The following is a 72089-nucleotide window of genomic DNA, read 5'->3' as shown; positions in this document are numbered from 1 at the left end:
TCTTTTCATTCCCAAATCATAACACCCTCCATGCATGCATTGGTTCTCTCCCCCTGTGTCTCCTTTCTTGGCCTTGGTTGGTACTTTAATGAAAGCGTTGGCAGGAGAGGCAGGAAGGACAAGAAAGCTAAAACCAGTTACTGTGGAGTAGATTCCAACCCATGAAAACCCATGTGTTCAGAATGGACTGTAAAATTTTCAGTGACTGTGACTTTTCAGAAGTAGACCACCAGGCCTTTCTCCCACGTTTCTTTTGCTTGGCTTCCAACTTGCAAAATTTGGGTTAGTAATTGAGCACTTATCTGTTCACATGATCACCAGACCTTTTTCCCACGTTCCTTTTGCTTGGCTTCCAACTTGCAAACTTTGGGTTTGTAATTGAACACTTAGCTGTTTGCACCACCCAGGAACTTCATGGAAGACCAAGGCAGTTTATTTGCCGGAGAACCAAAAAGTCAAGAACAGGGAAAACAAGAGGCTTTGAAGCCAACACGTCACTTCTACTCCACTCCCCATTCCCTCCACAGTGCTGCGACACAGCGTTTTCCTGGTCTGCACCATCGAATAGGTTCCCCATGGCACACGGCTAAGGGGACACTCACTGCTGGGTCATGGGTTATGCATACTTTCAACTTTTAAGCAGTGGTTCTCAACCTTCTTAATGCCATGACCCTTTTAATACAGTTCCTCATGTTGGGGTGACCACCCCCCAACCATAAAATTATTTTCATTGCTACTTCCTAACTGTAATGTTGCTACTGTTATGAATGGACAACCCATGTGAAAGTGTCATTTGACCCCAAAAGGGGTCACGACCGACAGGTTGAGAACTGCTAGATGATGTCAAATTATTTTTCCAAAGAGCTTGTTCCAGTCCACACTTTGATTTCCAATGTCTTGGCAGAAACTTGGAAACGACGTTGGAGAACGTTCTTCCTAAAACTAGAGGTGACTGGATTTCAGGACACTGGCTTATTGGTTCCCAGACCTGCCACCTGGAAAGGTTACAGTTGCAAGCATTTCACCTGGAGAAGGAGAGCTTCTGTCATACACATGGCATCCAACAAAGAGAGTCTTTGTGGCGGTGGTTTTGCTGTGCCCTAGCTTTGAGGCTAAAACCTCCCCAGAGCAGCTGCTACTCTTCCGCCCAGGAACAGAACCGTCTGTAGCTGCTGTGGTTTGCACGTGGGGATGGCGGGAGCTAGAATAAAACTGGATTTCCCAAGCACCTTTCATCAAACGAATGCCTCTGGTTAGACTGTGATGTCTCTGAGGAAAGGACTGTACTTGTCCCACCTCATTGGGACCTGTAGTGCTTATTACAATCTCGACCCATCACAGGCGTGTGATTAAACTGCTTATAATGGGGTGAAAAGTTAGCTTTGGGGGCAATTGTGGCTACGTGTTGGCAAAATCTATGTTCTTCACCTTCTAAGCACAATGCTAGACTGTGCTTCCCAGAATCCACTGGAGTTTACTGTAATCATGTGCCCAAGGACTGGCCAATAGAATGTGAGTAGAAATGATATTTGCCACCTCCAGTTCTGGGCCATCAAAACTTCCATAGTGGTCCTTCGAACTCTATCGCTGCCCGCCAACTGGCAACTCCTCTGTGGCCCTTGGCCATCACCTAGGTTCCTGGAGATAGCTTGAAAGGAATGGCATCTTGAAGTCAACCAAAGAGATAAGCTTTGTTTTAACTTTTCAAACTAGTAAAGCTATGTGAGAACTCCCTGTGCACGCTTGTAGTGTGATCCTTTGCAAAGCAGATGAGCACATTGATGACTCATGCTACCCAGTGATCTGCCAGCCAATTTCACGTGTGCCAGCCACAAGTGTGCTTTTGCATGAAGTTGTACTTCCATCATATGTATTTCGGATTCCACACGTCCTTTAATGTATGCTATTGTTGACAAGCACCATTGAGTCATTTCCGACACATGATGATCTCGTGTACAACAGCTTGAAACGCTGCCTGGCCCTGGCAGCGTGGTGGGGAATTGTAATTGCTCACATTTATGCTTGCGTTTGAGCTCACTATGGCAGATGATATGTCGATAAACCCATCTCATGGAGGGTCTTTTCCCCACTGACCTCCTACTTTACAAAGCACGGTGAACAGAGACTGACTGGTCTCTCCTGGTATAAGGTCCAAAGTACATGATGCAAAGTCTCACCATCCCGTCCTTATTTCTAAGGAACATGCTGACTGAACTTCCTCCGAGACAGATTTGTTTGTTCTCCAGGCAGTCCATGATCATCTTAATATGCTTTGTAGCGCCATCATCAAATGCATCCATTTTCTCTAGCCTTCTTCATTCACATGTACATGAGAGTCCCATGGTCCAGACCAGGCACCCTTTAGTCCCCAAGGTGACATCTTTGCCCTTTAATGTTTTTAAGAGTTCCTGTACAGCAGATGTGCCCAGTGCAATATATTTTCTGATTTCTTGACTGCTGCTCCTGTGCACATCATTTATGCATGCAAGCACAATTAAACCCTTGACGAGGTCAACATTTTCCTCAGGTATCATGATATTGTCTGTTGGTCCTGTTGTGAGATGTTTAGTTTCTTTACACTGAGTTGCAATCCTTACTGAGGCCGAAGTCCTGGATCTTCATGAGGAAGTGCTCTGAAGTATGCCCATGGGTCAAGGTAGGCAGCATGAGGGATGTGATTGTGAATTACAGCAAGGAAGCATGGACAAGTATGAATTATACCCACCGCCCGTCAGCTCATTGTTCTATGGCAGCTTGCACATGGTGGTGATGCTGGGGGCTCTGGAGCCAAGTGTTCAAATTCAGGCAAGGTCAGCCATCCTGGACAGGTTTCAGTGATAATTTCAGGCTAGTGTGGACTCAGAAGAAAGGGTTGGAGATCTACTCCCCTGTGTATTAGAACAGAATCTTATGAAGTGATCGCTGGAAGATGAGTCCTAAATTGAAAGATACTCCTGCAATGGCTGCCGCAGTGGAATTAGCACATCAACATCCCTAACGATGCTGCAGGACCAGGCAATGTCTCACTCTGTTGCACACGAGGCCACCCATACCAGAGCCAACTTACCAGCAAGTAGCAACAACAATTAATATTGTATTGCTGCAGAGCCAGCTCACCATAACCTATGGCTGAAAACAACAAGTATGATTACCTCACATTTACGTGGATCAGAAATCTGGGCGTAGCTTCGCTGGGTACTCCGCTGAGGGTCTCTCTCTCAAGACTACAGCCATGTATCGGCCCAGAGCCGGAGTGGGAAAAGATACACTTCCAAGTTCATGGGTTGTTTGTTAGTGGGATCCAGGTCCTCGCAAGACACGGGCTCAGGTCCTTTCCTCCCTGGAGTTGGCAGAGGCCAAAGGCATGGCGGAGAGTTCAGTGGAAGCAGACCACACGGAATGACACTGGCAGAGAGGAGACACCAAAATAAATGTCTATCAATTTTTAAAATCATTTTATTGGGGGCTCATACAACGCTTATCACAATCCATGCATACATCCATTGTGTCAAGCACATTTGCACATTTGTTGCCATCATCATTCTCAAAACATTTGCTGAGCCCCTGGTATTTGCTCCTCAATTTTTCCCCTTCCTCCCCGCTCCCCCTTCCTCATGAACCTTGAGAATTTATAAATTATAATCATTTTGTCATGTCTTACACTGTCTGATGTATGCCTTCACCCACTTTTCTGTTGTCCATCCTGCAGGGAAGGGGTTATATGTAGATCCTTGTCATTGATTCCCCCTTTCCACCCCACCTTCCATTCACCATCCTGGTATCGCCACTCTCAATAGTGGTCTTGAAGAATCATCTGCCCTGGATTCCCTGCGGTTCCAGTTCATATTTGTACCAGTGTACATCCTCTGGGCTAGTCAGATTTGTAAGGTAGAATTGAGATTATGATATTCAGGGGGAGGAAGCATTTAGGAGCTAGAGGAAAGTTGTATGTTTCAGCATGGCTACACTTCACCCAGACTGGCTGATCTCCTCCCTGCAGCCCTTCTGTAAGGGGATGTCCTGTTGCCTACAGATGGGTCTTAGGTCCCCAATCTGCCCTCCCCCTCGTTCACAAGGATTTGATCTTTTGTTCTTTGATGCCTGATACCTGATGCCTTTAGCACCTTGTGATCACACAGGTTGGTATGCTTCTTCCATGTGGGCTTTGTTGCTTCTGAGCTAGATGGCCACATGTTTACCTTCAAGCCTTTAAAACCCCCTAGAAGCTATATCTTTTGATAGCCAGGCACCATCAGCTTTCTTCACCATATTTGCTTATGCTCCCACTTTGTCTTAAGCAATCATGTTGGAAAGGTGAGCATCATGGAATGCCAGTTTAATAGAACAAAGTGTTTTTGCATTGAGGGAGTGCTTGAGTGGAGGCCATAGGTCCACCTGTGACCTTAATACTAAACCTATAAATATATGCACATAAATCTATTTCCCCATCATCACATAAAAATATATATGTATATAAATTTAATATGCACATGCTTGTATTTAGACCTCTATAAATGTCTTTGCCTCCTAGTTCTTTCCTCTATTTCCTTTTCCTTTCCTTTGTCCCACTATCATGCTCAGCCTGCATTTGGGTTTCAGTAATTCCTCTCAGTTACATTGCCCTTGATCAAGCCCTACCAGGCCTCCTCACCACTGATTTTGGATCACTTGCCTATCAAATTTTTGTGCAATGTTCAGGCAGAAATTTATTTTTCAATAAAAATATCCCTGTCGTTATTATAACAACAAAAACATTATTTGTAAACTTACTTTTTGAACCTTCTAATGCACCCCAGGAAGAGTCCTGGGTATTACCCAATCTCAATCATGCTTCAAGTCATGTGGTTTCATCTGCACAGGATGGGTTTTTTTTAATTGCTGTCTGTGTTTTTGTAATTGCTGATTTCATCAAATTTTCTGGTGCTTTAGCTACAAAAGGAGCCCTGGTGGTACAGTCGCTTACACACTGACCTGGTAACCACAGGGTCGGTAGTTCAAACCCATCAACCACTCCGTGGAAGATTAAAAAAGAGGCTGTCTGCTCCTGGAAAGATGTAGAGTCTCAGAAATCCCATGGAACAAATTCTAATCTATTCTATAGGGTCACTATGAATTGGAATCTAAACAGCAATGGGTTTGTTTCAATTTTCTTTTGTTGTTATATTTTGTTGGGTTCTTTAATTTGCTTATTTAGATACAATATGGTGATAATTAGTATTTGTGAACCAATATCAAGAACTTTTGTTTAGAATGAAAGAGTAATTAAAGGAAAGGGAGAAAAAAATGTACAGGCTTCCCCTCAATCGTAATTATGTAAACAATGTAATAGACAATGATCTTAATGATGTTGCAATTAAATAAGGAGAAAATTTACAAAACAAATTCATAGTATAACCAATATTACTGCTAAGCAATTTACAATATATTCGCCACATGTCCACTTATGATTAAGACTGACAATAATTATTGCTAAAAATTCTGTAGAGACTGGCACAGGAGAAGACTCTTGGGGGCTGGGCGTGGGAGGGGCATGTCACCATGAATGGCACCCTGGGTGACTCCCACCATAGTGACACTGCTGCTGGGTTGGTGTCATCGGTGCAGGCAAGCAAGGAAGCAGAGAGAAACCGTGAAAGAAGGTCACAGTCTTTTGCAAACGAATATTAAGAGTGACATTCGCACCACTTTCTGCACTTAAAGCAAGTTGTTAAGTGCAGCCCACGTTCAAGAAGTTAACTCCCTCCTGAGAAACTTTAAAAGGACACCGTTCTTCAAATTTACCCTTAGATCTTGAGTCTAATCTTTAATTCCATTTGTCTCACGGGCAGCCTGAAGTTATCAAAGCATTCTCCAACATTCCAGATGCTAAAGTTAAAGAGAGAGCTATGATGAGAATGAGACCTAACGTGCTTTTTCCTTCACAGAGAGTGACGCTATTTACTCACTCTTCGTTAAATTGAAGGCACATAACAAGGGGTCCGGAGCTCCTCTTTTAGGTCAACACTCAAGATCCAAAAATCATAGCAATCAATCGGTTGCTATTTTTAAATTATAAAATGCAGGAATTCCAAACATTAGGTCACAAAGGTAGGTTTTCAATGATAATGTATTATTAAATTTAAATTTGCATTTTAAAGTGTTTTTCAACCAAATATGATGAACTATGTAGGTTGTGAATGTAAAGGCAAGATAAACCATGCCTTTTTTACATACTTAATTCATTTAAACAGATTTCCCTATAGGCTCAGTGGCAATTAACAATATCAAATAGGGCACATCAATTATTAGATGAGAAAATTATGTTTAAAATTGTTAAATTCAATTTTTTATGACATATGCCATGCAATAACCGGAAAAGGAACTTTCTTTTAATTTAGACAGAGCGGAGATCAAAGATTGTATAGTTCTAGAAGGACACCCAAGTGTTGTATTTTGAGAAACCTTTCTCTGCATTACACACCCTCCTCCCATCTACAATTCGTGACCATCGACAAATCAGACACGCTGCAAAGATACAACATGGTTGATTTCCAAGAGCAGCATGAATTTGGAAACACTGGTCCCCAGCAAGCCCAGGCATCTTAATGAACCATGGCAAATTGGAGCGACAGTATCCTTCAGTCATGGTAAATGCTGCCCCAGCTGGTTCCGGACAGCAGAAGCTGCCCCCTCTCTGGGACACCATTCTCACATGTCCAACCACCCCCACCCCCACAACCATGTGATGCCTACATGAAGGGCACATTTTCCTAGCTGCTCTTTGGCTCCCGTGAGAAATGCCTGCTATGTGGAGAGAAAGAGGAACGTGGTGCTCCAGCCCGAACTGAGGGGTGTTGGAGGGGCACCGACTAAGTCAGGATAAGAACAGGGACAGAGCTCAGAGACAAGAGCAAAAAGCAAACCTAAGTACACGAGCAACCTTGCAGTGACCTGGTCTGTTTTGTTCTTTTTCCCAATTTTATTTTTTGTTGTTGAGACTATATGTGCAGAGCAAAACATTCACTAACTCAACAATGTTCACATGTACAACTCAGTGATATGGATGACATTCTCGTGCAATGATTCTCACCCACCTTGCCTAAATTATTCCTCCCATTAACATAAATCCACTGCCTCCTAGCAGCCCTATTTAACCCTTCAAATTGTTGCTGTCAATCTGATCCCACATAGAGAGTTCTTAAATGACCATGATGCTCAAGGAGACACATTTTGCTAAATTGTAAACTAAATTGTTTGGTTTTAAGGACAGTTCAGGTGATATTTTTGGCTCTGGGCTTAAAGGTCATCTCAAGGAAGTGATTTTCATATCATTGAAAATGTGGGTGGGTGCAGAGTGGAGACTCAAAGCCCAGTGTTAGCCAACCGGACACCCCTTACTGAAGGGTTATGGGGAGGAGATGATCCCGTCAGGGTGCAGGGTAGCAACGATGAAACATATAACTTTCCTCTAGTTCTTAGATACTTCCTCCCCACCCACTATCGTGATCCCAATTCTACCTTACAAATCTGACTAGACCAGAGGATGTACATAGGCACAGATAGCAATTGGAAACACAGGGAATCCAGGACAGATGACTCCTCCAGAACCAGTGGTGAGAATGGCGATGCCTGAAGGGTGGAGAGAATGTGGGGTAGAAAGGAGAACTGATTACAGGAATCTACGTATAGCCTCCTCCCTGGGGGAAAGACAGCAGAGAAGAAGGCAGGGGGGGAAACGTCAGACAGTGTAATATATGACAAAATAATAATAATTTATGAACGATGAAGGGTTTATGAGGTAGGGGGAAGTGGGGAGGGAGGGGGAAAATGAGCAGCAGATATTAAGGGCTCAAGTAGAAGGCAAATGTTTTGAGAATGATGATGGCAACGAATGTACATATGTTCTTGACACAATTGATGGATGGATGGAGTGTGATAAGAATTGTACGAGTTCCCAACAAAATGATTTTTTAAAAAAGAAAAGATTGGGTCCCTTTCCACAGGCTCAGAAAGGCTGGAGCCCATGAGAATTTGGAATTCTGTTCTGTGTTTTCCCCTTTTGACCAGGGTTTCTCTATAGCATCAAAATGTCCAGTCACAGTAGCCAGGCACCATCCAGTTCTTCTGGTCTCAGTGAAGGAGGCGCTTAGCCACACATTCCATTGCCTCTTTTACTCTGGGCATCTTTTAAGGGCAAGGTGTTTTTTGTCAACTTATTTTTTTGTTATTTTTTTCTTTTGCCAAAGTGATTTTTATATCAATGAAATAAAAATAGCCATTTGTGGATTTAAAATATATTTTATATATATATATAATCCTTTAAAATCCTTGTAGAGGTATCGGGCATAATCCTTTCCTACCAGCCAAGTTTACTCTTTATTAATGGACCAAAGATCCTCTAAGTCGCTGAGGAATTGCCTGTCCTCAAAGTGCTTCCAGCCCATGTAGGATAGGGTGGAATGCAGGTGATCGCAACACAGCCCAGGCTGCATATTCTCTTCTGCAGAAGTCATGGTCATCACATGACAAAAGCACGTTGCAGAGAGGATCAGGAAGGAAGTTTCTGGATGAGAATCAGCTACAGAAGAACTGTTTAACTATGACCTTGAGGAGGAACAAGAGTGAGACAGATCACATAGGAAAGACTTCAAAGTAAAAGTTCCTGCTTACGAAAAAGGCGGGCAAGAGGTGACTCATCAGTGACCAGCATCACCACTGGCTCTGCAGGAAGCACTGTGCAGATGTTAAATCGCTTCATCCTTGACAGCCACTTAAGAGAGATGCAGCTATTCTGCCCAAAATCAGACCCCCCAAATCAACAAATTCATTGCCACCAGGTCAATTCCCACTTACAGTGACCCTAAAAGACAAGGTAGAACTACCTCTTTGCCTTTCTAAGATTGAACTTTTTATGGGAGTAAAAAGCCTTGTCTTTCTCCTGCAGATCAGTTAGTATATTTGAACTCTGACCACGTGGTTAGCAACCCAATAGTTTACCACTGCACGACTAAGGTAAGGAGAGGTTGGTTGACTTGCCCAAGGTCCCCCAGCTAATATATGTCGGGAAGTCGATCAAGATGGCTGGAACATATGGGTAGGGGGGATATGTGCGTGAGGCACGCCCAGGGAGTCAAGAGATTCAAAAGCAGGCATGGGCCAGATTGGGAAGGCCCATGATAACAGGTTAGACATTTGTAAGCACCCCTTTGAGGATGCCGTGTGCCAAGGAAAGATGTTTTGGAGCCAAGCACGGTTCATGATGGGATCGCAGCAGTCTAATGAGAGATGGCGGTAAGCTGAGCTACAGGAGGGCCAGAGGGGATTCAGGAACTTGATGATTCCAAGTACCTGTGTACGTATGATAAACTGGCCAATGGAAGAGGGAGGATCAAGGCCAACTGGTTGGCCTCCACCTAGGTTGGACCAACAGATGAATTCTGTGAGATCCTAGAATAAGAGGTATAAGAATTGACTCTAATTCTCATGTATGTAATGGCCTGTACTGTCCACTTGTAAGAGTGTGTCCACCCTAAAGAGACTCCCAGCAGTGCGAACAGAATGTCCCCAGAGCCACGCGCCTTTCTTTTGCACCTTATTTGGGAGAGCGGAGTGAGCACCCCCTCCTGGTCTACATATCTGGACAAATGATTTGCTGTCTTATTTTTTAATCATTGTATTGGGGGTTTGTACAACTCTTATCGTAATCCATACGTACATCCATTGTGTCAAGTACATTTGTACATATGTTGCCATTGCTTTCAAAGCATTTCTTTCTACTTGAGCGCTTGGTATCAGCTCCTTATTTTTCCCCTCCCTTCCCCACCATCGATAATTTATAAATTATTTGTTTTCATGTCTTGCACTGTCTGATGTCTCCCTTTACCCTTTGTCTGTTGTCCATCCCCCTGGGAGAGAGTTATACGTAGGTCATTGTGATACGTGCCCCCTTTCTCCCTCCACCTTCCCCTTCCCCTTCCCCACCTGGTATGGCCATTCTCAATATTGGTCCCGAGGAGTTTATCCCTCCTGGATTCCCTGTGCTTCCAGCTTTTATCTGTACCCATGTACAGGCTCTGGTCTAGCCAGATTTGTAAGGTAGAATTAGGATAATTATAGTGGGGAGTAGGAAGCATTATAGAACCTGAGGAAAGTTGTATGTTTCATCAGTGCTGTACTGCACCCTGACTGGCCTGTCTTCCCCCCATGACCCTTCTCTAAGGGGATGTCCAATTGCTTACAGATTGGTTTTGGGCCTCCATGTTGCACTCCCCCCTCTCATTCACATTACGCTTTTTTTGCTCTGGGTCTTTGATGCCTAATACTTGTTCCCACTGATACCTTATCATCATTTTATTGAGCGATATTGTCACAATTCAATTAGATCAAGCATAATTATAAAATTTCTACCATCATCGGTTTCAGAACTTTTTTTTTCTTCTTGAACTCCTTGATATCAGCTCCCTTTTATCCCCTCCCTTACCCTTCAAACCCTAGGAACCCTTATTATGACTATATTATATTATTACTGTTTTTATTATCTCTGAAGGACATACTAGCCAATGAAGGCTTGATGAAGAACGAGCAGAAACATCCCATTGCCTCTTAACATTTCCATCTTCACCTAACATATCCAAATTATTTTATAAACCCAGATCAGGTTTGTGTTAGGTTGGGTTCCGGAGGGAACCCAAACCAATGACACTTACATGTGAATGTATGTAGAAAGAGATTTGTATCAAGAAATGGCTTCCACGGTTGTAGAAGTAGGTAAGTTCAGTCTGGTCCGAGTCCATTGGTCAGAGGTGAGCTGAAGGCTTCTCTGGCTTGCGTAGCTGTGGAAACGGATGAACAGGAAGCAAGATGAAGAAGCAGGAGGTCCACCGGCTGGTGGAGGCAGAGATAAATGAATCTGAGGTTAGCAGGTCACTGATGGCTCCTGAGATCAGCGGGTGACACAACAGGACATTGACGAACCAGATGCAGGATCAAACTCCAGAAGAAGGTGAAGGGACAAAAGGTAATTCATCTCTCATCCAGAAGGCCACACTTACAAGGAGGTGTCATCAGACGGTGACTTGGCGGATAGATGGAGCACCACCCCTGCCTTCAGCCAGGAGTGTCGTTGACATAAACGCTAACCACAACAGGTTTAAGCCCAGACATATTCAATCGACATTTTTAAATCACAGATGAGCTTTCTCTGAGATTTACTTTGTTTGTCCAGATTCTTTTACACTTAACTGATTCAGATGTCATAAGGAAACAGGTACCTGACACCCAGGAAGCCTTCTGAAACATTTTATGATGTTTTAAAGCCCTCTTTTCTTTTTATTTGAAGAGCATTTTATTCAGAGCTTTTAGTAGAAGTTGACACAGAAAGTTAGATTCCCCTGTGACACGTTCCACACAAATTGTTCAGTGACATGATCACAAGGTGTCAACATCCTCTTTGATTGTCTTCAACGTGTTCCCTTCCTAATGCAGCTGTGTGTCACTGATGCTCCTGATCCCTTAAGGTTTGTGTACCAGTCTAGGTGTGTGTGTGTGTGTGTGTGCGCGCGCGCGCACGTGCACGTGTATTTGCTTCCCTGTTAAGGCAAGAATGGCTCTCCTTTGGTTTATTATTTCCTCTTAAAGGTTTTAAAGACCCCCAAACCCAGACTCCTTCAGCACTGGACCATGGGTGGGATGTGGGCAAAGGGAGATGCACGGGTGGGATGTAACCATTGGGCGGCAATGGAAGCTATGGGTCCAGGTTGCTACTGCCACATAAGTAGGCAGAGCCATAGGTGGAGCTGAGCACTCTCTGCTCCCTCCTGACTCCATTTCTCTGAGCCTGCTCCTCCCACCCCCCTCTCACTGCCAGCACTGTCCCTGCCCATCCCTCAGCCGTCATCAGTGGCAGCAGCAGAAGTGATGATGATGACCACAAGCAGACTCGCTTAGGTTTTACTTTTTATTTTATTTGTTTATTACTTTATAGTCAGTTAATCAGATGTTTATATATTTGCTATATGGTTTTTACTTTCTTCTTAAAAAATAATTTTATTGGACCAGCAGTGTGCATGAGTCAAAGGACTTTCAATCTATTAATTGTTTCATGAAAGTGGGTTGAACTCTGTATATATATATCCTGGTTTTGTTTCTCTGAAGAACCCTGCCTAACACAAACGCAAACTAGGCATAAAGGGCTGATGAGGAACCTCCCCAAAAAGCCATTATAAACCCTCTAGAATGCTGGAGTAAACAATGCTGTTTGCCTGGATCCCTTCATGCCCACAACCACGAGAAGGTGGCAAGGCTGGGCAGCATTTTTGTTCTGTTGATGCTAACTAAATGGCAACTGACAATTTCACATGTGGCCCAAATGTTTCTTATAGAAAAGATAACCAGTTGATAGATTAAGTGCTACAAGATTAAGGACAGGCTAAGCTTGCATCTGTGGTTGTCTGCCAAGCCATTCCCAGTGTCCAATGCTAATTTATAAGTAAGTTTGGAGATTAAAGAATCAAGGGCAAGGGTTTATTCTAGGAGGCATTAGGAGAAGGTGAAACTCAAAGTTAAATGTACATCCAAAGAGCATATCCCCATCATCTCTTTTGGAACTAGACACGAAGAAAATATGCCCTCTCCTTCCATCTCCAGCCCATCCCTGGTGGGGTTATATCCAATTTGACCCTAGTTGTTCAGGGCCTGCTGGTGGGTCTCCCGTGAGGGACTGAGCTGCTGAAGAATTCACCAGGGTATATTTGTAGAGACCAGTACTGTGTTTGTTAACTTCTGTCCTCCAGACCAGATGGACTTCAATAGGTTGCAGGGTGAACAGTTAAAGTCATTGTCCATAACTTTCTGTCCACTGAATTGAGTCAAAAAGATTAGAAGGTCAAGAGATCATGCAAATGGAATACTATCTGCCACCTCAATTGTGTCACCTGGTTTTAGATCTCAACTACTTCACTCTTAACCCCATTGAGGTACAGAGCACACGTCACAGAGAAAGGACCTGCCTTGGACCCTTGGGCCTCCTGGTCTCACTGGCCTTAGGGAAGCATTTCTCCCTCATTCTATTCCCCAGCTGTCAAAGGCACACGATGGGGCAGGCCCACCTCTCAGAAGCAGAGGCCACTGTTTTGTTTTGTTTTGTTTTGTTTTTACCAGTTAGTTTGGGGTATTCATTTATAGGTGCCCTGTTTGTTTCTTCACAGAATTTAAGGTGCCCCCAAGAACACTGCAGAACAACTTGGAATCAAGGATGTCAGCGATAAAGAAATGAGAATGAGGCTGGAGGGTACAGGCGCCCAGTTCAAAATGGCAGACTGACCCACTACATCCTCAATAACATCTGTCTCCCCCAGCAGCCTCTGCAAAGAAAGGACAGATAGGACCTTGTTGACATAGCATTGTGTCCCATAGAGGATCTGAAGAGCAAGGATGAACTCAGCCTTTAAATCCTCCACCTTTCCAGGAAAAAACTAATTGTCCCAAAAAAGATAAAACCAACAAGCACGTCCAGCATAGTTTCAAAAGAAGACAGTCCATGATCAGGTAGCCATGCTATATGCCCCCGTGCCATGGTGCCGCCTGTCACCGAGCCCATCTCTAAGGAACACAAAAGACATTTGCTTCTTTCTTCCTGGCCAGTGGAATGGTATCATCATTTCTATGCAGATTGAAACAGGTCTCATTAAACCTAACCCTTGTGCCCAACTGAGCATGAGTCATAAATTCCACAGAGACCCCACATTGAGTGACTCTTCTAACTGGACCTGAGAAGTCTAGCAACCACGATTTCCTGAGCCTCTGATGAATGACTGCCTTCTGACCATCGCTGAGGGATGTCAATAGCCATGTGACCAGAGGGCATTGTAAAGCCATGTGACCAGAGGGCATTGTGACCAGAGGGCATTATAGATGCAGTTAAGTCCAAATGGAATATCTTACCATTTGATCTCCCTCTTGACCCATTTCAAAATTGTTTCCGTTTAGGTTTTTGTTTTGTTTTTTTGAGTGCAGAAAACAAACCTGGATGAATCCCTAGTGAATGCCCTCTGGTCATGGACCTGGGAAGTGAACACCACTGCTCTCATCCAGAACGTATCGGAAAGTGGTTGACGATGCGGTTAGGTTAAACATTAGCAAACTATCATTTGATCTCCCTTATGAGTCATTGGATTTTCTCTAGTTTTTTATATTTTTTACTTGTTTTTCACTGGAGGTTTTTCTCTATTTTACTATATTGCGCTTTTAATTTCCGTGCTTTTCTGTACATGAGATTCAGGAAAGGTAAATCTTTAGACAGTCACTGGATTAATGAGTCCTTGGAGTATGGCAGGGGAGCTTGGGGAAAATGGTGAGCTAACAAAAATGAGTACAAAATGAAGGAAATGTGCTAAAACTATGGCAATGAGTGTACAGCGTTTCTTGATGTGATTGAGCTATTGAATTATACGACATGTGAATTATACACCAATCAAACTGTTAAAAAGAAACATTTCTTCTGAAGATATGAAAAGAGAGAAAATGGTTAGGAACCAGAAAAACAGTAATAAACAATACACAGCTGTTGAAGAGGAAGGATGGGTTTGGTGTTGTTGTTAAGTTACCTTGAACTCGATCCAACTCATAATGACCCTATGCCACGTACAGCAGTGTTGAGCTCTGCCCTGTCCGCTGTGTCCATTCATTTCATCAGGGCCCTTATCTTTCTCATTGACCTTTCACTTTACCAAACAGGATGGCCTTCTCAGAGACTGATCTGGTCCAAAGTACAGGAGACAAATTCTTGCCATCCTTGCCTCTCAGAAGCATTCTGGCATGCTTCTTCCAAAGCAGATGTGTGTGTTCTTTTGGTAGTCCATAGGACTTCCAGCATTCTTCAACAGAACCATAACTAAAGTGTGCCAGTTCTTTACTCTTCCTTATTCAAGGTTCAGCTTTCACATGCTAGGAGTCACCTTAGTACTCAAAGCACCACCCTTGTTTTTCAACACTTGAAAGAGCTCTTGTGCAGCAGATTTACCGAATGCAATGTGTCATCTGATCTCTCGATGGCTGCTTCCATGGGCATTGATCACATAGCCAAACAAGACAAAATCCTTGACAGCTTCAATCTTTTCTATGTTATTGTGATGTTACCGATTAGTGCAGTAGTGAGAATTTTTGTTTTCTTTCCATTGACTTGTCATTTAGACTGCAATCTTGATCTTCATGAGCAAGTGATTCAAGTTCTTTCACAAGGACACTTTCAGCAAGCCAGGTTGTGTCATCTGACAGCCCATCCAACATACCGTATAGACTCGGGTATAAGCTGAGTTTTTTCAGCACAAAAAATGTGCTGGAAAAAAATGGGGTTCGGCTTATACACAGGTCAGTGGCATGAATGGATGTCATCTGGTCAAGCCAGACTAACAAAATGAGGAAATCTCATGAAGCCTGACAGAGAGTTAATAGCAAAGTGGGTTCGAGATGCATGGGAAGACATTCCAGAAGACATGGTGCGACGTGCCTTCCAGAAATGTAGTATTAGTAATGCTATGGATGGCAGTGAAGACTGCGCTTTGTATGAAAATGACAGCAGTGATGGTGATGACGGCGATCTCAGTGAGGACAGCGTCTATGATGACCTCACACCAGCTGAAGCTCTGCATTGGGATACGGATGATGATGAGCAATCCAGTTTTGAAGGATTTTAACTCTTTACATTTTAGCTTGGTTGCTGATTGAGCTCAGGAAATAGTATTCTTAAGGTATCATTGTTGATACCTCATTGTTTTTGTTGAACCTATTTTCCACTTACTGTGCTGGTTTACTAATGTTAAATGACTTGTCCTTTTATTTATGTTTTTTATTTAAAATAAATATTTAAAGACTTTACCCCACTGATGTCTCAATTTGTAGTAATTTTATTTTCATTCGTTTTAATTATTGAAACTCGCCAGTAGCTTCTGCATTTTCCACCCTAAGCTTATACTCGAGTCAATCAGCTTTTCTGGTTTCCCAGGTAACAATTAGGTACCTCGGCTTATACTCGGGTCAGCTTATACTCGAGTATATACAGTAATCAAATACTAGCTTCAAACTAATCCAATTGCTGTGGAGTCAACTACAACTCGTACTGACCCCCCCCCCATGGGTGTCAGAATGGAGTTATGCTCCATAGGGTTCTCAATGACTGATGTGGAGGGAATAGATTGGAAGACTTTTCTTTTGAAGCACCTCTAGATGAATTTGAGCTGACAATCATTTGGTTAAGCACTGAATGCATTCATCATTTTCACTACCAATCCCTCATCTCCAACACTCAGTTTTCTCACCTGCAAAATGTCACCAAGCTCACTGGCTGACCCACAGACCTGGTGCAAGGCTCAATTAAGTCGTGCACTCAATACCTTAGCAAGTGTCTAGCTTATTCTGTAAGCAGTATATAAGCATGTTAGTAGCATTAGCTCTACTGTAATTTTTACTTACACTCCATAATAATTAAAGAACCATAGATACAGAACAAGGAGCTCTGAAAGCATGACAGTGAAGTGCTTCCCCACTGAAAGGTTAGCTGTTCCAACCCATCCAGCAGCTCCAAGGAATGAAGACCTAGTGATGTGTTCAGGATGATGGCATAGAAAACCCCGCGGAGCAGCTCTGCTCTGTCACATGACATCATGTGAGTCAAATCAACGCAATGGCTTCTGACATCAAAATGATTTAGAAAAATGTTTGTTCTGCTTCAGCATGTGTTCAGTGATCTTGAGCCCTCCTGATTGATATGCTGTGGTTTTCCCACTTTGTCCTTCCCAACCCAGGCTGCAAGTCCAGGCTCTGCCCAGAGCTGGTTGTCAAGGACTAAGCATTTTTAGATGGCAACCTGATAATAGAGTGTTTGAGCCCTCAGCTGATAACCCAAGGGTTCATGGTTCGAACTCTCCAGCTTCTCCAAAGAAGATCTGGCAATCTGCTACAATAAGAGAGTTACAGCTTTGAAACAAACAAACAAAAAACCCTATGAGGCAGACCTACTGTATATACTCAAATATAAGCCAACCTGAGTATAAGCCGAGGTACCTAATTATTACCTGGGAAACCAGAAAAACAATTGACTCGAGTATAAGCCTACGGTGGAAAATGCAGAAGCTATTGGTGAGTTTCAATAATCAAAACAAATGAAAATAAAATTACTACAAATTGAGACATCAGTGGGGTAATGTCTTTAAATATTTATTTTAAATAAAAAATATAAATAAAAGGACAAGTCATTTAACATTAGTAAACCAGCACAGTAAGTGGAAAATAGGTTCAACAAAAAAATGAGGTATCAACAATGATATCTTAAGAGTACTGTTCCCTGAGCTCAATCAGCAACCAGGCTAAAATGTAAAGAGTTAAAATCCTTCAAAACTGGATTCTTCCTCATCATCCGTATCCCAGTGCAGAGATTCAGCTGGTGTGAGGTCATCACAGACGCTGTCCTCACTGAGATCGCCGTCATCACCATCACTGCTGTCATTTTCATACAAAGTGCAGTCTTCACTGCCATCCATAGCATTACTAATACTACATTTCTGGAAGGCACGTCGCACCATGTCTTCTGGAATGTCTTCCCATGCATCTCAAACCCACTTTGCTATTAACTCTATGTCAGGCTTCATGAGACTTCCTCCTTTTGTTAATCGGGCTTGACCAGATGACATCTATTCATGCCACATCCTGCCCACACGGTCTTTAAAGGGCTTATTCAAAGATATACATCATAGGATGGCTCTGATTGGTTAGATGTGAGTAAACAAACATTCAAAGCCCTGCGGTGTCAGCGGGGCTTTGAATGAACAGTGGAGGAACGGCAATCACCTGCTGGGCGGGGTGGGGGGGGGAACGGGGTGGGTGAGGCAGCAAGATGTTACACCTCACTGGGGTACCACTGACCCGTGTATAAGCCTAACCCAGTTTTTCAGTAAAACTCGCCTTATACACGAGTATATACGGTACTCTGTCTTCTGTGGTTACTATGAATCAGAATCAACGCAGTGGCAATGGAAGAGAGAAAGTATTTTTAGATCCGGGCTGAGTGGCTTCTCTCCTTTTTTCAAAAGGGTTGGATAACAGCTTGCCACTAAGAATAGCAGTTTTCCAATTTAATCAACCCGCCTCTGGGCTTCATCTCAGTGTTGGCACTACAGGGAATAAAACTGGCAGGTTCACCTGCAGACCCCAGCTGCACAGGCAGAGCTTGGCCAGGCCTGCTGCCCACATCTCTGCTCACTCCATGCTCCATGTCGGCCTGCCAGGACACAGGACATCAGGGGAGGCCCAGAAATGCTCCTCTCTGAGGACAGAAGGAGGGAGAGTAGGGCAGGAAGAGAGGTCTGGATTCAGAATCATTGGTCTCTGCTGAGATGCATGAATGTGAAACTAATGAGATAGTAGCTTATTGAGAATTTTAGCTCAAAATTCATCTTCACACTGAAGTAGTAGGACATGGGTCTTCCGTAGGAGGGGCAACTGGCCCGCTCTTCAGATGGGTTGGGTCACATTTTATTAAATAGACCTCACATGCAACCTCATTTTACAGAACAGCATACCAAGTAAGGTACACATGCTCAAAGGCTCAGAGATAAGTCAGTGAAAGGGCTGAGTATTCCCAAGTATTCAGATCCACATGTACTGCTTTTCAGTCCCCCAGGAAGTTTAAGAACTGTCACCATCCCACAGACACTTCTGAAGGAATAGGACATCATTTCAACCTCATGCCTACATTTGACCCCCTCCTCTACTCACCTATCACTCACTGGATGGCCCGGGACCTGCAACCCCAACCTCTGGCTTTACTATACCCACTGGCTTGCTACACAACTTTTGGCTCTTTCCAGGTGGTCTATGCCTCCAAAAACTAAGAAAGACCAAGACCCTTTTATGAGGCAAGCTGAGAGCAGAGACAGCCTCACCACAAAGGAAGTCTTCCCAGTTCAAAAAGTGAAATAATCTCTTCAATGTACCTACACTTTTCAGAGAAGATTAATTTCATTAATTAATTTCATTGAAAATCACACACCAAAAAATCGTCTTACCCTACTTTGGGCCAATTCCTATCACTCTTTCCCAATCCACTTAAATAGCCATTATGCGATTTCATATTTCCCTGCTCCCTTCCCTCGCCATTGACCCCTTTCCAACTATAGCAATTGCTTCTTCTGTGTTCCTGTAGAAGTGTCTATACCTAGGTAACATAACTTAATACATAATTGTTCAATTATCTGTCCACTTCCCCCGCTGGAATGGACACGGATTATCTTTATATTATCGATGGGTTCAGTGGCTAGCATGCTCAACTGCTAACCACAATGGTGAAGGTAAAAGTATACTCAAAAGGAAGAAGGCTTTGGCAATTTACTTCCAAAAACTAGCCATTGAAGATCCTGTAGAGCACAGTTTTACTCTGGGACAAATAAGGTTATCAGGAGACGGAGTCAACTTAAGTACAACCGGTCGGTTTGGATCTTTACCGTCTCAGTTCCTAGCACAAAGTAGAAATATTTTCAATTGGGACCCTGATTTGTCTTCCTATGTCTATGGAAGGCCTAAGAAAATGATTACAGATATATTTTCTGTTGGTCCTCTACGTGGATTCAAATACTCTCCAATACGATGCAAGCAACCATTAGAGTTGCCACGCGAGATGAAACCTTATTGGCACTTAGGCATAACATGGTGTGTGGAGCTGGGTAAGTACACCATAATGTTTTGTTGATGGAATAAGTGAAATGAGTAAATAGTATCAGATTCCTGGATATAAGAAAGGAAAATAATAAAGTAATACGAATCACCAAACTATTAAAAGTAGGAAAGTTATGTAATCAATCAGCAAATTCAGACATGAAACAAAAAGACCTTTATGGAATCCACCCAAACTAAGTCAACCACGGTGATGTAGTTAACGTTAGGTCTGACATGTTCCAATTAGGCTAATCAACTGGAGTGAGTCATGATGGAGTGAAAGTCATTGTGTTAATATATATTGGCAAGAAGCAGCTGTGCTGTAACGTTAGCGTGCATGATCTCGCTAGGAACATACAGTTCATAAATAAGGATAGGTAAAAGCATTAATCTTGTACTAAAAGTTTCTCTAAACATTTCTAAGTAAAAAACCCAATAGTGTTTTTTGGAAGGAACTAGCACACATCAACTTAATGGTGACCAAAAGTCTAAGCTTTTTTTTCCTAATGTAATAAAACAAGCAAAATGAATTAATGTAGTTATCACATTCAGTTAGCATACTAACAAAACATAAATTTTAGAAGTTTATAGCATGAGAAATGAACTTTAGAAAGGAATTCTTTAAAGGACAAGAAGACTTTCGCCCCAATTTATTCTTGTTTGCATTGCCATTGCTTCCTCAACTAAAAAATGTTTTTAACACTGCAGTGAGAAAGAGCTTTCTACTCCGGTAAAGAGTTATAATCTCACAAACTCACAGGGGCGAGTCTATCCTGTCCTGTAGGGTCACTGTGAGTCAGCAAGACTCAAGAGCAGTGGGTTAGTGTGAGTGTGAGTGAGTTAGCTCCAAAGCCATATTCTAGTGTATCCAACGAAGACGACAGAAGATAATCGTCTGGAAAGCTTTATAAAGATAGTCCTCCTGGCTAGGGTCCTCCTCAGAAATATTTCTGCTCTTCCTAGGGGACCAAGACACCGAGGAGACCCCCGATCTGAAGCCACAGACCTAACACAATTGTACATTGATATCTGCTAAAGACGGGACCCTAAAACTCATGCCAATTCAAGATGGTCAAAAGCAAATTTTACTCTTGACATTACTGCCATGTACTGCCCCCCGCACCCCAGGAGAAAACTCGCCCTGTATTACATGGGTAACCATGCATTTTTAACCAAGTTTATTTTCAGTCTGTGCTGACCCAAGCCCCCGCCCCCCTAAGCTACCTGGATTTTAGATTTTGTCTTCTTTAGGTATAAAGCATCCTACATAGGCCACATCAGGATCCAAGTTGGAAACCCCACTAAGTGAACCAGACTTTACCTTAAACGCGTCATAAAGGAATTGATATGCTCCTCTGTACTTGAAGCTGTCGTACTTTAGTGAGAAAAGACAAGGTCATGAATTTGGAAGATTTTGGACTTCAAATCTCTTGCTTTTTAGGTTCCCAATAATAGCCAACCTATGGTACCATAGATGTGCTGTTTTCTTAGCATTTTCAGACAGGTCTTATTTCTGCATAGTTCTATCTTAGTAAATAGCATTATTGAAATTGGTGCGCCATGTCTAACCTTCATCATTTTCTAAAACAGAATTCACTCACTTACATTTTTTTTCCCAAATCATTTTGTTGGGAGCTAGCACATACCATACATATCATAGCATAGTTCAATCACATCAAGCAGTATTATACAATTGTTACCAAAATTTTTACTTCTTGTACTCAATATCAGCTCCCCTTTACACACACACACACACACACACACACACACACACACACGCCCCCGCCACTATTTCCTTATTCTACTTACTGTCCCTATAAGTTCATCAATCCTGGGTTTCATGTACTGAAAATCAGAAAAACAATTACAAAAATCCACAATGGTTACCACCAATGACATAAAACGTCTGCAATAAACACCAGTATGAACAAACGAAAAACAGAAAACTACAACAAATGTTGAAAACCAACTCAGGCACAATGTGCATCAGATGGGGGAATCAACTGGCAAGGTTTTAAACATTTAACTTATTTTGATCTTCTATAGTCATCTCTCCAATACTCTTTGGTAACCAATTTATTCTTATCCCTCCAGTGTGGATAGAGGGAAATCACCGGAGGCTTATATCCTGTGTAGATCTCACAAATGAATCTTGGGCTCTCACTGTCATCCACAGCCTTCTGAAGACCAGATTCTCAAAAGTTAGACTCTGATACTATTCTATCTTTTGGCTTCAGATGATATGATTTGCAATCCTTTGGTCACTGTTGTTGGTGTGCTTCTTCCATGTGGACTTAGTTATCATCTCACTCAGATGGCTGCTTATTTGGAAACAAGCCTTTAAGACCCCAAGTGCTATTTTATCTGAGAGCTGGGCACCATCTAATGTCTTCACCACACTTTGCTACAGCACCCATGGCTTCTGTGTGCCCTTCCTGAAGGTTAGTATCAGGCTTACTCATATAGGAACATTCCCTTTATCTCAATAGCATTTTTAGTTATATATCACTGACTAGTTTAATTATACTATTATTAGAATTATCAAAGGCTCCAAAGAGATTACTTATATTAACTCTCAAAAACTGACCATGCTACCACATGGGAGTGAACTAAGAGGGAGGGAGGGAGGGAGGGAGAGAGAGAGAGAGAGAGAGAACCTCACCAATGGACAGAGAGGATTAGGATTACAGGAGGGCTGGTCCCACCACAAGACATGACGTTCCCTCAATGGCCTATAGTGCTACAGGAGTCAGCACTGGAGACACAGTGCAGAAAGTGTGCCTGCTCTGCCCCATGCGCAGCAGGGTGAAACTCAAGGGGGGTGCAACAGGGCAGCAAGGGGAGCAAAGTAACCAAGTCCCCGAGGAATCCTGAAAATCTGACTTGGGGAACAGGGCTTGGTACCTCATCAGACTTGATGAGAAAACATGCGTAAGGATCAGCAGACAGGCCTGGAGTTATCTACTGGGGTTTTTGTTTTGTTTTTTGTTTTTGTTTGGTTGTGTCTCTTTTTCTTTGGTCCTAGAGCTATCTATATAAGATAGGCATGACACACAATCCCGAGGAGAAAACAACTGGACTGGCGTTTTCAGGGGGACTTGGGAGAGGAGGGGGCCGTGAGGGGAGTAAGGAATCAACAAAGTCGGGGATAAGGGAACAAGACGAGACCTAAAACAGATGGCAAGGAGGGCATCTAATGCCTGGTGGGGTTTAATCAAGTGCAATGTATCTGAGAGGGATTACTGAGAGAAAAATGGAGGTTGAGCATGATAGTGGGATAGGAGGAAGGTGAAAGGAAATTGAGGAAAGAAATAGGAGACAAAAGCTACTTATAGAGGTATAGCTACAGGCATGCATATATGTAAATATATTAATTTATAATGACAGGGATAGAAGCCAATGCACACATATATTAAGTAGCAGACAGACTTTGGACCTCTACTCAAGGCCTCCCTTAACACAAGAACACTTTGTTCTAATAACCTGGCACTCTTTGATGCTCACCTTCCCAACATGATCACTGAAGACAAAATGGGTGCATAAGCAAATGTGGTGAAGAGAGTGGACGGTGCCTGGCTATCAAAAGATATAGCATCTGGCGTCTTAAAGGGTTGAGGTTAAAAAGCAGCCACCCAGCAGTGAATCAAATAAGCCCACATGGAAGAAACACACATGACTGTGTGATCATGAAGTGTCAACAGAATCAGGTAGCAAAAGATCCAAGACAATTATATCCATATGAATGAGGAGGGATTGACATGGAGACCCAAAGCCCATCTGTAGGCAATTGGATATCCTCCCACAAAAGGGTTATAAGGAAGGGATGATTCAACCAAGGTGCAGTATAGCACCAACAAAACACACATTATTCCTCTAGTTTCTGAATGCTTCTTCCCCCACCACCCACCACCCAATCCCTGCTACCGTTACCCAGCTCTACCTTACATATCCGGCTAGACTAGAGAACACACATTGGTACAGATAAGAACTCTCGACATGTGGATAAACCCCTCAGTAACAGTAGTGGAAGTAGTGATATCATGAGGGTTGGGGGATGGCCCGGTAGGGGGAGGGGGGGAGAAAGGGGGAACCCATCACAAGGTTGAATATAACACACACACACACACACACACACACACACACACGAAGGAAACAAAAAACAGAAATGTGGGTAAATGGAAACAATGGATTGTGTAAGATCCTAAATAATAATGACAATATAAATTGATAAAGGATTTGCAAGAGCGGGGGAGGGTGGGGGGAAAGGAGTTTATACCAAGGGCTCAAGTAGAAAGAAAATGTTTTAGAAATGATGAGGGTAACATATGCACAAATATGCTGGATACAATAGCTGTATGGAATGTTATAAAAGCTGTAAGAGCTCCCCAATAGAATATTTTTTAAAAACTGACAATGCTGTCACTAAGTTCTATGTATGCATGGATTTTGAGCTGATACATAACTATAAGCCTTAGTCTAAGCTCAACCAGTTTTGGGAGTGTGGCCATGCTCTAAACTTAATTCTTGAAGAGATGGGTGCTACAGCAAGTGTGAAGAAATCAGGTGCTCTCTGGCTTTCAGAAAGGATAGTACTGGAGTCTTCAAAGGTCGTCTTAAAATAAGCAGCCACCTCAGTGACACACCAGCTAAGTCCATATGGAAGAAGCACACCAGCCTGTGGAATTCAAGGATTTTAAATAATAAAATTGAAGATAAGAGCAGTGAATTGTGTTAATTCTATTAATTCTACCACTTGTGTGTCAGATTGTACTAAAGCTTAAATTCTGAGCAACCTGTTTGCAGGAGGCTGTGGATGACAGTGAAAGCCTAAAATATATTTGCAGAATCCCCATGGGGAGTCAGCCTCCATTGAATTCCTTCTGATCGTTGAACAAAAATGTGAATAACTTTACCCTCAGACAGAGCACGTAGGAAAGTGAATTAATGCGGATGAAAGCCCACTGCCATCGAAGCAATTCTGATTCATAGAAATTTTATAGGATATCGAAGGATTGTCCCTGTGGGTTTCCATAAACAGAACTCTTCACGGGAGTAGAAAGCCACATCTCTCTGAGTGACTGATGGTTTTGAACTGCTAACCTCTCAGTTAGCAGCATAACAAGTTAGCCCTCACCACCATGGCTTCTTCGAGTTTGAATATAGTTAGGCTAAAATGCAACAACTTATCATTTCTTTTCCCTTTTGAACTATTTTCCATTCTTTCTCATTTTTATTTGCTTCCTTTTGGATTGATGTTTTTCTTTTATTTTGTTACTGTTATTGAGGGGATTGAATAATTTTCTTTCATGAAATCTAAAACCAACCCAAAAATCACTGCCATTAGAGACAATCCTAATTCATAGCAACCCACTAAGACAGAATGCATCTTCCCCTATGGGTTTCTGAGGCTATAACTACTTATGGGAGTAGAAAGCCTCATCAGTCCCCCACAGGGAAGCTGGTGGTTTCAAACTGCTGACTTTGCAGTTAGCAGGACAATTTATAATCCCTAACACCACCCTGGCTCCCTATATGAAATCCAGGCTAGATAACTATATAGAGACAGTAGCTAGCTGAATCATTTCTTAGGATTGTGGGAAGGGAGATTGGAGGAAAATGGGGAGTTTATATAATGAGTACAAAAACAAAACAAATGTCCCTAATAAAATGTAAAAAAAGAAAAGAGGAGAAAAAAAAGAAAATGATTAGGGAAAAGAATGTACAGATATGCTTTATACAATTGATGTATCTATATGTATGGACTGTGATAAGAGTTGTATGAGCCCCTAATAAAATGTTTTTTAAAAAATGTTCTAAAATTAATTCTGGTGATGATTATATAGCTAATTTTTAATATATTTAAGCCATTGAATTGTATGGTACATCAATTACATACCAATAAAACTGCTTAAAATGAAGCAAACAATTAAAAAAGGAAGTAAACAGCTTAAAAACAAATAAAGCACACTAAAATGTGTTTAATTAAAAAAGCTTGTTCTAACTGCTCTAAGGCCGTACTATCCAATATGAGAGCCCTTGGCCTTAACCCATGTGGCAAATCTAAACAGAAAGACCATTACTCGGTGCAACTAGTGGAAAACTTTTAAGTATGTTTGAAACCACGTGGGCATCTGAATCTACTTTCTTAATCATAAATTTTGTGAAAACTCTAATTACGGGAGACATATTTCTGATAAAACTTTAATGTCTGAGTTGAATTGTGCTGTCAATATAATTTCTAAAGTCACCCACACAAAATAATTTCAAATATTGCATTAATAAGTTACATGAATTATTCATTAAAATTTGAATATTTATATATAAAGTTTAAATATGAAATTTTGTTTCATCGGTGTGTTTTTATGATTTCACTATTTTTAACATAGTTACTATAACATTTCCACCACTTGTCTGTCAGTTTGTCATATTGTGCTGGCTTGTGTGTCGCTGTGATGGTAGAAGTTGTGCCAATGGTGTTTCAAACAGCAACAGGGTCATCCAGAGTGAACAGGTTTCAGCAAAGCTTTCAGACTAAGAACAGACTCTAACAAAGGAATCAGATGTTCACTGCAGAAGAACTGAACCCTGAAAACCTACACATAGCATAGGAACGTTGTCAGATACTGAAAGCTTAATGAACACAAACAGAACTTTGTTAGCGATCGTGGCAGATGGTGAGCCCCTCAGGTCAGAAGGCACTCAAAATATGACTGCGTCAGAGCTGCCTACTCAAAGTGTAGTTGACCATAATGACCTGAATGGAGTAAAACCTTTGAGAATAAAGTTTTTAGGACCTTCATTTGCTGTTGAGGATTTTGCAAGACCAACGACTTAATAGAACATGCCGCTTTCCCAACAACACAAAGCACTAACTACACATGTGGACTACACAGAAGTCTGTTGGACTATATGTGTGGGAAGGGACAATGGAGAAACGAAATATCAGCAGCTAAACCCAGGCCAGAGGCAGACTGGGGAGCAGACCACCAATTGTTCATATGTAAATTCAGGTTACTTTGAGGATTAAGGTTGACCTCAATCCAAGCTATGGTATGTTCAGTTGCTTCTTATGCATGTGAGCGTTGGACATTGAATATGGAAGACCAAAGAAGAAGCGATGCATGTGAACTGTGATACTGATAAAGAATTTTGAAAGAACCATCGAATGCTAAAGGACAAACCAATCTGCCTTTGAAGAAGTAGGGCCAGTCGACTTCTTAGAGGCAAGAACGGCAAGACTTCATCTTGTGTACATTGGACATGTTGCCGGAAGAGAGCAGTCCTTGGGGAAAGACATGGTGTTTGGTAAAGTAGAGGGGAGTCCAAAAGAGGAAGTCCCTCAATGAGATGGATTGACCCAGAGGCTACAATGATGGGCTCATGAGAACAATGCAGAGGGTGGCACAGGACAGGGCAATGTTGCCCTCAGTTGTACATAGAGTTGCTATGAATTGAAACTGACTCAACATCACTGACCAACAACAACTAGGAAACTTTAAGTTATTTATATGGCTTGCATTAAAAGTCTACTGATCAGTGCTATCTAAGGAGTTCGGCGGAAACCTCTAACACCTGTCCTCGGGTAAATGCTACCCTGCTGATTCTAACACAGGGGTGAGTTCAGTTCCACACCTAAAAGAGAAAGGGCCAAAATCTTAGTGGTCCCACCAATCTACATCTGACCAGTGTCTCTCTGGCCAGTAAGCTAGTCTCTTTTATGACTGAGTTCTATTCCACATTTTCTTCCACTCTGTGCAAGATCTTACAATGTGATCCTTTTCTTGTTGAGAATCTTCCTCCTCTTCCCGGATTCTCTGTTTTCCGAAACATGAGGTCCTTCTCCGGGACTGATCCTTCCTGACGACCTGTCCAAAGTACTGAGGACAGAGTTTCGTCTTTGGAGCTTCTAGTGGACATCCTGGGTGCCCTTCATCCAAAAGAAAGTTTATTTGTTCTTCTGACAGTCCATGATACTTTCAACCCCATAATTCACATGCATTAATTAGTTTGTGGTCTTCCTTATTAATTGTCTAGCTTTCAATTGCATATTACGTGATTAAAAATCTCATGGCTTTGGTCAGGGACAACTTCGTCTTCAAGGTGGCGTTTTGCTGGTTAATGTCTTAAAGAGATCTCACAGCAGAGTGTCCTAGTGCATTATGCCCTTTGATTTCTTGACAGCTGCCTCCATGGGCATTGCTTGTGTGCCCAGCTAAAATAAAATTCTCGCCAGCTTCAATATTTTCTCTGTTTACCGTGATATTGCTGGAAAGAGACTTTGTTCTCTTTCTGTCGTAATAATTTTGGTTTTCTCGATGGTGAAGTGAGCAGAATGGGCATTCCACAGCACTGCTTTGTGCGCACGCAGATCCTGTAGACGAGCGGAGAGGCAGTTGTGCGAGCAGAACAAGGGGGCACTGCGTGGTTTTAAATCAAGAAAGGTATGTGTCAGGGTTGTAACCCCTCACCATATTTATTCAATCTGTGTGCTGTGTAAATAATCAGAGAAGCTGGATTACAAGAAGAAGAATGTAGCATCAGGATTGGAGGAAGGCTTATTAACAACCTTCAGTACGCACATGACACGGCCTTGCTTGCTGAAAGTGAGGAGGACTTGAAGCACTTGCTGATGAAGGTCAAGATTGCAGCTTTCAGTGGGACTGCAATGTGTAAAGAAAAACAAATCCCTCACACTGAACCAATGCATAACATCATGATAAGCAGAGAAAAGATTGACGTCATCAAGGATTTTGTGTTGCTTGGAGTCGATAATCAAGCTTATGGAAACAGCAGTCAAGAAATCAAAGACTGCATTGTATTAGGCAAATCAGTTTCACACGACCTCTTTAATTGTTCAAAAGTAAGGGTGTTACTTTGAGTACTAAGGTGGGCCTGACTGCAGCCATTGTACTCCCAGTCGCCTCATCTGCATGTGAAAGTTGGACATGGACTCAGGAAGAAGAATGTGTGCACCTGCATGATGGTGCTAGCGAAAAATATTGACAGTACCATAGGCTGGTAAAAGAACAAGCCAATTCATAGGGAGGAGTACAGTCAGAATGCTCTGTGGAAGCAAGGATGTCCCATATAGTTTTGGACCAGTGCCTGGCAAAGGACAATCGGGGGAAATGAAAAACGGGATGACCCTGGACAAGAGGGACTGACACAGTGGCTGCAACCATGGGCTCAAATGTAACATTGTGAGGCTGAGGACCAGACAGTATTTTATTCTGTTGTGCATTGGGTCGTGATGAGTAGGGGCCAGGCCAGGGCACCAACAACAACAGCACGTTGAAGTATAATGTCTGCTGAAGTCCAGGGTCTGGGGACTTCAACCCACCTGCACTTGGGTTGTTTGTACATCCGGGAACTTGTGAATCAAACCCACCCTCGACACTTTCAGGGAAAACATTTGCCATTTAAGTTCTGACTGTAAGCAAACAGGTCACTCTCTCTACCAAGTTCATCTGTGCTGTGACTTACTCCTTTAGTCAGCTAGATAGCTTCTGCTTAAGGAGAATGCATGGTGTCATTTGCCTAACTGACCATGGATTTGAAAATACTGCAGTCAGAACACTAAACAAGGTGTTGGAATAAATTTTTCTCATTTAGGATTCACAAAAATTTCTTGGTGCCAATAAAACATACAACTTTCCTCTAACTCTCTAATGCTTCCTCCCCCCACTATTATGATCCCAGTTCTACCTTACACATCAGGCTAGAGGATGTACATTGGTACAGATAAGAACTGGAAACGCAAGGAATCCAGGATAGATGATCCCTTCGGGACCAGTGGTGAAAGTAGCAATACTGGGAGGGTGGAGGGAGGGTAGGGTAGAAAGGGGGAACCAATTACAGGGATCTACATATAACCTCCTCTCTGGGGGAAGGACAACCAAAAAATTGGGTGAAGGGAGACATTGGTGACTGTAAGACATGACAAAATAATAATAATTTATAAATTATCAAGTGTTCATGTGGGAGGAGAGCAGGGAGGGAGGGGGAAAATGAGGAGCTGATAGCAAGGACTTAAGTGGAGAGCAAATATTTTGAGAATGATGAGAGCAACGAAAGTACAAATGTGCTTGACACAATGGATGGATGTATGGATTGTGATAAGAGTTGTATGAGACCCCAATAAAATGATTTTTTAAAGAAATTTCTTGGTTCCTAAGCAGTCCCAGCTTCTAACAGTAACAGTGGCATGCACTTGATGGGATGTTGGGAAGAGTCTGAGTATACCACCTACCTATGAGAAATTTAGGTAATTTTTCCCATGGTTAAAGGTGAAACCAAATCAATGTTTTCCAAAGTGGTGAGATGCAGAAGGGGACTTGGGATGAGTAACCCACTGAGTGTTGAGGACTCTTTAATGCTCCTATATGTCACTGATCACAATTTAGTGCCTTACATCCTGGGCTCGGGCTGCTAGCTACCCATTTCCATCATATTCTGTTGATCAAAACAAATCCCAAAGTCGACCTTGATTGTTGGAGATGATCATTGGGAATGATTTATCACAGGCATTTGGTTTGTTAGGACAAGGAATGGCTTTGAGTTCTTGCCCTGTCCCTGAGTCCCTTAGTGGCCCTGCATGAGTTAGTTACCCCATTTTCCATTTTTTACCAATTCCCCCTTTCACCAGCCATCTGTCATTTCTTGTACTGTGGTGGATTGCATCTTGCTGTGATACCGAAAGTCATGTCACCAGTATTCCAAATATCTGCAGAGTCACCCAGGGTGGACAGATCTCAGGAGAGCTTCCAAGGGAAGGCTGCTTGGAAGGAAGACTTGATGATCTACTTCTGAAAATTGAGCATTGGCAACCCTTTGAGCTAGTGCAGAACACTGCCCAGCTCGCTTGTCTGGACACATCATCAAGAAGACTCCATTGTTGGAGGAGAACGTGCTTTCCTGGTAAAATTGAGGGCCACCAGGGACATGAGGGGCCCTCGGTGAGATGGATTGTCCCAGTCGCTGCAATGGTGGACTTGAATATGCCAGGGATTGAGGATGTTTCCTTCTGTTTGCACATGAAGTCTCCGGGAGTCAAACTACTCAACGGCAGTTACAACAAACCAGTACTTTGCTTCTTATATTTGTTTCTATCTTTCTTTAAACTTTTCATTGTGAATTGGGTGTTGGTTTACAGAGTGGAACATCGTTTTTACACTCACCATGCATGCACATTTCTCTCGCCTCACCGGCCAGAATACTCTTAATGGGTCATCAATTAGCCTACTTGCTCCCTGTGTTTCCCACTTCTATTCCTCCGCCTTCACTAATCCTTCTGAACCCGGTCCTTGGGTAAACACTGTCCTTTTAGTCTCAAACAGTCGATTAGTCTAAGGGGTGCATGCCTACCTGGTGGTACGGTTCCACTTATAAACCTGTTCATTATTTGGCTGAAAATGGAGTCCAGTTCCAGACCTGAAAAGTAAGAGAGGGCCTCTGGGGTTCCACAAGTCCCTATCTACCAGTAAGTTTGGCCTTTTAATGATTTTGAGTTGGTTTTTTAATTCATTTTATTGGGTGCTCATACAACTCTTATCACAATCCATACATACATCAATTGTGTAAAGCACATGTGTACATTCATTGCCCTGATCATTCTCAAAACATTTGCTCTCCACTTAAGCCCCTGGCACCAGCTCCTCATTTTTTTCCCCTCTCTCCGTTCCCTGCTCCCTCATGAGCCCTTGATAATTTATCATTTTTTGTCATGTCTTGCCCTGTCAGATGACTCCCTTCACCCACTTTTCTGTTGTCCGTCCTCCAGGGAGGAGGTCACATGTAGATCCTTGTAATCGGGTCCCCCTTTCCAACCCACTCACTCTCTACGCTCCCAGTATCGCCCCTCACACCCCTGGTCCTGAAGGGATCATCCACCCTGGATTCCCTGTGTTTCCCATTCCTATCTGTACCAGTGTCCATCCTCTGGTCTAGTCAGACTTGCAAGGTAGAATTGGGATTATGATAGCCGGCGCAGGGGGCTGGGGGAGGAAGCATTTAGGGACTAGAGGAAAATTGTATTTTTCATCGTTGCTATATTGCATCCTGTCTGGTTCATCTCATCCCCGACAGCCCTCTGCAAGGGGATCTCCAGTAGCCTACAAATGGGCTTTGGGTCTCCACTCCGCACTCCCCACCTCATTCACTATGGCAAGATTTTTTATTCTGATGATGCCTGATACCTGATCCCTTCAACACCTCATGATTGCACAGGCTGATGTGCTTCATCCATGTGGACTTTGTTGCTTCTGAGCTAGATGGCCACTTGTTTACCTTCAAGCCTTAAAGATCCCAGATGCTATATCTTTTTTATATCTGGGCACCATCAGCTTTCTTTGCCACATTTGCTTATGCACCCATTTGTCTTCAGCAATCATATCTTGGAGGTGAGCACACAATGATATGATTTTTTGTTCTTTGATGCCTGACACCTGATCCCTTTGACACCTCATGATCACACAGGCTGGTATGCTTCTTCCATGTGAACTTTGTTGCTTCTGAGCTAGATGGCCGCTTGTTTCCTTCAAGCCTTTAGTTTTGTTCCACATTTTCCTCCCACTCTACCTAAGACTAGGTAATGTGATCTCTTGTAACATGATTGGTAGTGGTAGCAGGGTGTGTTATCTAGGTACTATAGAGAAACAAATCCATAGCAACTCATGTATAAGAGAGAGTTTTATATAAAGGTTAAGTGCACATAAAGAAAACATCTCAACCTAGTGCTGCCCAAGCCCACAAGTCCAACATTAGCCCATTAACCCATATGTCCGACACCAATCCACAAAATCCTCCTCCATCTCACAAAACAGACACAATGATGCCTACTGCAGGAGGAAAGCTGAATCAGTGAATGTGCAAGCATTTCAGCACTGGCAGAGGTCTCCACACGGCTGCTCCAGCACCCAGGGCTGCATCAGGACAGGTCCGTGTGGCTTCTCCTTGGGGATGTCTTTTAGGAAGTCAGCCTTGCAAGCTGAAGCAGTTGCACCCTGCTAAGGCAGCTGCACCCTGGCTCAACCATCACAAAGCTAGAGACACAAGAACTAGAAGAGCAAGGCTCACTGAGCCATTTATCCCTCTGCCTTTCATTTAACCCCACATGTATTTATCAGCCAAGTTGGCACAAAAAAGTATCTACCTCATAGGGCACCATCTAGTTCTTCTAGACTCAGAATGACAGAGAATAACGCTTCCATGGTCCACTGCACTAATTATTCCCCCACGTCCTTAATTTTCATCACTCTTCTTTCCTCCAAACAAGGAGATGCCAATAATTGCCACTGAAATGCAATTACTGCTCTTCGGACCCAGTCACTACTTGCCAAAGAGAGATGTAGAACAGTGTCTTTGTTGTCTCTGTTGTGCCAGTTGACCTTGATAGTCTTTTAGGGTGCTTGGCTCTGGCTAAGAAGTTTGCATAATTTTGCCCTCTTGCTCCACTGCAATCAGGAATATATTTACACCAAACGTAAATATCCATGTACAAACATCCTCTATCAAGCCTGCTGTATATACTCAAGTATAAGCCAACCCGAATATCACCCGAGGCACCTTATTTTACCACAAAAGCTTCATTAAAAATGTGCTGAAAAACTCAGCTTATACATGAGCATATACAGTACATATGTTTGTGGGTATGCTCCGACTCTCCCTCTTATACCCATTCAGTATCTTTGTCTAGCCATGCATCTACTCAGTTCATCACTATTGCATAATTGTGTATATAAAAATATTTACCTGTGTGATCTTTAATTTTTACACTGTTTTCCCTTCCTCCATCATTTTTTAAACCAATCTCCCTCGTATTATATATTGCCATCATTTTAATCCAAGTTAACGTTATAAACATACTTGATTTCATTTGGAAATTATGTACCTACACAATTCTCTCACTTTGTAATTGTCTTCCTTACAAGTTAATGATCTGTTTTTCTATTTTCACTCTTGTGGGTATGTTTAAATGGGGATACTTCAATATCTGAATTCATTTCTGGATGCTGTCTGAATGGATGCTAATTTCAGATTGCTGTCTGCCTTTGCTAATTCTCAATCTGAAGAACTCCATTTAATATTTAGTGGGAAATTGGTTTGGGTTTCACAAAATCTTTTCATTTATGTTTATCTGGAAATATCCATCATTTTATTGTCATGTTTAATGGATATCTTTGCTGGGAATATGATTCTTGGTTGTCTTTTTTTCTCTCTTTCTGATTTATAGATGTCATCTCAATGCCTTCTTGTCTGCATGTTTTCTTCCAAGAAGTCAGAGTTTAGTCCTATTGGCTCTCCTTTTTAACCAACTTCCTTTTATCAAGCTCATCTCAGGATTCTTATATTTGGTTTTGAAAATCTTGATGATGACACGTCTCGGTGGCTTTCTTTGGAGTTTATACTGTTTGGACTTCTTTCCACTTTGGGAATGTGTCTTCTTTCAAGGTGTGAGGCAAACTTTCATTAAAAACACTTTGACCATGTTCGCTGTACTTTTTTTTTTTTGATGTCTTTATATTCTGAAATTCAAGTAACACATAAGTGTTACTCTTGATGACGTCCTACAAAACTTTGTCTTTGGATTTTTTTTCCTTTTCTTTTTTTTTTTTTTATTGTTCCTCTAGCAGGTGACAATTGAGAGATTTATCTTCAAGCTTACGGGTTCAGCCATCCATTGATTCTATTCTGCTAATTTTCTTTTCAGTGTATTATTTATTTTTGTATTCTCATCTTCTGGAGTTCTGTCTGCTGTCTTATATGGTTTCTAATCTTTTATTTATTTTGTCACTTTGTTCTTGCAGCGTTTTCCTGAGTGCTTCATGACTTTTTTCTGTGCTTTCCTTGATTTCATCTGCAGCTTTCTTGATCATTCTTGAAATCCATTGAAAGTACCTAAATATCATTATTTTTAATTCTGCCATTCATTTCTCAGAACGGCCTTCTGACTCTGTATTCTGGTCATTTCTTAGAGCCACTCTGCTTGGTTTCTTCCTGTGAATGGAAATTTTTTCGCTGTCTCCAAGACATTGTGGTATTGTATCTACATCTAATTGATGATTGTGCAGGCCCTGGTACTGTAGTGCTTATGCAGTGGTCTGCAATCTGCAAAGTCTGCAGTTGGAAACCACCAGCCTCTTCTCAGGAGAAAGATGGGATGTTCTACTCCCGTAAGCAGCTCTTCCCAAGGAGCTAGGGGATGGGGGAGTTCAAGGGATGAGACAATTGATTCTTGGTGGAGTTCTTTCAGGTTCAGTTATTGTTTGAGGTCAAGGCATCTGTTGATAAGTCATTCACGCATTCTCAGAGAGTGACTGTGTTTTGGGTACTTGTTCCCCAAAAGTTTCTCAGGTCCAAAGGGAAGCTGAGGTCACGCTGGCTGGGGGTGGAGGAATCTGGCTCTCCCTGGGGTGGCTGAAGACTGGGTATTTGTCCAGCACTGCACATTCTGCTCGTCCAATCTGGCTCACACTCCTCCAGATGTGGGGTGCTGCACAATCCCTGTGGAGTGATGCCTCACGTAGAGCAGGGACTGTACAGGGAAAGGGTGTCGCCGACTGGTGGGTAAGTGAGAGTGGTAGCTGGCCATGCATCTAGTCACCAGCAGCATGCGTGGAACAGAGGCCATCCTTCTGGTCACCTGTGACCCATGTACATTTGTGTTTTCAAACAGGTGTCCTGATAGAACGCTGCTGACAAAAGTTCAAGATGGCCCTGCTGCCCTGGGTGAGACAGCAGCTTGCACCTTTGGCAATTCTCTTGTTGCTTTTGCCAAACTTTTCTCCCAGTAGGTATTCGATCCATTTCTTTATATTTTCGTCTGAAACTTGGAGATCTGGGACTATTATCTGTATCTATTTCCCTTGTTCTCGCATGCCTTTGTTGTGGAAGCTCTGTGTAGAGTCCTACATCCTGAAGTACACCTTCTAGAAGTTCCATAAGGCAAGGACAATCTGCCCGAGTGTTCTCACCCCAGCTCTGAGGAAGCAGTGTCTGATTAATTTTGGTGATGTCCAGAACAAGGCCCGTCAAGAAGTCCTGACCCCCAGGGCTCAACAGTAGGTACTGGATCTTCAAATGATGCGCATGGACACTTTATAGCTCTGTTTTAGAAGGAGTCTCCATGGGACAGAGTTGACTCCACAGCAAGTGAATTATGTTACAGAGAGCCTGAAAAGTTAAATAAATTCCTTAAGGTCGCAGAAAAAAAAAAAGTTGAAGAATTTCCTTAAGGTCGCAGAAATGTACAGAGCCAGGATTTCAGCTAGAGCTGTTCATTCTTCCAATAGTTGACACCTGGTGGCTAAGGAGGCCCCAGTGCTGATCAAGAGCATATGCGGGGAATATATTTTAAGGAGAACGAGGTCCTGCTAGTTGGGTTTGGGAGACTCCTTGGGGCTTGTGACCAGGCCTGTTGGTCTGTTCTTCATTCCCTTTTGGACTTTCTCTCACACATTCTGGACATATGGCTTTTCTGGTCAGAACCAATAAAAATATTTGATGTCCTCTTTTGCTGAGCTGTGGAGATTGCTGTTTGCACACAATTCTAGAAGCAGATGGAGCCTGATAGAAATCCCAAATGATAATTCAGACTTGCAAGCTCTGTGAAAACACCCATGTAACCTAAATAACTCTGAGCATATGGGGGGGGTTAAGGAGAGAGAGAAAGAGAGGCTGCCTGTTGACAGCACAGTTCACTGTGTGTACTTTGGGGGGGGGGGTTGGTTGTGCCCACACACCCCTGAGTCCTTCAGTCACCTGAACCCATGAGTTTCCAATGGTTTTGTCTCCTGCAGCTGAAGGAATATGATGAAACATGCGCAGAACTTCACCCAGGGTTTGACACATAGTAAAAGGCTCAAATGGGAGCTGCTATTCTCATTGAAGAGAAGAACCTCTCTTCCTCGTCACTGGGTCTGCCATGTGGTCCCTGGTTCCCATGGTTCCACACTCAGCATCGGCCCATTCATGCTGACCGGGAGTAGTACTGCTGCCTTCTCTCTGGGAGCTTATCCCTGGCCAAGCACCTGGTCCATGTTTGGAGTCTCTTAGGTGAACGGAGCACGCCTCGCTCATTCTCAAATACACAGCTCAAGGCCAAAGTCAGGGAGCGCTGACCAATGAAAGCGTAATGCTGGTGCACTACATGAACTCGACTGCACCCAGACATTGGTGGGGAGCACAGCCTGGAATTGTTTTTGTTTTCTTTTTCAGAATTCGTTCCTAACTGCACTGCTCGGGACACCGCGCTGAAACTGCCCTCGGTGAAATTAGAACTAGAGCTTGATTCGGGTCCTGACTCACAGTGAGTCATGTGACGAGTGTCTTGTCTGTGACATATGTGCGCAGCCTGGGAGGGGCTTGGTTTCTGGAAACTGCAGGCTCGGAATCTATTGGGAATGTTGGTGTGGAGACCTACAGAAGGCACTGCGGCCAGGAGGAAGGAGGTCTGATACTGCAGACTTCCCAACTTTCCTTCGGGATCCGGCTCACTTTCTTCTCGTCTTCACCCTGCCTACGTGATTTGAAGAGGCCCAGGGCCTCCTGCACAGGTGGCAGGGTCAGAGGTCAGGGCCTGTTATGGCCACTATCTTCTGTGTGACTTTAGTGGGGTCATTCATTTCTTGGAACCTCTTCACCCGGATGAGAATCATTGCTTTCCTGTCTATCTTGCAGGATTTTTAAGAACAAAAGAAATAATGATCGCTACAAATGTGCTTTACACAAGTGAGGTATGTATGGATTGTGATAAGAGTTGTATGAGCCCCTAATAAAATGATTTCTTTAGAAAAGAAATAATGATCACAATCATCATCATTTTATTTTCAAATTGGTGGTTGTACATTTCTTGCTTTGTTAGAAAGATTTCCATCTTAAACCCAACACATGGGCTCAATAACATCGATATGATGTTATTAAGAGATAGATGTTCAGAGCCATGGGAACCTCATATGGAATTACACAGAGCCTTCGCTCGCTTGGTAGCTAAGATTGGAGGTTCGAGTCCATCCAGAAGTGCTTGAAAGAAAGACCTGCTGATCTACTTCGGAAAATTCAGCCACTGAAAACCCCACGGAACAGAGGTCTACCCTGACTCACATGGGGTTCCCATAAGTGGCATTAGGCTCTGTGATGCTCTTTATCCCTTGATTCCGTAACAACCCGAGCACATGTCTCCTGCTCTGGGGGTGGCAGGTCACCTGGGAGCAGGAGTGTAGGCTGTGGCTGGTGTTTTTTCCTATGGCTGTAGCATCACCTCCAGGCCTAGGTCTGAGGGATGGGGTGGAAAGGGGGCTCGTAGCATTGATGGAGTTCCCACCAGACCCCAGAACTTCCACAGACTCTGCCACCTCATCTAGAAAACAGCCAAGCTAAGGCGGCTGCACTGGCCCGAGTCCCTCGCTGCTCTCCCCTCTTTCCAGAGGAAGAACTTGGGGACACCTGAGAGATGATCGTGTAGAATTCGACCCAGGTCTGCCTGGCTGCAGAATCACTTGGCAAGTCAGTAGTCCCAAGGACATTCTCACCACCACCACCCCACCACCCACACACACAGGACAGGAGCACTTTCGGGAGTAAGAACAGGAAAGGTGAAGTGAGAGCTTCCGTTTGAATCACACACACACCTGGAGAAGCCCACGGTTCCCTTTGCTCCCCTCTCAGCGGACAGGCCCAGCTGGGACAGGCCCTGCAGGCACGTGCTTCTGCTGGAGGGACCACTTCTCCACAGCACAAAGAAACACACCTGTGGGCTGGCTTCTCGCACACCCTACCATGCCATCTACAGGTGGGAGAGACAGAGAAAATAGAAGGAGGGAAGGAAGAGAAAAATAAATAGAGTGGGGGCAGCAGGATCCAGAAGCTATGCAGGCAGGACTCTCTGACCTAGAGTAACCCACCCAAGAGAGGAGCGATATCAGGCTGGGGAGGTGGGGCTTGATTGTTTCTTCCCTCGCTGCATTTTAGAGCTGAAAACCATGTTGTTGGTTGGGTTGAAGCTTTGCGCTGCTTGTCTAATGGTGGCCACAATGTTCATTGGCTTTTTCCACTTTTGTGGGACAGAGAAACGACCAATCATGCATTGGAAGCCTGCTAGGCTCAAGGAGTGGAGTCCCGGAGGGATGCAAAAGATGGACATTTGCGGCTCCCCAGAGGCACCATAGAAGATCAGCCTGGAGATCGACTCATGGAAAAACAGCCCTTGACAACCTCGTGGAGCACAATTCGATTTGGACACATCTGAGGTCGCCTTGAGTTGGGACCAACTATCGGGTAAGGGGTCCTGGTACTGACTACACAGAGTGTAGCACTGACAAAAGGATAGAAGCCCCCCTCTAGAATGGCCACACCCCAGCTTCTGCCATCCGATGTTGGTGGTAAGTGTCATCGAGCCAGTTCAAATGCCTGTTGTGTTAGACAGGGTTCTCTAGAGAGATAAAATCAGATTACTGATAATTATATATAGATAGATAGAGATAGATATATATAAATTGAACAGTTAAATTATAAATAGATAGATTTATAATACAAGAAACGAGCAGTTAAATTATAAAGCAGTACAAACGGCTCAGTGCAACTCACTCCCGTGAGAGTTGTGAGACACTAGCCATCCTTCAAGTCTTGAGGGCCGTCAGGTAGTTCTCTGTAGAGAGAGAGATCCAGGCTATCCCAGCACAGGCAGCAAACAGCAAGGCAGGTCACCAACCGTGAGCCAGATAACCAACTGTCAATCCCCAGCTCAAAGAGATGTAAATTTCAATCGTGTGGTCTTAAAGGGACCTCAACTTACAGCGACACAGTCCACAGGCTAGGCGTCCCGCAGGTAGGGTACCCTGTAAATTGAGGCACAGAACAAGCAAGGCAGCTGCACACTGGTCCAATGATCAAAGAGCAAGAGACAAGAAAGGCAAAGCTCACCGAGCCATTTATCTCTCCGCCCTTCAATTAATCCCACTTGTGTTTATCAGCCAGGCTGGCACCATAAACTATCTCACCTGTCTCTCCTCCGTACACCGGAATGAAGCCCTCCGAGCCTGGCACCATCCTCACAAGGCTTTGATGTGGGAGCCCACCCGTGTAGCCACTATGTCAATCCACCTCATCAGGGCTATTTTTTTGCTTTGCTGCCCTCCTATTTTACCAGACATGGTGTCCTTTTCCAGGGACTCGTCTCTCCTGAAAACATGTCCGAAGTACATGAGAATATACAAGAGAATTCTAGCTGTACTTCTTCCAGGACAGATTTTGGCAGTCCGTAATTACTTGCAATATTCTTAACACCATGATTCAAATGCATTGGTTCTTCTTCCGTCTCTTTTATTCCATATCCAACTTTCACATGCATACGAGGCCATTGAAAATACCATGGCTTGGGTCAGGTGCACCTTAACTTGCTCTCCAACACTTTAAAGAGATCTTGTGCAACAGATTTGCCCAATGCAATGTATCGCTTGATCTGTTGACTGCTGCTTCCATGAGCATTGATTGTGGATCCAAGTAAGACAAATTTCTTGACAACGTCAATCTTTTTACTATTTCTTATGATGTTACCTACTGGTACAGTTGTGAAGATTTGTGTTGTCCTTACATTGAGTTGAAATCCACACTGAAAGCTGGACTCCTCGAACTTTGTCAGCGAGTTGCTTCATGCCCTTCTCACTTTCCTCAAGCAAGATCGAATCCTCTCCGTAGCCCAGGTTCCCGTAAGGGTCTCCGGACCATGTACACGTGAGCGCAAGCACAATCAAGTGCTCTGTAAATCCCATTCTTCTCAATATTATCCATAATCTGTTATTGTTCACACAGTCGGATGTTTTTTGCATAGTCAGTAAAACACAACTAAACATCTTGCTGGATCCATGGGACATCAGTAATGATAGTCCTTGTTCCACGTCCTCTGAATCTGGCCCGAACTTCTGGCAGCTCGCTGTCTATGGACTCCTGCAGCCGTTGCTAAACGATCTTCAGCAAAGTTTTCATGTCACGTTGATGATATTGCTCAATACATTGCACGTTCTGTAGTCGCCTTTCTTTGCAATGGGTATAAATACAGAACTCACCCAAATTGCCATCGGTGAGATGGGCTTCCAGTGCTTCATCAGCATGTGGAAACATTTCAATCGGTATTTTATCGACTCCTGGAGCTTTATTTTTCATCCAATTTCTTCAGTGTGACTTGAATTTCTTCCTTCAATAACATCGGGTCTTATATAAACCTCTTGAAATAGTTGAATGTCGAGTAGATCTTTTTTTGTACTGTGACTCTGTGGGTTCCCTGAATGTGATACTGCCTGCATTGTTCAATATTTCACCCCTAGAATTTTTCAATATTCGGAACCCATCCAGGGTACCAGCATCTTGGGAAGACAAATGAAGAAAGTCGGAGCAGTCTGCTTCCATCATGCTTACAGCCAAGAGCGCTTGGAGCAGCTCCACTCAGTCACACCGGAGGGCACCACGAGTGAGAATCGATTTGATGGCAACAGGTTTGTATTGTGTTAGTGGTGCACTGGGTCTTTCAGTTGTGTGCCGGGCATGGGGTAGGCAGCAGCAGTACACAAGATGGACAAGGTTCCGGGCTTCAGTTGCCATTTCTTGTACCACACTCTGGGAAGTCCTCTGGCTAGCTAATTCCTGTACCACTGGAAAGAGGAAACAGAGTGTGTCCCTACAACCGCACAGCCCTGGGCTGCTGGATTTGTGCTCAGTAAGAGAGTGAGGTCCACCATCGGTGCCCATGGGGGCTGTTAGAGAAGGCAATAATAAGCAGAGGCAAGCCTGGGATTGTTGCCATCCATAACACATAAAGTTAAATCCAACTTTTATCGTAATAACTCCTATAGCAGATTTTTGCGTGATGTACACTAATAATAGCCAGTGTCTAACGTAAGGACAGTAGCTCTTTATGGCAACGCCTCTTGCCAGTACATGTGGAAGCCTGACATCCCAGGCTGGGATGGCTATGAAGCTCCCCTTGGGCCTTGATCAAGGTCAGAAGACACACATCTGGCAAAGTGTTTCCCGCATTCCTGCACCTATGGCAGGTGGCACTAATTAATAATGGCACCTCATGTTTTCTCTCATGAAAAATATACCAGTTGACCTCTTGCAGTTGAACTGATTTCAACTCACGGACATTCCACATGTGTTGGAGTAGAACTGGGCTCCACAGGGTTTCCGTAACGAATTTTTGGTAAGTATATTTCCAGGCCCCTGTTTTTGAAGCACCACTGGGAAATCTCAAACCTTTCAATTTGCAGTCAAGTATGTGGACAATTTTCACCTCCCAGGGACTAGAGAGTATTAGTATGGGATAGAACCTGTTTATTATCTTATCAAGGTCTTGGGATCTTTTATGCTGGTCTAGACTCAAGGTTGCCAGAAAGTCAAATTGAATTCCCCTGTCCTAGGTCAGTGCTCAAAACATCTTGTTCGGTTCAAGAGCAAAGATTGCGAAGTCCAACAGGAGGAAGCCAAATGAATTTGAGTCTGGCGTTGCTGAGACTCATTGAGCTGGAGATGAACTTGGATCTAAAGGCTCAGTTAAGGAAACCAAGTGTAATAGCAGCCAAGGAAATGGAAGGTGGTGGTGGTGATCAGAAAGCTATTATAATCTTTGTTCCTGATCCTCAACTGAAATCTTTCCAGAAAATCCAAGTCTGGCTAGTACGTGAACTGAAGACAAAAAAAAAAAGTTTGTAGAAAGCACACTATCTTTATTGTTCAGAGGAGAATTCTACCTAAACCAACTTGGAAAATCCGTACAAAGAATAAAGTCATACAAAGCATCCCAGGAGCCTCCCTCGGACAGCTGTGCACACTACCATCCTTCAAGTCTTGGTCTTCCCAAGTAACATTGTGAGCAAGAGCATGCATGTACAACTGGAGGGCAGCACGCTTGTAAAGGTGTATTTGGACAAAGCACAGCAGAACAATGTACAACACAAGGTTGGAATGCTTTCTTGAGTTTTTAAGAAACTCAAGGGCCAGGATGTTAATTTTGAATTCCCACAGTTTCAGTTGTTAAAAAAAAAAAGACTGAATAAAATATTCAAAAGAAATTGAAGCTGAATTCAGAAGAGGATATGGAACAAAGAATATTATTGCTAATATCAAGTGGATCTTGACTAAAAGCAGAAATACTGGAAATATATATTCTTGTATTTTATTGACTATGCAAAATAATCCTTCTGTGTCGATCAGAATGAACTGTGGATCATTGAAAAAAATGGAATTCTGATAGCCTCCGGCCAAGACCAGGGAGTAGGCGCCGTCGTTGCTCCGGCCGTGGATGCCGGCCACGTGGGGCCGGTGGACGCCGGCCTCGCTGACCTGCGGGAGGAAGCACGGGGAGTCTCTCTCCGGCCGACACTACCTCGCTGGTGTCAACCCGACACTCCGGGCAATACCTGAAACCGCGCGGGAGTCACGGGTGCACGGAGCCCTGGGCACGCGGGGCGCCAGGTGCGCGCCCCCAGGCCCTTGGGGCCTGTCAGACATAGGTGGACATATTTATATAGTGTGTGAAAAAAGCAAAGACATTGCTCCGACTGTCAGGTGGTAGCTTGGCACCTACTGAGCAGCAGCATGGAACAAAGGCCTGCTATTTCCTGCCGAGAACCCAATGAAAATACTCAGGAGCACAGCTCTGCTGCAGGACAGACTGTGCAGCCCGCCTCAGTGCCTGACGCCCACGGGGGTAAAGCCAGGCAATGGTTCTGGGTGAGTTTGCTTTCGCATGGGACACTGAGAGAGACCCATGGGAACGGACCTGCCACACATCCAAACCCATGCACCCCCCTGTGGTCTGCGGGTCCCACACCCACTGCCTGCCCCCAACGCTGCTAGGAGGAGCAACGTTACTTAGCAGCACCCACTATGGAGCTGATGTTAAAATGTACAGTAAGTACAGGATTTATTATAGAAATGCTTGCATACAGTGGCGGAGTGGTCATGCTAACCTCAAGGTCAGCAGTTCAAAACCGGTGCCAGCTGCTCTGTGCAACAAAGACTGTCTACCCCCTAAAGTGCAGTCCGACCCTGTCCCGCTGTACGTAGGATTGCCGAGTTGGAAACGACTTGATGGCAGTGAGGTTTGAGAAAAAAAAGAGCTAAACACACACACCCCCAAAAGAAATCCAAAAAAACCCTCAGTGCCATCGAGTGGATGCCAACTTCCTTGTGACCCCACAGGGCAGGGTAGATCGAGCTGCCTCCAAGGGTTTCTGGGACTTCAGTTCTTCCCAGGGAGCTCCTGTGGAGCCACTGCTGGTTTCAACACACCCGGATCCACTAAGCCTCCAGAGCTCCTCCAGCTGAGAGCAGGTCTGAGTTTAAAGGGACTAGTCCCCATCTGCAGGGAATCTCGAAGCATTCCTGCCTCCCGCTGTGGGGTGCGACAGGCCCTTGAGAAGTCCTGCCCCTCCACCTGAGAGCCATACACCTCTCACGGCAATCTGTTGAAACCATAGCCCAGGAGGATGCCCCAGGCCCCCACAATTCTGCTCGCCAGAACTTGCCTAGGAAGACACGGAAGGAGCAGGTACTTAAGACTGTACCCAGGTGCGCCCTGGCAGCACCCTACGGGTGCTCAAAGCAGCTGGCTAGCTGCAGAAGGGACCGAGCAGAACGACCTGCTGGGTTTCTGAGATAGAAACCCTCTCCAGGAGTTAAACTTCTCTCTCAAGAAGCAGCCGGCGGTTTTGTCTGGACAGAGCAGGGAAGGGCACCCTCTTAGCCAGTGCCATCCAGTCAGAGGGCTGGTGCTTAAGCTGTACTGTGTGTGCATGTGGACGGGGGGAGGGGCTGGAAAACTCCATTAGAGAAGAACCCCAAAACCAAGCCCTTGGAACAAAAGGCTGAGGGCAAAGACTGAGCGGGAGGGGGTCGCTGGGAGGACAGCATGTGGCTGCTCCACAGGCCCAGGGGTGGCTGTGCAGTGTGCACCCCAGGTTGCCCAGAGCCGCTCCCCGGCTCTCCACCAAAGGCTTCCAGGAGACAGTTGACTGGGGGCTGCCACACCGGTCAAGCTCATTCGACTGTCCCCAGCCACCTCGACAGCACAGCACCAGAGAACCTGGGAGATGTACACACAACTTGGTGCATTCTTGGGCAGGGTCCTGGGGACAAGTTCCAGCGGACACATGAAGACACACTGCCCAGGGCGCTTGCGCACAGCCAGAATGTGGCACATCAGAGCCACCGTTAGATTCGGGACTGCTGGTGGGGAGGGGCAATGTCCTAAAATCGATGTGTCAGTGAACGTGCAATCCCCTTGATAGAACTGAACGACTGAGCTACTGAATTGCATGATACATAGATTGCATGCCAGTGAAACTGCTAATTCACAATCCCAAAATCTTTTTATCAACCTGTTTTTCCAAATTAAAACACACCCAAAAATAAGCAAGTCAAAAAAAAAAAAAAATGGAATTCTAGAGCAGTTCATTGTCATCATGCAGAACCTGTGCACAGCGCAAGAGATCGCTGTTTGAGCAGAACAAGGGAAAACTTCATAGCTTAAAATCAGTAAGGGTATATGTAAGGGTTGTATCCTTTCAACATACTTACTCAATTTGTGTGCTGAGCGAGTTATCCACGAAGCTGGACTATATGAAGAAGAACATGGCATCAGGATTGGAGGAAGTCTCATTAACATGCCTTATACAGGTGACACCTCTTTGTTTGCGGAAAGTTAGGAGGACTTAAAGTACTTGTTGATCAAGATCAAAACTGTAGCCGTCAGGGAAAATTGCACCTCAATAAAAAGAAAAGCAAAAACATCACAACTGGACCGATAAGTGACATCGTGATGGATGAAGGAAAGACTGAAGTCATCAGGGACCTCATTCTACTTTCGTGTACACTCCACACCCAATCAAGAAAGGAGATGGTGTACTGCACTGAGTAAATCTCTTAAAGGGTCTCCATAAGTATACTCAATGGCGCTGAATCATGCGTGTAGACGTGCTGGATTGGACAATGTTTGATTGGACAATGTCTTGTTGTGTATATTTTTGCCAAGATTTTTTAAAATGCATGAATACCAATGAATACAAACAAGAAGAAAACATCCCCAAGATTGTTTGTGGTAAAGATTGTACAACTCCTCTAGATACGATTGAACTGTTGAATCGGATGCTGTGTAAATGAAGTGCTAACAAAACTATTTTTAAAAGAGAAGCTCTTTAAAGTGTTGAAAAGCAAAGCTCACACTTTGAAAGCTAAGGTACATCTGACCCAAGCAATGGTATTTGCAACCATCTATTAAGCATGTGACAGCTGGAAAATTGCTTCTTGTACATCTTAAAGAAGAATTAATGCCTTTGATTTGTGGTGTTGGCAAAGTCTATTGAAAATGCCACAGATTACCAGAAGAACATACAAACCTGTCTTGGAAGAAGTACAGCCAAAATGTTACTTAGAAGCAAGGATGGGACGCGGAGAACGTGAGTCCGCGCTTCTGCCTGTCCGTACGTCTGGCCCTAGCCTATGCAGCTTTTAGTGACGGCCTCCGGCAACGCACACATCGGAAAGCCCGCCCCCAGCTTCCAGGCCACGGCCGTGGTGGACGGCGCCTTCAAGGAGGTGAGGCTTTCAGACTACAGAGGGAAGTACGTGGAGCTCTTTTTCTACCCTCTGGACTTCACCTTCGTGTGCCCCACGGAGATAATTGCTTTCAGCGAGCGCGCTGATAACTTCCAAAAGCTGGGCTGCGAGGTGCTAGGGGTCTCCGTGGACTCTCAGTTCACCCACCTGGCTTGGATCAACACTCCCCGGAAGGAGGGAGGCTTGGGTCCCCTGAACATCCCCCTGCTGGCTGATGTGACCAGAAGTTTGTCCCATGACTATGGTGTGCTGAAGGAAGATGAAGGCATCGCTTACAGGGGCCTCTTTATCATCGATGGCAAGGGTGTCCTTCGTCAGATCACGGTCAATGACTTGCCTGTGGGGCGCTCCGTGGACGAGGCCCTAAGGTTGGTCCAGGCTTTCCAGTACACGGATGAGCATGGGGAAGTGTGTCCCGCTGGCTGGAAGCCAGGCAGCGACACAATCAAGCCCAATGTGGACGACAGCAAGGAATACTTCTCCAAGCACAACTAGACCTGTGGACGCGACGGGACAAGTTTGGGTCTTCTCTTCCCACCTGTGCTGACCCAGGAAAGGCCATCCTGTCCCCTTGAAACTCCCTCATCTGGGACCTTGGAGGACTGGGCTAAGGTCTTCTCATGCCCCTGGTAGCTAATGAATGGTGACCCCACCCCCCTTTCCAGATGTCCACCCACCGGGGTACGGGCCTAAGGTGACCAATAAAAATATCAGAAACAGGTGGGAAAAAAAAGAAGCAAGGATGATAGGACTACATCTCACATACTTTAGATATGTCATCAGGAGAAGCCAATCACTGGAAAAGGACATCATTCTTTGTAAAGTAGAGAGTCAGTGAAAAAGAGGAAGATTCAATTAGATGGATTGACTCTGAGCTATAATAATAGGCTCAATTTTAGCAACAATTGTGAATGTGTTAGTCTGGGTAAACTAGAGAAACAAATTCATGGACATTCATATGTGTATTTTTAAAATAACTTTATATACAAGAGCTATTGTACATTAAGAAATCATCCCAGCCCAGGCAAGTCCAAGCCCATAAATCCGATATGAGCCCATATGTCCAGTACCAGTCTCTTCAGAAACATGAAACACATGCAATGAGGCTGAATGCAGGAAGATCACAGGCCAGTAGGTGCAAAGTCTTGTGGATCCAGTGGCGGTAGAGGGGTCACAGAACTGGCAGGGTGTCCACGTGGTTCCTTAAACTGCAAGGCTCTGACTGCCATCAGTCTGTCTCCATGTGGCTTGTCAACAAGAAAGTCTCACAGGGACTGAGTGGAGAGAGAGAATGTCTCCTGCCTCCAGGGAGGAGTTCCCAGAATCCTCGGTAGAAGGCCATGCCCACACAGAGGCCTCATTGGCTGTGGCCTGATTGACAGGCTAGACTCCACCCCTTCACTCTTAATCCTCAAATTGATACCAGATTATGTAACTACCGCAGTGAGGATGGCACAAGACTAGACATTGTTTCTTTCTGTTTTACATCGGGTGCCTATGAGCTGGAACCAACTGGATGGCACCGATCAACAGGCCCAAATTCCCATAGCCCGGCTTCATTAGCACAATTACAACCTCACGGCTTGATTCAAATGGGTCTCAACTCCTGAGTCCCAACCCAGAGCTATAGAAGCAGAAAAAATTGAGGGTTAGGGCCATGCATTTTCATTGTAAAAAATTTCTCAAGTAATTTTTCTGCCAACGTTGCTGATCACTGTCCTAGGGCCCAGGGGTCATGCCAAGTTCCTTTCCTAAAGGCTTGGTGTTGGGTGGGGGGCTGAGGAGTAAAATTCGGAGAGAGTGCTCTCAGAGTTTCTGTGCAGAGTTAATCCTGGCAAAAATGATCATTTTCCGTCAAAAGCTCTCATCATATTGTTGGATAGATTTAAAAAGGCATAGGAGAAAGATCTGATAGGAGTAAAGAATAAAGATTCTACATCCTTCTGCCCAGGTTCAAATCTCATTCCTTCCTTGTGTGGAACCTTAGGTCATTTCTTTAGTTTCTTTGTACCTAGCCAGTAAAATGGACCTGTTCATACTTTCTGATGAATATGGCTGTTGTGAGGATTAAAAGAGTTAATCCAGATTATGCGCTTCATAGAGTGACACCCCCACCCCTCACCCCCGGGGCCCATCGGCTCAGGAAGTGTTAGCTCTTCATGGTTATCTTTATAAAGGAAAGGATTCTAAAGTTCGCCAACTCGATCTTCAGCCTGGCATAGCAACATGTGCTGAAAGCGTTTCCATGCCCTGGACCTTCTTGCTGACTTTTGACCAGCATGTCCGTGGAAAAAGAAAAGTCCTGAAGGGGAGGTGAAAACAGGTGGGCACTAGATATGGTTCTCAATCAGAGGTCATTTTAGCCCTCTCTTCCCCTCGGGAACATCTGACCATGCCGGTGCCACTAAGGTCCAGTGGGCAGAAGCCGGGCATGCTGCTAAACCCATGCAATGCACGCAATTATCCACATGTCAGGAATGCCCAGGCTGAGGAGGGCTGCTGCCTCCGCAGGAAGCATGATTGTAAAGACACGGGCTTTAGAGCCTCGGGAGATAGAGGTTTGCCTCCTGCTTCGTTATTTATCAGCCATGCGGCCTGGAACATGGTCTCAAACCCCTGTGGACGTGGGGTTGCGCATTTGAACATGTGGGAATCAAGGATCAATGGAGGGTAAAATGCATGGCCATCAAGTTGATTTTTGACTCATGATGTCACAGCTGCCCCATAAAGTTTCCAAAGCAGGTGGCCTGGTCTTTTCTCCGGGGGAGCAGCTGGTGGGGTCGAACAGCTGAATGTCTTGGTTCGCAGCCAAGCACTTCACCATGGCACCCCGAGAGTTCCTTCTCAGAAAGACTCCTGTGAATTATTGGAGATGGTGTACGTAAAATGCCAAACGCGGTGCTCCATTCACTCATGGTCCTTGAAGTGAGTGCGACTTAAGGAGACCATATCGGGCAACGTAAATGTGCCCATTGGGGTTTCCAGCATCGTAAATCTTTAAGAAAGCCACCTGCCTCATCTCTCTCCCACAGCACAGTGCCCAGAACATGGTGAAGCCTCGGGAGACAAATTCCTCTTTCTTGCTTTCCACGGAAAATCATCGTCCATCTCCCCTCAGCCATATGCAGCTACAGGAAGATTCTCAGTATGTTTGTTCTGTTCTCATTGGTCTCACTTTTCAATGATTTCATTATCTTTGAGGAAATCTACTCAATTCTGCCCAATTTTCTCAAGCCCTTCCATTGTGGAACCAGACTCAGATTTCCCAGGTCACAGAACTGTCGCGAAATCCCTGTCCTGACAATTCCACGGATAGATGTGTGCCATTGCAACTGCCACGTGAACCTGCAGGTGCATTGCCATCCAGCTGGCCCCTTGGGCCTTTCAGCTGCCTCGTTGCACATAGGCACTCCTTCTGGTGCCATAACATTTTGATTTGCCTCCCACCCCCCACCCCCCAGATGGCATAATGAAGAATTAACAATGATAATTGGTAAAGGAAATAGGACAGAGAGACAAATATACACAGATAGACTAAAGGAAACTAAAGTCTTTTGAAAATTACCTGGAGATGCTTTTAATAAGAAAGATAAGGGTGGGACATATCTGATCAGAGCACACGGGAGCAGATGAAGCCGGGGGGGGGGGGCGAGTGGAGCACATCCTGGACCACCAGGCTATGAGGAAGATATTCCCAATTAGAGCAGCCAGTCCACACATAGGACCACATGGCTGGCCCCACTATGAGACATGATGCCCTGCACTGACCCATAGCTCTACAGGGGACAACACCGGAGACACAGAGTGGGAATTGAACCCGATCTAATCCTGCCACACTGAGGCAAAACACTAAGGGGGTGCAACAGAACAGCAAGGGAATGGAGTGGTGAGGTCCCCAGGGAATGCTGAGAGTGGACTTTGGGGCCAGGGTGTGGTGCCCCAAAAGACTGGACTGGAAAACACTCCTAAAGACCAACAAACACTCCTTGAACAAACTACAAGCTTTTCTTTCTTGCTGTATTTTGTTTTGTTTATTGTCATTGGTTTGTTGTTTTTGTTGTATATTGTTGCTTGGTTTTGCTCTGTCTTGTTTTTATGCATTTATAATCTCCACAGGTCTGTCTAAATAAAATAGGCTGGATGAACAATTAGAGGGGGAAAAAATGGGGCCGACAGTTCTGGGGGAGACATGGGAAAGGGGGGTGGGGGTGGGGGTAAGGAAAGGGTGTTAGCAAACCCAGGGACAAGGGAACAACAAGTGATCCAAATCAGTGGTGAGGAGGGTGTATGAGGTCTGGTAGGATATGATCAAATGTAATGTAACCAAGAGGAATTACTGAAACCCAAATGAAGACTGAGCATGATAGTGGGACAAGAGGAAAGTCAAAGGAAATAGAGGAAAGAGCTGGGAGGCAAAGGGCATTTATAGAAGTCTAAATAAAGGCATGTACATATGCAAATATATTTATATATGAGGATGGGGAAATAGATCCATGTACATATAATCATAGGTTTAGTATTAAGGTAGCAGGTGGACATTGGGCCTCCACTCAAGTACTGCCTCAATGCAAGAATACTTTCTTATATTAAATTGGCATTCTATGATGCTCACCTTCCTGACACAACCACTGAAACAAAGCGGTGAATAAGCAAATGTGTTGAAGAAAGCTGATGGTGCCCAACTATAAAAAGATATAGCGTCTGGGGTCTTAAAGGCTTGAAGGTAAATAAGCAGCCATCTAGCTCAGAAGCAACAAAGCCCACTTGGAAGAAGCACTCCAGCCTGTGTCATCACAAGGTACCAAAGGGATCAGTTATCAGGCATCAAAGAACAAAAACTCCTATCATTGTGTGCTCACCTCCATGATAAGATCGCTGAAGACAAATGGGTGCATAAGCAAATGTGGCGAAGAAAGCTGATGGTGCCCAGATATCAAAAGATATAGCATCTGGGGTCTTAAAGGCTTGAAGGTAAACAAGCGGTCATCTAGCTCAGAAGCAACAAAGCCCACATGGAAGAAGGACACCATGCATTCATGAGGTATCGAAAGGATCAGGTATCGGGTATCATCAGAACAAAAAATCTTACCATAGCGAATGAGTGGGGAAGTGCAGAGTGGAGACCCAAAGCCCATTTGTAATCCACTGGACATCCCCTTACAGAAGGGTTTCGGGAGTGAGGTGAGCCAGTCAGGGGGTGATGTAGCAATGATGAAACATACAACTTTCCTCTAGTTCCTAAATGCTTCCTTCCCACCCACTACTATGATCCCAATTCTACCTTACAAATCCGGCTAGACCAGAGGATGTACACTGGTACAGATAGGAACTGGAAACACAGGGAATCCAGGGCGGATGATCCCTTCCCCCCTCAGGACCAGTGGTGTGAGTGGCGATACTGGGAGGATAGAGGGAGGGTGGGCTGGAAAGGGGGAACTGATGACAAGGATCTACATGTGACCTCCTCCCTGGAGGTCGGACAACAGAAAAGTGGGTGAAGGTAGACATTGGACAGGGCAAGATATGACAAAATGATAATTTATAAATTATCAAGGGTTCATGAGAGAGGGGGGAGCAAGGACAGAGGGGGGAAAATGAGGAGCTGATGACAGGGGATTAAATGGAGAGCATATGTTTTCAGAATGATGAGGGCAATGAATGTACAAATGTGCTTTACACAATTGATGTATGTATGGATTTTGATAAGAGCTGTATGAGCCTCTAATAAAACGATTAAAAAAAGAAATTAAAAAACCAGAAAAGAAAGATAAAGAAGCCAAGGGAAGAAAAATACATAATAAATTGAAGGGCAGATTTAGCTAATGAGCAGCTTCCACAGCAGATTGGAGAAGAAACACGATGCTGCTCCTATCTTCAGCTTATAGTCAGCCCCGTCTTAGAAACCAGAGCACAGAACCTGTGACCAACTTCCCAGGCTTGGGGCAGCCAGGGAGATTAGTCATTTCCAGTCTAGGCTCTGCAAACAAATGGACTTGGATTTGACAGGCTGCTAACCGAAAGATCAACAGTCTAAAGCCCAACTGCTCCGCAGGGGAAAGTCTGGGCTTTCTACCCCTGTAGAATCTTGAAAACCCACAGGGATAATTCTTCCCCATCCTATAGGATCACGATGCGTCAGCATTGACATGATGGCAGTAAGTTTGGTTAGTTTTCGTGGCTTGTTTTTCTTTTGTTTGTTTGGTCACTGATTATTATATTGAATGACCATGAGACAATTCTCTCCCTTTTCAAGAGCTAGTTTTCGCAAAGGTGATATGGGGATAATAATGATACCTCTTCTTAGGGGTGTGCTGTAAAGTACTGCTTATAAAACACGGAACACAGCTCTGACCCATCGCTGATGCTCTATAAATGGTGGTGGTGGTGGTGGTAATGATTATGCTAATGATGATGAAAATGACTGCCTACTATGAAAACATCCTCTGGGACTGTCTTGTCTGGAGATACCATGATGGTAGTGTTGGTGTTGTTGCATACTATCCAGTTGGCTCAGACAAACAGCCACCCCATGTATCTCGGAATGAACTATTGCCTGGTCCTGTGTCGTCCTCACAATTGTTAGTGCGTTTGAGCTTTTCAGGACCTCTGTGTCGATCCATCTTGTTGAAAGCCTTCCTCTTTTCATTGGCTCTGTTTAACCAAGCATGATGTCCCTCTCCAGGCACTGGTCCCTCCAGATGACACGTCCAAGGTATGTGCAGTGAAGCTTCACCATCCTGGCTGTCCTTCTTTCAAATCAGATAGTCTTTCTTCCAGTCGTCAGTGACATTTTCAATAGTCATCACCAACACCATAATTCAAAGCATGAATTTGTCTTCAGTATATGCATAAGAAGTACACACCACTGAAAGATGTATACATTTATAAATAGATAAGGAGCTATAAATGTAGATATATAGAGATATGTATATCGGTATAGATATAGAGCTATGTGTATCGCTATATGTCTACCTGCCTGTCTAACTAAATATGTGTAAGGTGTATTGCATATATAATGTATAATATATACAGTTCCATATATATGCATTATATATATGTACACACATATCTTCCCTCAAAGACGCAGAACAGTGGGGGAAAGATGAGTAAGCTAAGCTCCAACATGCGTCATCAGAGCCATGAGAGAGCAGGCAGAGGTGCCCCTCTGTTGGTGACTCCGTCTGTAGCATGATGGAAGAACCGGGAGCTCTCTTCATGCTTCATTTCCCTGAAAGGTGCAGAGGTGAAGGGCCTACACTTTGGAACTAAGGTAAATGGATTTAAGTTCTGTCTCCATGTAAACATCGGATAGGTTACTCTGCTAGCATGTGTCTCAATCCGTGAAATTACAAGAGTTCCTTTGTCATACACTTCCTGTGCAGATTAAATGAAGTGACGTGTGCGAGGAACAGAGCCTGGTGCTCAGGGGACGCTGTGGAAATGCATGGGGTTATTCTTATTCCTGGGTTCCCTCTTCTTTCCCCTTCTCCTCGTATGCTCTCTACTTCACCCCTTTCTTCACTTCTCTCTAGCCCCTCACCTTCCCCAGCGCATGGAGTCCACAATCTATAGATTCATGTCTAAGTTCTGAAAAAAAATTGGAATCTTTTTCTAAGATTTTTTCCCTTTTCCTCCCAAGGTAAGACCTTACTTGGATGGTGACATAGAGAGGGACAGGTTGCCTCTTCACTCGTCGGTTGACTAAGCATACCCTTATTTCCGTAGTACCTTTTATATGCTACACATGAGGAAGAGTGTTTTACATACATCATTCCAAGTTATTGCATCATCAGCCAACCTCAGACTGGTAACACTCCAGGCCCAACAAGTACCCAGTACAGGTGAGAGCTGGTGCCACACTGCAATGAAGCCTTGAAGTACTGGGTTGATCAAGGCCAAGCGTTCTCCCAAAATCCATCAGCAACTGCTCAGCTGTGCGTATCCTTTCTTCCAGAGCAAGCCAACGTCAGTTTTGAGAATTCACCAGCACATAAAGTACCTTTACTTCTCCTGCAACACTAAAAGGCGGGTATTTTGTTATTTGGGTAGGAGGTAGTTAGTTTACGGTGCCAACCTGGCCAATAAACACATGTGCCGTTAATTGAAAGGCGGAGGGATAAATGGCCCAGTGAGTCTCTCCTTTCTAGTTCTCAAGTCTCTTGCTTTGTGATGGTCGGACCAGGGTGCAGATGCCTTAGCAGGTCCCTGCTTCAGCTGGCAAGGCTCACTTCCTGCAAGACATCCCTTAGGAGAAGTCACATGGACCTACCCCAATGCAGCCCTGGGTGCTGGAGCAGCCATGTGGAGACCCCTGCCAGCGCTGAGATGCTTACACGCTCACTGACTCGGCTTTCCTCCTGCAGTCGGCATCATTGTGTCTATTTTGTGAGATGAGGGGGATTTTGTGGATTGGTGTTGGACATATGGGTCAATGGGTTAATGTTGCACTTGTGGACTTGGGAAGCACTGGATTGCGGCATTTTCTTGATGCACATTTACCCTTTCTCTAAAACTCTCTCTTATACATGAGTTTCTGTGGGTTTGTTTCTCTAAAGTGCCCTGACTCACACAGGGTACCAGTGTATATCACTGGAGCAATCCTCGCAAGGGTAAGTAGGCTAGTTAAAAGGACAAACTGGGGCAGGTGATCAAGGTGGGACTGTGCAGGGAGCGGTGGAGCTGACACCTGGTGGAGCTGACACAGATGGCTGCCTGACAAGGGATTCCACCGTGGAGTCACAGCGTGTGAGTGTAGTAATGTTACTGATCAGTGTTTGGGGGTAAGGAAGGGAAAATTCGTAGAAAACGTTACATCCTAAAGAACACAATGTCCTCCACCTCCCTCCTTCCCTCTTCCTCCTGCCCCTCTGTGTGGGATAACCTGCACAGAGAGGTCCTCGAAGGTCAACCTGCACAGTCGGGTCCTCGAAGCCCAACTTTGACTTCATAAGGTTTTAGCTAAGCGTTTTCACATATTTTCGAAGTACATTGTCCTCTCCCCCACAGGAATTTGTCTATGACCAATCCAATCGAACACCATATTGTGAGCGGCGTCTTCTTATAAAGCTTAGGAATTTGTATTTACATGTATCATTTTAAATAGTGATAAGGAAGGATTTTCTTCAAAGATGAAAAGTCCACATTCAGAGCTCTGTCTTGCTCCAGTCACATTCCCATACTTGCTCCGGGCACACATATGTGGATATATCTCAGAAGCGCCGGCATGTTCCATGTCAATGGACTTGGTAAAACCGGCCTCCAGACTCGCAGAGATGGGGGGCTTCGTGTTCTCCCACTTGGGCCACACAGATTTTCACCGTTGCTGATTTGTAGGTTAATTAAACGTTCCATCATTTTCAATAGCACAGCCCCATTAGTGATGTGATTGCTGGTCTTTACATGGATTTGTTGTCCAATTGCATTTCTTCTTAAGTTTGATACACTGTTAATGTTCTCTGGTCATTTTCCTATTCATTTGCTTGTCTTTTTATTAACTGATTTAAGGAGTTATTTACAGATCATGGTGTTGTTTTTAATCATCGGTTTGTGGCTTATCTTTTATTATTGCTTATCATGGATTTTCTCACATAGATGTTCTAACCTATTATGTAATAAAATGGTTTCAGGCTTTGGATCAACTAGAAATGACTTACCTGTTTACTCTGAGAGAGTTTCTTTATACTTAGAATTATCCACTCCTGATTGCTAATAAAAATTCGCTGTGAACTAGCTGGTATTTTAACAATTGATTCAATTTATATTAATAGCCATCGTTTCCTATTCAGGTTTTCTTTTCTTTTTTGCACAGTAGTTGGAAAAGTGATATTTTTCATGAAATCTAGTTCCTATCTTATTGACACATTTTTAATTTTATCTTATAAATGAAGTATTTTATTATATCCCTTTCATTACTAAATTTTTCCATTTTTCTCTATTAGTTTTCAAACCCCTTTAATAAGGTATTCTTATTGTACTTTGTTCTCCATTTAATCAATAAATATTTTTCCTTTTCCCTAATTCTTGTGAGTTGAGTCTGTTGTGCCTTTTACATCTTCTTCAATTAAATGCTTGATTTATTAATGCACTTGTTATAGTCAGTAAGTGGAACAATCATTGAAAAATAAAGCAATAGCAAGCACTTGAATGATGACCCATGGTGACTCCATGTATGACACAGAGTTGGTCTGCACTCCTTGAATTTTCAGCAGCTGATATTTGGGAAGTGCCAGGCCTTTCTTCCGAGGTGCCTCTGGGTGGACTGGAACCACCAACCTCTTGTTAGAACGCTGCCTCCTAACCATTTGTATTCACCCTGGAACCTTGGGAAACCGTTCTCCACACAGAGTGCCCATACGTTAAAGAATGGAACTACTCTATAAGGTTTCTCAGAATGCTGACTTCCGTTGAGTCAATGCTGACTCACCATGCCCTGTGGACAGAAGAGAACTTCCCCTGCGGGTCTCTGAGGCTGTTCATCTATCTGTACGAGACCAGGAAGTCTGATATTTCTCCATGGAGCAGCTGGTGGGTTTGAACTGCTGATTCTGTGGTTGGCAGCTCAACACGGAACCTACTCTGCTACCAGGGATCCTTCTATATAGTTTAGTTGGCTGTAATATTTATGGAAGCAGATTGTCAGGTCTTTCTTCAGTGGTATTGGTACATGTGTTAGACCTGCCAGGTTTTAAGTTATGAAGACACACACACACACACACACACACACACACTGCCATCCAGCCCATTTCAATGGAAAACAACCCTGTGCAGGGTTTCTGAAGCTGTTAGTCTTTAGGGAGCGAGTAGCCTCAACTTCCTCCCATGGAGTGGCTGCTGGGTCTGAACCACTGACTTAGCATATTGCCTAACCCACAGAGCCACCAGCTGAGTTTCAAAACATGTGCACCACCCAGGAGCCTCATGCAACACTTGCTACTATCTAATTCCAGAACAAGGAACCTAGTTACGTGCTCAGGTGCTAACAGAGAGGGAGCCATTTGAACCCACCAGAGGTTCTTGGTAGACTGCTTCCATAAAGATTCGCAGCTTAGGAGCCCTATGAAGCAGTTCCACTCTGCCCTCTAGGCTCCTCACTGTGAGTTGGAATTAACGATGAAAATTTTGAGAATATTTTCATCACCCACCCATGCAAAAAAAATTCTTCTTTAGTCCTTCCCCTGTAGCCATGAAAATTACTCATCTGCTTGTATAGATTTAGGTCTGTATGGACTTGCCTGTTCTGGGTAGTTCTTAAATAAATCATATACTATGTGAGCTTGCATATCCAGCTTGTTTTGCTTCATATACTGTCTTCTGATACATCCATATTATATCATGGATTCATGTGTACTAACTCAACAATGTTCCACTGTATGGCTATACCATTTTGTTTATTTATCATTGATAGATTCATTCAACTTTTCATCTATTATAGGTAATGTTTCTGTGAACATTATTTTTGTGGGTGTGAGCATATGGTTTTTCCTCCTGGGTACATACCTAAGCATGAAATGATTGAAATTTATGATAATTCAATGTTTAACTTCCCAAAGAACAGCCAAAACATTTTCGAAAGGGAGGGACCATGGGAGTTTACATTTCCCCCAGAAATTCTCCTCCTCCTTGTCAGCACTTGTTGTTCCCTGTTTGTTTCCAGTCGTGGATGTGAAACTGCATCGCGTGGAGATTCTGCTTGCATTTCTCTAAGTTCAGCTGAACATGGAGCGACTACTGGTCAGAAACGACTTGAACGCATCTGAGAGCAGCAGGGACAGAGAATGTCAAGCATCTTCCGTATGAGTATTAGACAGTTGTATAGCAGGTTTGAGGAATATCTATTCAAATCCCATGCCTGCTTTTAAATTGAGTCGTTTGTCTTTTTATTATTGAGTGGTGAGTGTTCTCTATATATTCTGATACTGGTTCCTTATGAGATATATGATTTACAATATGTTGTCTACATATGTGAATTGTTTTCTTTCTTTCTTTCTGTAGTGTCCTCTGAAGCGCACATCTTTTAAGTTCAATGAAATCTGACTTATCTGGTTTTTGTTTCATTGATTGTGCTGTTTGTGTTACAGTAAGTAAAGATCCTAGTGCCCCATCCACGCTCATGAAGGATTATGTCTATGGCTTATTCTAAGAGGCTAGCTTATAATTTCACTTCTGATATTTAGATACTTGATTCAACCTGAGTATACTTTTGAGTAAGGTATGACGTAGGTGCTTGCCTTCTTTCTTTGCATGTAGAAATTCATTTATTTTTGTTTCTCTTTTTCTTTGTTAAGTCATCATTTTATTGGGAGCTCTTACAGAGGTCATAACATTCCATAATTCAAATAGCTCAAGCAAAATTGTACAGTTACTACTACAATCAGTTATAAAACAGTCTTTCTTCTTGAACTCTTTGATATTAGCTCCCCTTTAGTTCCTCCCTCCTTTATCCCCCCAAAGAACCCTTATTATTGTTGTTATATATTATTATTATATTTTTAAGCTGTATCTTATCCCAAACAATATATCCATTCACCTACAATTCACCTATTATTCGCTCCTCTGAAGTGGAGTGATACAGTCATCATTACTATCAGCCCACTCCACCCCCACACTCCTCCACCCTCCCTCCACCCCTCCCCCCCACACACACACACACATACATCTTCCTGTTATCCTCAGTGAATCATCACTCCCGCTGCTGTTTCTGAAGGATCATCCATCCCGGCATTCCTGAATCGAAAGATCTTAATCGTACACGTGAACATATGGAGGTCTAACCGTGTTAATGAGGTGAAACATAAGCCTTAATAGCAAGGGGAGGAAAAATTAAAGAAACAGAGCATCGTTATGTGTTTCTGATGTGTTTAGGCTGCTATACCTGCAGCCTAAATTCCTCATTCCCCATGGCCCACCACCCCCACCCCCACCCAACTCACACACACGAGGCCCCTCTGTGAGGGCCTGTCCAATTGTCTCACAGGTGAGTTTTGGGTCTCCACTTTGTCCATGCTCCTTCACACCAGTTTAATTGCTTGTTTTTGAACTTCTGCAACCTCTTCCCAACACCTCATGACCACACAAGCTGGTGTGCTTCTTCCATGTGGGTATTGTTCCTTTCCTGCTTGATGGCCACTTGTTTAACTTCAAGCCTTTAAGAACCCAGACGCTGTATCTTTTAATAGCCGGGCACCATCAGCTTTCTTTACATTTGCCTACCCACCCACTTTGTCTTCAGCGATTGTATTGGGAAGGTGCCACACCATTAGAACAAACCATTCTTGTACTTAGGTGAGCTTTTAGTAGAGGCCCAAAGTCCATCTGTTTCCTATTGAATTTACTTAGATGTACATATATGTACAAATACACACAGTTATATAATTATATATTTACAGTTATGTATCTACATTTATACCTAGATCTGTCTTTTGTTGCATTCTTCTTTTTCTTTTTTCTTTCCTCCTACCCCACTATCATGCTTACCCATCACTTAGCTCCCAGTAATTCCTCTCAGACACTTTTCAAGTGATGAAACGCACCCAGGAACTCTGTCCATTATAAAACCCTTGCTATTCCCCCTGTCCGTATCATTGTTGCCTCACCCTTCACCTCCTCCCATCGCCTCGCCTTCCATATCCCTCCAGAACCATCAGTCCTGTGACTGTCTCCATGGCCTTGCTTATATTGCCTATCTTATATAGATACACACCAAAAGAAAAAATAATTTTAAAAAATAGATTTTTAGAACCAAAAATAAAAAGGGAGAAAGACCAAACGAATAGTTCCAAGTCTAACTGATATCCTGACCCAGAGTAGGTGTCTAAGGAGCAGGACCTGTCTAATCCCTCTGCCCAATCCCCTTTTCTTTCACGGTTCCATGCCCTCGGACCCGCTTACCTAGCAGCACTCAGACCCTCTTAGTCCTCAGCCTTTGTGTCTGAAAGGTGTGCATCCTACTGGTCCCTATTTCTTTCCCTGCAGTCAGGAATGGAGTGGTCTACTGCACACACACATACACACACACACACACCCAGCCCATTACACCATTAGATTTTCAGTGTGGCCCCCTTGTGAGAAAGCCCCACTCAGATCAGGTGAGGTGTCAAGTGCTGCCCCCCAGAGTCAGAAGTCTACGATCGGGATTCCTCGGGGACCTCAAAGCTTCATTCCATTGCTGGTCTGTTGCACTCCCCTCTGGATTTGCCCCCATGCGTGCCTCAGACCTGCAGCTCCTCCTGAACTATCTCTTCAGGACCATCCTCCATAGCACTGTCATCCAGGGAGAGGACATCAAGTCACGAGCTGAGGTCAGCCCTGCAGTCATCTCTGGGAATGAGCTGCTCTGTGCAGGAGCACCGACCTCAAGGATTGGCACACTGAAATGAGGTCTAATCTCAGTCTCCATTTCCTGTGGAGACATAAACAATACCCATCCTTAGGTCAATTAGGTCCCTGGTCCCCCCTGACCATTTTTTTTTTATTTCCCTACCCCTCTGTAGGCTTTAAAGGCCTAGGGGGAAGGATGTGGAGGGGGGAGATGCCTTTCAACATAGGTGCTATCTGCGTCTTTTTGTATTATTATTTTATTGGTTTGTTTATTTATTTATTTGATGAAGCATGTATCATTAGAATTGATCTGGCTTGTGCCAGCGTATCTGGTCTAAGCCCAAGAGTTGTATGTTGTGTGCAGTGTTCCTTAGGCCATTCTGCTGTTTGGACTTAGCTCAAAGGAATCATGTACTTGACCTTTTGTGCTTGACTAACTTCACTTAGCATAATATCCTCCAGTTCTTTCCACCAGATGAGGTGTTTCATATTTTCATCACTATTTTTAAGGATGCATAGTATTCCATTGTGTGTATATATCAGAGTTTTTTAATCCATTCACCTATTGATGGAAATTTAGACTATTTCCAGTTGTTTGCAATAGTGAACTACGCAGCGATGAACATTGAAGAACAGATGTTTGGCCGTGGTCTATTTCTAACTCCTTTGGGGGAAATGCCCAGTAGTGAAATTGCTGGGCCATAGAGTGTCTCAATTTACATCTGTTTTAGGTATTGCCAAATTGCTTTCCACAGTGGCTATATGTATCTACAAGACCACCAGCAGTGGATGAGAGTTCCTATCTCACCACAGCCTCTCCAGCATTTGTTGCTTTCTGGTTTTTTTTTAATTGGGCTATTTTTGTGGGTGTTAGATGGTATCTCATAGTTGTTTTAATTTGCATTTATTGGATAGCTAATGATCAGGAACATTTTTTCATGTGTTTATTGGCCATTTGGGTTTCATCTCTTGTGAATATTCTGTTCAAGTCTTTTGCCCACCTCTTCAGTGAGCTATTCATTTTTTTTTCATGTTGTAGGCTTGGAGGATTCTGTAGATTTTAGTAATAAACCCTTTATCTGATATGTCATTACTAAATATCTTTTCCAAGTCTGTGGCTTCTCTTATTACTCTCTTGATGAAGTCTTCCAATGTACACAAGTGTTTATCTTTAGTATGTCCTAATCGTCTGTTTTATTTTCCTCAAATTGTGTATCCTTCCTAAATTCTGATAGCCCATGCATTCCTTGCATCCAAGGTTATTAGGTTTGTCCCGATTTTTCATCGATGATCCTGATAGTTTGGGGTTTTACCTTGAGGTTTGTGATCCACCTCGAATTTGTTCTTGTGTGTGAAGTTAGATAAGGATCTTGTTTCCTTCTTTGGCAGGTTGATACCCAGTTTTTCCGACACCATTTGTTAAACAGGGCATTCGTTTCCGATTTGATATTTTGGGGGCCCTTATGAAAGATCAGTTTTCTATATGTTGCTGTTTTTATTTCTGGGGTTTCTGTTCTTATCCTTTGGTCCGAGGATCTCTCATTATATCAGCGCCATACTGTTTTGACAACTGGGGCTGTATAATAAGTTTTAAAGTCAGGCAATGCAAGCCCACCCACATTATCCTTCTGCTTGAGGAGTTCTTTGCCAATTCTGGGTTTCTTCCCTTTCCATATGAAGTTGGCGATCAGTTTTTCCATTTCTTTGAAGAAAGATGCTGGTATGTATATTGGAATTGTGTTGAACTTATACAGTGCCTTAAGTAGGAGTGACATCTTTACAATATTGAGTCTTCCAATCCAGGAGCATGGAATATTCTTCCATATGAAGGTCCCTCTTGGTTTCTTGTAATCATGTTCTGTAGTTTTCTAGAAATTCATTTATTGAAAGAGCTACATACACACACACACACACACACCATGCAACACACTAAATGGCTTTGGTATATTTTTCAAAACTCTAGCTTCTGAATTATATTACATTAACCTGGACATCTAAATGCCAGTGCCACACTGCCTTAAGTTCTGCAAATTTGTGGTAAGCTTCATATTTAATAAGTGTCAGTCTTCTGATCTTATTCTTCTCAAGAGTCTTTTATATTTCCATACAAATTTTAGAATCAACTTTGGGAATTCTGCCCAAAAGGCAATTAAAGTGTTTATATTGTAATGGATTCATATTGTTCAACTAATGATTGAACAGAGACCTCCTAAAGTTCCTGGAACCAGAAAATCTCCCAGTATTTATTAAAAAGCTGTGTGTGTGTGTGTGTGTGCACGCGCGCATTAAGAACATAGTTAAAGTATTAACCTCCTAAATATTTTGGATAAATGTATAATAATACATGCGTACACCAAAATTTATTTACTCGATACTCTCTTTTCTGAACATTTCTATTTTTTTATTACAGCCATGATTATCCTCCAAGATTAATATCTCCACAAACCTATGGTAATTTCTTTAGAATACATATACTAAAGGTCTTACAGAAATTGACCCCTTCCATTATTCTGAAAGGCAGTCCAGAGAAATGTATCCCAGATTGTAATCCTCCCAGCAAGGAAGGCTATGACTTAACACAAAAATTCCTTAGATATGGAGAAACACAACTTCATTGAATGTACCGCTTTCCAGCATTGGTCAATCACCAACGTTATCTAGGGTGCTTATCACACAGATTTTGGGATCCACCCTTGGAAATTCTGATTCTCCAGGAATCTATATTTCAACAAGCTCCCAGGTGACTCTAATGAGTGACCAAGTTCAGTAGACAGGCTCCAGCAACTGAAGAACCTGGAGGGTGGGGGTGGGGTAGGGGGTGGGAAGCAGATCAAATGCAGAGTCCTAGGTGGTTCCAGGAAGGGAGGTGGCAGTGATGAACATGGACAAAAGTTAACATCGTGAAGAGACAACTGATTACTTCGGAGCCTGCTTGAATGTGAAAAGTAGGGGTAAACTCCTGGCTGAGATTTTTCTCTCGGGCATGCCTTCATTGGTACCCAATCTGAAGATTCGGGGCAGTCGTGAATCAGGCAGTTGGGATGTCATCGTTGAGGAATGGAAACTTGGGTTCTAGTGGGCTCTTCCTGTGTCGACCATGGGAGTCTGGGCAGTTCCCTTTCCCTCACTGGTTCGTCAATGTTTGGAAGGAGTTGGGTGACATTGAGCCATTCCAGACTGCAGAAACCCAACAGCCCAATGGTGGAACGGTGACTGCCTAGGTGGAGGACCAAGTGATGGTGACACCTGTTCAGTCCTAAGTTCATCTTCTTTATGCAGGGCTTCCATTTAAGATTCTATTTGGCAAAGTATTTTCTGCTGCCAAAAAGTGGAGAAATCCAGAGAGTGGATGGTCTCTCGACATTAAAAACCAGACCATTTCGTGAACTAAGGCCCGGGGCAAGAAGAGCACTCCTGAGCGTGGCTCAGAGGAGTGATCCCAAATGAACATTTTAGATCTCATTTCCAGTTGAGGGCAGACCCATGTTGTTGTGGCGGTAGCTCCCAATTTCCGTCTTAGACTCATTGCATGGCCCAAGTCAACTTAGGGTGACCTCTGTGGGAAATTCTGGCTGTTTTCCCATCAGATTCTGAGATTAAACTGTGTAAGAGAAGTCCCTAATTTCACCGGACACCAGGGCCCTAGAGAGACCATGGTGGTTTGTCTGTTAATACTTGTTTGAGTCATGTCTTGCTGTTTGAAAGATCTTCAGCAATGGAGTATGTGTGACCTTCTTTCAGCCTCTTTTCAAGCTGAGAATTTAAGGTGTTCTGCTGAATGCTGAGCAAACAAGGATCGGGCTAGCTCGCTGCTTTGATCTCTGAGAATTCATAGAAGCAAGAGGGAGGAGATGAGCCGGGCGGGGTGTGGGGGGCCTGGAGGAATTAACTGTGAAAACCTGGCCAGCTTTGTTGGATGGGGAGCTGGGGTGGGGTGTCGGGTGTCTGGGGAACAGATGTGAACCTGACTTGATCTGCTGCAGCTGCAGACAGGGGTTTGCCAGAGGTGAATGAGAGTCCCTGCGGCGGCCAGAAGGCCTCTCGGTGAAGGCCACCAGCAGACCCTCGTTGGCCTGAAACCGGAATCAGATCAGTTCATGCAGGGGGAGGGGGGGTTGCTATGCTATTTGAGCCCAGTGACTACGTAATAGGTTGGATGGAGAAAGGGCTTCTTTTTTTTTTTTAGAAGCCAGGGATTTGATGGGCTTTATCTCTGTGTTATTATACTCATTTCTAGACATTCCAGAGAGGTGATGGAGGGACTAAACCAGCCTTCCTCGGAAACCTTCTGTTGCCCTGCGATTGCAATAAAAGTTCTGAGCAAGCGAGGCTCAGAAGATGAGCTGGTACCTCTGGGTCCGTGTGTCCCTGCGTCTGCTCTGGAGAACACTCGTTCTGGGGCGGCTTAAAGGTTCCTGGTCAAGTAAAATATCCCAAATGTGACTGAGGAGGGAATCACAGAAATCGTCTTCCTTCTGGGGACCAATAAATATCAAATAGCTCACCGATCAGGAAAGCTTGATATTTTACTTTCTGCCTAAGCCAAAGTCCACCGAGTGGACAGATTTAACCAACAGATACACATGTCCCACCAGCCCGCAGGCTGGGAGGCCGAGGTCAGAGTGTTGGCCAGGCTGGGTCCCTGTGAGGATCCGGGGGCAGATCTCTTCCACAGCTACCTCCTAGCTTCTGGTGTGTCTGGGTGGCCCTTGGCTTGAGGCTGTAGCATCTTATGGCTGTCTGCCTCTGTTTCTTCTCTCTTAAAAAGACTCCAGTTATGCTGTGACGGGCCACCCTACTCCAGTATGACCTCCTGTTAACTTCACGGATCATATCTTCGAAAAACCGTTGTCCAAAAAGTTCACATCTACAGGTATCAGGGATTGGGGCTTCAACATATCTTTTGAAGGAGACACGGTTCAATGCCTAAACGGCAGTCCACAGGTTGATCTGCAAAGTGTTGCTTGGTATTCACAGTGTGAGGGGTCTTTAAGCAATCTTGTCATCATACCATTGCTAACCAAATGTGGTTTATTAAGAACCCACTCCTGCATTGTTCTACATAGATGACCTCGGATTTTGATTTCATTTGGAGCAACAACAAAAAAACTCTAAGCTGAAAGCAGGTTGAGTCCAATTCCAACAGTGGTACGTTCTTCAGAATTGAGCGTGAGGCTGTTTCTAATTTATACCTCCATATTTTCTCCTATGTCCAGTCCAAGTTATTCAGGAAGAGCTAGAACTGGCCAGGATGCATCCTCTGCTAGCCCCAGCCCAGGTGCCAGGGGTGCATCATTAACCAGTGAGCCAGTCATGGTTGACCATATTATAAACAGGTAGTCTTTTCCATTGGATGTGGAGCTGTCAGAGCATAAGCCAGTTGGCACCTATCTGTTTGATAAAGGAATTCCTGGATCCAGCCATGCCTGAAATGTATACTATTTGGTTCCTGCACTGATGCGACTTGGGTTTTCTGTCACTTGACACTAAGAGTCTTTATGGACACGGTCCTCCTCAGACACATTTTGTTGAAAGAAATATCGGAGGGAATAGGGATGTATTTAAATGCTTGCCCATCATCCATCTGTCTGTGTCTCATTCTGTGTTGGCGTGTGTTGTTTCTACGATGCTGGACGCTATGCCACGTGTATTTCAAACACCGGCAGGATCACCCATGGTAGATCTATTTCAGCAGAGCATCCCGGCTAAGACCAACTAAAAAGGCCTGGGAATGGAAGCTTATGGGTCAAAAGAGAACATCGTTGGCTTTGAGCATTGGGAGGGATCGATCACTGGAGGGCAGCATCAAGTTTGGTGCAGTGGAGGGTCAGTGACGGTGAGGGGGAGGCTCGTGAGATGGATTGGCACTACAGCTACAAGGATAGACTCTGACATGCAGGGACTTGTTGGGACGCTGCAGTGACAGGCACCATTTGATTTTGTTGTATATGAGATCACCATGAGTCAGAGTTGATTCAACAGCCTCGATTTATCTACCGACCTCGCTGGCACCATCCATCCTTCATTATCTATTGTTTCATCTTTCCATTACTCTACCTCCAAAGCTAGAGCAAGCAATATTTGTAAAATTGAGTTATGATCATCATGCCCGATTAATAATAATACATTCTCTTTATTCTACATACTACTTGAATGTTCAAAAAAAATACTTGAATTACCAAAGCTCAATCTTATCACTCAGAAACCGCTACAGAGTGGTGATCAGTAGACATAGATTCCTGGCTCCTGCTTGCGTACTCCAAGGCTAGGATCAAAGACAAACAGTGGCCCAGTGTGCTGCCCCTGCTTTAGAAGGACACCTGTTAATCTGAAAAACATGCATGGGAAACTGGTAAGCAGACCGAGCAGTATCTGTGATGGCCATGAACACTGCTCACCAGCTAGCTCCAATTCTCTCCCTTTCTACCTGGATAGTAGGATGCAAGTCGGTTGGAAATATAAGTAGCACATGTCATTCAAGGTCTCACGCTGTGAGAAGATATTTGCAAATTACATATCTTACAAAGGACTTCGGTTTATGATATTTTTTAACTCTCAAATCTCAATTTCAAGTGTTTCTTGGATTTGAAAAGTTAATCAGATATTTGAAAAGTTAATCAGATATTTCACCAAAGACGTTGTGTAGGTGGTCAATAAGCACATGGAAAGGTGTACAACATCATTCACCATTAAAGAAATGGAAAAGATAGCATCTCGCACGATTACACCGACACTGACAACAACATCAACTGTTAGAACGAACAAGGAGAATCAGAAGCTTTTATAGACAGCTAAGGAGAATGCAAAATGCTATAACCACTTATGAAAAGTTTGACAGCTTCTTAAACATTGAAACATCTTGTCATATAACCCAGCGATCCTGCTCTTGGTATTTACTCCAGTGAAATAAACACCCTATCCACAAAAAGCAGGTGAATTTTATAGCAGTTTTATTTGTAATCGCAAAGAACTAAAAACAACCCAAGCGGCTTTCAGCTGTGGAATGTATAAACAAACTGCAGCATGTCCACACCCTTGAATATTACTCAGCAATAAAAAAAAGAATGAAAGATGTAACGATATGGATCGATCACAAATGTATTTTCTAAGTGAACCACTCCAGAATCAACAGGCTCCATGATGTCACTGATTTGCCTGTGGGACACATAACAGTTCAGCGATTCCCATGGGGAAGCACTGGGGGTGACGGGGATGGAATGAGCTACGAAAGGTAAGCAGAAGGGATTTTTAAAAACAGTTTACTTGGCATATTATCCATGTACTTTGATGGTTTGATACATTAAAATGAGTTGTGCATTCATCACTACAATCAATTTTAGAACAGTCTCTTCATTCCAGTTCCCCTCGACTTCCCCTGCCATAACCCTAAAGAACTATTATTAATCTAGTTCCTGTCTCCATAGATTTTCTATCCTGAATTTCATTTAAAGAAAATCATATTAAAAAAACCAACAATAATAACAACATAAAGCCCAGTAAAACCTCAATCCAAAAGCAAGCAGATAATAATAGAAAGTAGACCAAATTAAAAATGGGTCAAAAGAGAAATTAAATAATATGATAAATTTTAATCTAACTAAATCTGCTGCACTCTAATTTCCGATGTGCTCTGTCTGAGAGCAGACTTTTCACACCCCTGGTCAATGGTCCAAGGGGATTTGATGCAAGTTTAATCCAGGTGGGGACTGAAAATATATTTGGGGCTTTTACGATCATCCATAGTCTTCTGCAAACTGGATGCTCAGAATCTAAGCTCATATACAATTCCCTCTCTGATCCTGGGCTTCTTTATTTACAATCCTTGGATAACATGGGCTAGTGTGATCCTTCCATGAGGACTTGGGTGGCATCTCACTTAAAACTGTTATAAGACCAGGCTTTAAGACTCCAAATGCTATTCTTTCTGATAGCCAGGCATCACCTGATTTCTTCACTACGCTGTGTTATAGCACAGTATAAGGAATTTTTGATAGAGCTATTCTTTTTCTTCATTGTGGCATGGTTACATGATTCTCTACATTTATCAACACTACTAAAACTTAAATTTTTAAGTGAATTTCACTGTATGTTGTTGTTAGTTGGCATTGAGTCAGTCAAAGTGATGGTGATTTTGTATATCAGGTATATTTTATAGAGCAGAATAAAACACTGCCCTGTCCTACAGCATTCCATGATCACTGATATGTTTGACCAAGCCATATTCTGAGAGCCATGGCACCTCAGTGGCTCATCTTCTAGTACTATGTCATAGAATGCTATCATAATCCATAGGATTTTTATTGACTAGTATTCAGAAGTAGAACCCCAGGCTGTTCTTCCTAGTCTATCTTACTTAATTTGGAAGCTCTGTTGAAACCTGTCCACCCTGGATGGCCCTGCTGGCACTTGAAATACTGATAGTAGAGCTTCCAGCATCACAGAAACATGCAAGTCACCTCCTGACGACAAACTGACAGACACATTGGGGAGAGGTAGCTGTAATGCTTCTACCTGAAAAACGAAAAAAGCAACAAAACCACCACTCAATGTGCTACTTGCTGGGCGGCTCAACCTGGGTCCTGCCCCCACTCTGGGTCTAGCGTCTTACCCAATAGAAAGCAGAAGGCGTCTGTTAGGACGTTGATGGATCATTACCTGGTGGCATGAGGCCTGAGAGTAAAGAAAACCTGAAGGCCCCAGTCCTGCCCAATGGGTAAGACATAGAAAGAAATCTTCTGCATTAGTCTGTGGCCTTTGTCTTTTGGTCCACCAACTCCCTAGATCTGAAGACAGCAGTTCATCCATACCCACCAGTCCACATCTCTGCTTTCAGAGCCAGCTCCTCCTGCACAGAACAAACACAATTAGAATGAGAGAGAGAGATAGCTCGCTCATGCAACAGCCTGGCTAAGCCCAGGCAGAGGGTAAAGAGGTGACAAGTGTTCCATGGGACCTTTGTCAGGGTCACCTATCACCCAGCAGGGGCACCCTCGTCTCATGACTTCCTCACCCAGATATGTGTGTCCTCAGGCCTGGTCTAAAAATGATCTGGTGCCAACTCTCCCCATCTCTCACTAGGTGAGCTTTTGCATTCCCATGGAAATCCTTGTGTCCTGGGGCTCATCTGCCTGCTCCTTTATGACTAACCACCAACCAATTGTGGAACTCCTCTGAGCCAAGATTGAGGGGAGGGGTTGTTTGCTACTCATTTTCTTTGTGTTTGTGTTTTCATTTAGAAAGTGTGCATAAGAAAGAGGGGAATCCATGGAGAGGGAACTGAGGAGAAGAACAACAATAACCGCATTCATGGGGTACTCGCTGGGTATCCAGCACTGGTTTGAATTCTAATCTAAGACTCGATGTACAATGCAACAAAACACTGCCTGCTCCCGCGCCATCCTCACAACCATTCAGAGTGAGGCCGCTGTCGCAGCCACGCTGCCGATCCACCTTGTTGAGGTCTTCCTCCTCTTCACTAGCCTTCTACTGTACCAACCACGATGTCCTTTTCCAGGGACCGGTCCCTCTGGGCGATGTGTCCAAAGTATGGGAGATGAATTCCCACCATCCTCGATGCTGAGGAGCATTCTGGCTGTACTTCTTCCGAAAGAAATTTGCTGCTCTTCTGGAAGTCCATGGTCCTCTCAATATTCTTCGACAACATCATAAGCCAAATGCGTGAATTCCTCTGCAGTCCTCCGAGTCATGATCCAGCTTTCACGTGCATCAAAGGCCATGGAGCATATCATGGCTGGGGTCAGGCGTGGTTGTCCTCAAATGATGTCTTTGATCTTTAATACTTTAAAGAGATGTTTTACAGCAGATCTGCCCAGTACAATAAGTCGTTCCATTGATGGACAGCTGCTTCCATGAGTGTTGACGTGGATCCAAGTAAAATGAAATCTTTAACAACTTGTATCTATTCAGCAGTTTTGTTTTTTTAATCTTGAGCAGCACCCAGTAAACTGTTGCAGTCACTGCTGCCCCAGGGGCCATTGTCTTGGGGTGCATCCTAGGATGGGAAGCCTTGGGGTGCACCCTAGGATGGGAAGCCTTGGGGTGCACCCTAGGATGGGAAGCCTTGGAGTGCACCCTAGGACGGGAAGCCTTGGAGTGTACCCTAGGACGGGAAGCCTTGGGGTGCACCCTAGGATGGGAAGCCTTGGGGTGCATCCTAGGACGGGAAGCCTTGGGGTGCATCCTAGGACGGGAAGTCAAGACAAGTCATGAGCATTTGTGTGGACAAACACCACCATCATACCTTAATCCACGGAGCACAGCCCGGTGTCCCCCCACACACACACCCTCCATGTTCAAAGAAGCGCTGTTCTTCCAAGGATGTGCCCACAGCAAAAGTTCACTCCATACAGAACTGGATCCTCAGATCCCCCAGGGAACAGTACACCCAGCGAGCTTGGAGCAAGCATGGGTTTAGTTCACAGCCCATGATTGCCGCCACGGTATCAGTCCATCTTCTTGGGGGTCTTTCTTTTTTGTCTGTTTCATAGAACAAATGGATTCGTTATTAAAATGCAGACAACAAAACTGATTGTATCACTGAGCATTGTGGTTCTGCACTATCACCCTTAGGACTCTTGAAAGTGCCATTAATTAATTAACTAACAAATAAACGCATTAACAAATCATACCAAGTGTAAGATTCACTCAGCCCGAAAGGAAATGACCCAGTTTCCTCGTGCAATTTTAATAGACCTGCTTGAGGTCGGTTCAGCTGCGGTCAGATCCCGCTCTGCCACGCACTAGCCAGGAAGGGCTGCGCACACGATTGAACCTCCCAGCTCCTCCCGGTCTTCATTAGCACAACAGAGGACAGCAGCAAAGCAAGTATCAATGAATGGTAGCTGTCAGTATCCCTGTCGCCATCAGCAGAGTCATTCTGCTCTGAAAAAAGAATGGTGCCGCGACAGTCTCAGCAGTGAAGATTGGACCATGCCGGTAATCTCAGAGGGCCAAATCGCTGGTTCCCACATAGGGTCCTCATCCCTGTGGTAACAAGAAAATGCAGTTGATAGATCTATAAAAGCCCTTGTTCTCCCCAAACCTCCAGCAATGGGAACAGTCATGCAGCACCCCACCACCGCCCTGGCTGGCACTGGGTCCCTGGCATCCTCTGTGGGTCGTGGCTGTTTGGGCTCCGTTGGCTGGTTTATTCGTCGCTCTCTCTAAGCAAATCTGATCTCTTCATCAGCAAGTGGAAATAACAGGCTGTGATCCCAAATCTTTGGAAGGTCAGCTCCGGAGGCTGCATCTTCCTAGCAACAGTTGCCAGGGAAGGTGAGGAGGGTGGACTCAGCTCCCAGTGGAGGCAAAGACATGGAGGGTGATAGAAGATGGCATTTCTCTGAGGGAGGGGGAGGGGAGGCTTACCACTAAGAAGGGCATCTGCGATCTCCTGTTAGTGGGTGGCTTAGTCCCTTTGTTGGGAGTTCTTCCTAGCCTTTGCCGTTTGTGTGATGTCATTC

General features: G+C 43.9%; 1 non-coding gene and 2 pseudogenes across 1 annotated transcript; 2 read left to right on the top strand and 1 right to left on the bottom strand.

The window, feature by feature from the left end:
- Nucleotides 1-35391: 35391 nt before the first annotated feature.
- LOC142457071 (small ribosomal subunit protein eS7-like) lies at nucleotides 35392-42747 on the top strand (annotated as a pseudogene).
- Nucleotides 42748-43343: 596 nt separating this feature from the next.
- Nucleotides 43344-43476, bottom strand: LOC142457597 (small nucleolar RNA SNORA42/SNORA80 family). The gene has a single exon (XR_012786302.1). It is a non-coding gene; the product is annotated as a small nucleolar RNA SNORA42/SNORA80 family (small nucleolar RNA).
- Nucleotides 43477-46173: 2697 nt separating this feature from the next.
- LOC142457070 (peroxiredoxin-2 pseudogene) lies at nucleotides 46174-46976 on the top strand (annotated as a pseudogene).
- Nucleotides 46977-72089: the final 25113 nt, after the last annotated feature.

The sequence above is a fragment of the Tenrec ecaudatus genome, chromosome 9 (genome assembly GCF_050624435.1).
Source record: "Tenrec ecaudatus isolate mTenEca1 chromosome 9, mTenEca1.hap1, whole genome shotgun sequence".
NCBI lineage: Eukaryota > Metazoa > Chordata > Mammalia > Afrosoricida > Tenrecidae > Tenrec > Tenrec ecaudatus.
This window is presented reverse-complemented; position numbering and strand designations above follow the sequence as displayed.